This window comes from Mytilus californianus, unplaced genomic scaffold (assembly GCF_021869535.1).
Source record: "Mytilus californianus isolate M0D057914Y unplaced genomic scaffold, xbMytCali1.0.p SCAF_3, whole genome shotgun sequence".
In the NCBI taxonomy this organism is placed as follows: Eukaryota; Metazoa; Mollusca; class Bivalvia; order Mytilida; family Mytilidae; genus Mytilus; species Mytilus californianus.
The window spans coordinates 81,075,994-81,145,095 of NW_026262679.1; the positions used below are offsets into that span (position 1 = coordinate 81,075,994).

Below are 69,102 nucleotides of genomic sequence, written 5' to 3' on the forward strand. Positions count from 1 at the left end.
ATAATTGGTAAATCACAATATCAGAGCACGCAAAGGTAGGCAGAGATCAGACATTGCTGTACGGCGTATATAAATGGTAAATCACAATATCAGATCACGCAAAGGTAGGTGGAGATCAAACATTGCAGTACAGGTATATAACTGGTAAAACACAATATCAGATCACACAAAGGTAGGCAGAGATCAGACATTGCTGTACGGGGTATATAAATTGTAAATCATAATATCAGAGCACGCAAAGGTAGGCAGAGATCAGACATTGCTGTACGGGGTATATAACTGGTAAATCACAACATCAGCTCACGCAAAGGTTGGCAGAGATCAGACATTGCTGTACGGGGTATATAACTGGTAAATCACAATATCAGATCATGCAAAAGTAGGTGGAGATCAGGCATTGCTGTACGGGGTATATAAATGGTAAATCACAATATCAGATCACGCAAAAGTAGGTGGAGATCAGACATTGCTGTATGGGGTATATAAATGGTAATTCACAATATCAGAGCACGCAAAGGTAGGCAGAGATCAGACATTGCTGTACGGGGTATATAACTGGTAAATCACAACATCAGATCACGCAAAGGTAGGCAGAGATCAGACATTGGTGTACGGGGTATATAACTGGTAAATCACAACATCAGATCACGCAAAGGTTGGCAGAGATCAGACATTGCTGTACGGGGTATATAACTGGTAAATCACAATATCAGATCATGCAAAAGTAGGTGGAGATCAGACATTGCTGTACGGGGTATATAAATGGTAAATCATAATATCAGATCACGCAAAAGTAGGTGGAGATCAGACATTGCTGTACGGGGTATATAAATGGTTAAACACAACATCAGATCGCACAAAGGTAGGCAGAGATCAGACTTGGCTATATGGGGTATATAACTGGTTAAACACAACATCAGATCACACAAAGGTAGGCAGAGATCAGACATTGCTGTACGGGATATATAACTGGTAAATCACAACATCAGATCACGCAAAGGTAGGCAGACATCAGACATTGCTGTACGGGGTATATAACTGGTAAATCACAATATCAGATCACCCAAAGGTAGGCAGCGATCAGACATTGCTGTATGGGGTATATAAATGGTAATTCACAATATCAGAGCACGCAAAGGTAGGCAGAGATCAGACATTGCTGTACGGGGTATATAACTGGTAAATCACAACATCAGATCACGCAAAGGTTGGCAGAGATCAGACATTGCTGTACGGGGTATATAACTGGTAAATCACAACATCAGATCACGCAAAGGTTGGCAGAGATCAGACATTGCTGTACGGGGTATATAATTGGTAAATCACAATATCAGAGCACGCAAAGGTAGGCAGAGATCAGACATTGCTGTACGGCGTATATGACTGGTAAATCACAATATCAGATCACGCAAATGTAGGTGGAGATCAAACATTGCAGTACAGGTATATAACTGGTAAAACAAAACATCAGATCACACAAAGGTAGGCAGAGATCAGACATTGCTGTACGGGGTATATAACTGGTAAATCACAATATCAGATCACCCAAAGGTAGGCAGAGATCAGACATTGCTGTATGGGGTATATAAATGGTAATTCACAATATCAGAGCACGCAAAGGTGGGCAGAGATCAGACATTGCTGTACGGGGTATATAACTGGTAAATCACAACATCAGATCACGGAAAGGATGGCAGAGATCAGACATTGCTGTACGGGGTATATAACTGGTAAATCACAATATCAGAGCACGCAAAGGTATGCAGAGATCAGACATTGCTGTACGGGGTATATGACTGGTAAATCACAACATCAGATCCTGCAAAGGTAGGCAGAGATCAGACATTGCTGTACGGGGTATACAACTGGTAAATCACAACATCAGATCACGCAAAGGTTGGCAGAGATCAGACATTGCTGTACGGGGTATATAACTGGTAAATCACAATATCAGAGCACGCAAAGGTAGGCAGAGATCAGACATTGCTGTACGGGGTATATGACTGGTAAATCACAATATCAGATCACGCAAAGGTAGGTGGAGATCAAACATTGCTGTACAGGTATATAACTGGTAAAACACAACATCAGATCACACAAAGGTAGTCAGAGATCAGACATTGCTGTACGGGGTATATGACTGATGAATCACAATATCAGATCACGCAAAGGTAGGTGGAGATCAGACATTGCTGTACGGGGTATATAACTGGTAAATCACAATATCAGAGCACGCAAAGGTAGGCAGAGATCAGACATTGCTGTACGCGGTATTAACTTGTAAATCACAACATCAGATTACGCAAAGGTAGGCAGAGATCAGACATTGCTGTACGGGGTATATGACTGCTAAATCACAATATCAGATCACGCAAAGGTTGGCAGAGATCAGACATTGCTGCACGGGGTATATAACTGGTAAATCACAATATCAGATCACGCAAAGGTAGGTGGAGATCAGACATTACTGTACGGGTTATATAAATGGTAATTCACAATATCAGAGCACGCAAAGGTAGACAGAGATCAGACATTGCTGTACGGGGTATATAACTGGTTAAACACAATATCAGATCACGCAAAGGTAGGTGGAGATCAGACATTGCTGTACGGAGTATATGACTGGTAAATCACAATATCATATCACGCAAAGGTAGGTGGAGATCAAACATTGCTGTACAGGTATATAACTGGTAAAATACAACATCAGATCACACAAAGGTAGGCAGAGATCAGACATTGCTGTACGGGGTATATGACTGGTAAATCACAATATCAGATCACGCAAAGGTAGGTGGAGATCAGACATTGCTGTACGGGGTATATGACTGGTAAATCACAATATCAGAGCACGCAAAGGTAGGCAGAGATCAGACATTGCTGTACGGGGTATATAACTGGTAAATCACAACATCAGATCCTGCAAAGGTTGGCAAAGATCAGACATTGCTGTACGGGGTATATAACTGGTAAATCACAATATCAGATCACCCAAAGGTAGGCAGAGATCAGACATTGCTGTATGGGGTATATAAATGGTAATTCACAATATCAGAGCACGCAAAGGTGGGCAGAGATCAGACATTGCTGTACGGGGTATATAACTGGTAAATCACAACATCAGATCACGCAAAGGTAGGCAGAGATCAGACATTGGTGTACGGGGTATATAACTGGTAAATCACAACATCAGATCACGCAAAGGTTGGCAGAGATCAGACATTGCTGTACGGGGTATATAATTGGTAAATCACAATATCAGAGCACGCAAAGGTAGGCAGAGATCAGACATTGCTGTACGGCGTATATAAATGGTAAATCACAATATCAGATCACGCAAAGGTAGGTGGAGATCAAACATTGCAGTACAGGTATATAACTGGTAAAACACAATATCAGATCACACAAAGGTAGGCAGAGATCAGACATTGCTGTACGGGGTATATAAATTGTAAATCATAATATCAGAGCACGCAAAGGTAGGCAGAGATCAGACATTGCTGTACGGGGTATATAACTGGTAAATCACAACATCAGCTCACGCAAAGGTTGGCAGAGATCAGACATTGCTGTACGGGGTATATAACTGGTAAATCACAATATCAGATCATGCAAAAGTAGGTGGAGATCAGGCATTGCTGTACGGGGTATATAAATGGTAAATCACAATATCAGATCACGCAAAAGTAGGTGGAGATCAGACATTGCTGTATGGGGTATATAAATGGTAATTCACAATATCAGAGCACGCAAAGGTAGGCAGAGATCAGACATTGCTGTACGGGGTATATAACTGGTAAATCACAACATCAGATCACGCAAAGGTAGGCAGAGATCAGACATTGGTGTACGGGGTATATAACTGGTAAATCACAACATCAGATCACGCAAAGGTTGGCAGAGATCAGACATTGCTGTACGGGGTATATAATTGGTAAATCACAATATCAGAGCACGCAAAGATAGGCAGAGATCAGACATTGCTGTACGGCGTATATGACTGGTAAATCACAATATCAGATCACGCAAATGTAGGTGGAGATCAAACATTGCAGTACAGGTATATTACTGGTAAAACAAAACATCAGATCACACAAAGGTAGGCAGAGATCAGACATTGCTGTACGGGGTATATGAGTGATAAATCACAATATCAGATCACGCAAAGGTAGGTGGAGATCAGACATTGCTGTACGGGGTATATAACTGGTAAATCACAATATCAGAGCACGCAAAGGTAGGTGGAGATCAGACATTGCTGTACGGGGTATATAACTGGTAAATCACAATATCAGAGCACGCAAAGGTAGGCAGAGATCAGACATTGCTGTACGGGGTATTAACAGCTAAATCACAACATCAGATCACGCAAAGGTAGGCAGAGATCAGACATTGCTGTACGGGGTATTAACTGGTAAATCACAACATCAGATCACGCAAAGGTAGGCAGAGATCAGACATTGCTGTACGGGGTATACAACTGGTAAATCACAACATCAGATCACGCAAAGGTTGGCAGAGATCAGACATTGCTGTACGGGGTATATAACTGGTAAATCACAATATCAGAGCACGCAAAGGTAGGCAGAGATCAGACATTGCTGTACGGGGTATATGACTGGTAAATCACAATATCAGATCACGCAAAGGTAGGTGGAGATCAAACATTGCTGTACAGGTATATAACTGGTAAAACACAACATCAGATCACACAAAGGTAGTCAGAGATCAGACATTGCTGTACGGGGTATATGACTGATAAATCACAATATCAGAGCACGCAAAGGTAGGTGGAGATCAGACATTGCTGTACGGGGTATATAACTGGTAAATCACAATATCAGAGCACGCAAAGGTAGGCAGAGATCAGACATTGCTGTACGCGGTATTAACTTGTAAATCACAACATCAGATTACGCAAAGGTAGGCAGAGATCAGACATTGCTGTACGGGGTATATAACTGGTAAATCACAATATCAGATCACCCAAAGGTAGGCAGAGATCAGACATTGCTGTACGGGGTATATAACTGGTAAATCACAACATCAGATCACGCAAAGGTTGGCAGAGATCAGACATTGCTGTACGGGGTATATAACTGGTAAATCACAATATCAGATCACCCAAAGGTAGGCAGAGATCAGACATTGCTGTACGGGGTATATAACTGGTAAATCACAACATCAGATCACGCAAATGTTGGCAGAGATCAGACATTGCTGTACGGGGTATATAACTGGTAAATCACAATATCAGAGCACGCAAAGGTAGGCAGAGATCAGACATTGCTGTACGGGGTATATGACTGTTAAATCACAATATCAGATCACGCAAAGGTAGGTGGAGATCAGACATTGCTGTACGGGGTATATAACTGGTAAATCACAATATCAGAGCACGCAAAGGTAGGCAAAGATCAGACATTGCTGTACGGGGTATTAACTGGTAAATCACAACATCAGATCACGCAAAGATAGGCAGAGATCAGACATTGCTGTACGGGGTATTAACTGGTAAATCACAACATCAGATCACACAAAAGGTAGGCAGAGATCAGACATTGCTGTACGGGGTATATAACTGGTAAATCACAACATCAGATCACGCAAAGGTTGGCAGAGATCAGACATTGCTGTACGAGGTATATAACTGGTAAATCACAATATCAGAGCACGCAAAGGTAGGCAGAGATCAGACATTCCTGTACGGGGTATTAACTGGTAAATCGCAACATCAGATCACGCAAAGGTAGGCAGAGATCAGACATTGCTGTACGGGGTATATAACTGGTAAATCACAACATCAGCTCACGCAAAGGTTGGCAGAGATCAGACATTGCTGTACGGGATATATAACTGGTAAATCACAATATCAGATCATGCAAAAGTAGGTGGAGATCAGATATTGCTGTACGGGGTATATAAATGGTAAATCACAATATCAGATCACGCAAAAGTAGGTGGAGATCAGACATTGCTGTACGGGGTATATAAATGGTTAAACACAACATCAGATCACACAAAGGTAGGCAGAGATCAGACTTGGCTATATGGGGTATATAACTGGTTAAACACAACATCAGATCACACAAAGGTAGGCAGAGATCAGACATTGCTGTACGGGATATATAACTGGTTAAACACAACATCAGATCACTCAAAGGTAGGCAGAGATCAGACATTGCTGTACGGGATATATAACTGGTTAAACACAATATCAGATCACGCAAAGGTAGGTGGAGATCAGACATTGCTGTACGGGGTATATGACTGGTAAATCACAATATCATATCACGCAAAGGAAGGTTGAGATCAAACATTGCTGTACAGGTATATAACTGGTAAAACACAACATCAGATCACATAAAGGTAGGCAGAGATCAGACATTGCTGTACGGTGTATATAACTGGTAAATCACAATATCAGAGCACGCAAAGGTAGGCAGAGATCAGACATTTCTGTACGGGGTATTAACTGGTAAATCACAACATCAGATCACGCAAAGGTAGGCAGAGATCAGACATTGCTGTATGGGGTATATGACTGGTAAATCACAATATCAGAGCACGCAAAGGTAGGCAGAGATCAGACATTGCTGTACGGGGTATATAACTGGTAAGTCACAACATCAGATCCTGCAAAGGTTGGCAGAGATCAGACATTGCTGTACGGGTTATATAACTGGTAAATCACAATATCAGATCACCCAAAGGTAGGCAGAGATCAGACATTGCTGTATGGGGTATATAAATGGTAATTCACAATATCAGAGCACGCAAAGGTAGGCAGAGATCAGACATTGCTGTACGGGGTATATAACTGGTAAATCACAACATCAGATTACGCAAAGGTAGGCAGAGATCAGACATTGCTGTACGGGGTATATAACTGCTAAATCACAATATCAGATCACGCAAAGGTTGGCAGAGATCAGACATTGCTGCACGGGGTATATAACTGGTAAATCACAATATCAGATCACGCAAAGGTAGGTGGAGATCAGACATTACTGTACGGGTTATATAAATGGTAATTCACAATATCAGAGCACGCAAAGGTAGACAGAGATCAGACATTGCTGTACGGGGTATATAACTGGTTAAACACAATATCAGATCACGCAAAGGTAGGTGGAGATCAGACATTGCTGTACGGAGTATATGACTGGTAAATCACAATATCATATCACGCAAAGGTAGGTGGAGATCAAACATTGCTGTACAGGTATATAACTGGTAAAATACAACATCAGATCACACAAAGGTAGGCAGAGATCAGACATTGCTGTACGGGGTATATGACTGGTAAATCACAATATCAGATCACGCAAAGGTAGGTGGAGATCAGACATTGCTGTACGGGGTATATGACTGGTAAATCACAATATCAGAGCACGCAAAGGTAGGCAGAGATCAGACATTGCTGTACGGGGTATATAACTGGTAAATCACAACATCAGATCCTGCAAAGGTTGGCAAAGATCAGACATTGCTGTACGGGGTATATAACTGGTAAATCACAATATCAGATCACCCAAAGGTAGGCAGAGATCAGACATTGCTGTATGGGGTATATAAATGGTAATTCACAATATCAGAGCACGCAAAGGTGGGCAGAGATCAGACATTGCTGTACGGGGTATATAACTGGTAAATCACAACATCAGATCACGCAAAGGTAGGCAGAGATCAGACATTGGTGTACGGGGTATATAACTGGTAAATCACAACATCAGATCACGCAAAGGTTGGCAGAGATCAGACATTGCTGTACGGGGTATATAATTGGTAAATCACAATATCAGAGCACGCAAAGGTAGGCAGAGATCAGACATTGCTGTACGGCGTATATAAATGGTAAATCACAATATCAGATCACGCAAAGGTAGGTGGAGATCAAACATTGCAGTACAGGTATATAACTGGTAAAACACAATATCAGATCACACAAAGGTAGGCAGAGATCAGACATTGCTGTACGGGGTATATAAATTGTAAATCATAATATCAGAGCACGCAAAGGTAGGCAGAGATCAGACATTGCTGTACGGGGTATATAACTGGTAAATCACAACATCAGCTCACGCAAAGGTTGGCAGAGATCAGACATTGCTGTACGGGGTATATAACTGGTAAATCACAATATCAGATCATGCAAAAGTAGGTGGAGATCAGGCATTGCTGTACGGGGTATATAAATGGTAAATCACAATATCAGATCACGCAAAAGTAGGTGGAGATCAGACATTGCTGTATGGGGTATATAAATGGTAATTCACAATATCAGAGCACGCAAAGGTAGGCAGAGATCAGACATTGCTGTACGGGGTATATAACTGGTAAATCACAACATCAGATCACGCAAAGGTAGGCAGAGATCAGACATTGGTGTACGGGGTATATAACTGGTAAATCACAACATCAGATCACGCAAAGGTTGGCAGAGATCAGACATTGCTGTACGGGGTATATAATTGGTAAATCACAATATCAGAGCACGCAAAGATAGGCAGAGATCAGACATTGCTGTACGGCGTATATGACTGGTAAATCACAATATCAGATCACGCAAATGTAGGTGGAGATCAAACATTGCAGTACAGGTATATTACTGGTAAAACAAAACATCAGATCACACAAAGGTAGGCAGAGATCAGACATTGCTGTACGGGGTATATGAGTGATAAATCACAATATCAGATCACGCAAAGGTAGGTGGAGATCAGACATTGCTGTACGGGGTATATAACTGGTAAATCACAATATCAGAGCACGCAAAGGTAGGTGGAGATCAGACATTGCTGTACGGGGTATATAACTGGTAAATCACAATATCAGAGCACGCAAAGGTAGGCAGAGATCAGACATTGCTGTACGGGGTATTAACAGCTAAATCACAACATCAGATCACGCAAAGGTAGGCAGAGATCAGACATTGCTGTACGGGGTATTAACTGGTAAATCACAACATCAGATCACGCAAAGGTAGGCAGAGATCAGACATTGCTGTACGGGGTATACAACTGGTAAATCACAACATCAGATCACGCAAAGGTTGGCAGAGATCAGACATTGCTGTACGGGGTATATAACTGGTAAATCACAATATCAGAGCACGCAAAGGTAGGCAGAGATCAGACATTGCTGTACGGGGTATATGACTGGTAAATCACAATATCAGATCACGCAAAGGTAGGTGGAGATCAAACATTGCTGTACAGGTATATAACTGGTAAAACACAACATCAGATCACACAAAGGTAGTCAGAGATCAGACATTGCTGTACGGGGTATATGACTGATAAATCACAATATCAGAGCACGCAAAGGTAGGTGGAGATCAGACATTGCTGTACGGGGTATATAACTGGTAAATCACAATATCAGAGCACGCAAAGGTAGGCAGAGATCAGACATTGCTGTACGCGGTATTAACTTGTAAATCACAACATCAGATTACGCAAAGGTAGGCAGAGATCAGACATTGCTGTACGGGGTATATGACTGCTAAATCACAATATCAGATCACGCAAAGGTTGGCAGAGATCAGACATTGCTGCACGGGGTATATAACTGGTAAATCACAATATCAGATCACGCAAAGGTAGGTGGAGATCAGACATTGCTGTACGGGTTATATAAATGGTAATTCACAATATCAGAGCACGCAAAGGTAGACAGAGATCAGACATTGCTGTACGGGATATATAACTGGTTAAACGCAATATCAGATCACGCAAAGGTAGGTGGAGATCAGACACTGCTGTACGGAGTATATGACTGGTAAATCACAATATCATATCACGCAAAGGTAGGTGGAGATCAAACATTGCTGTACAGGTATATAACTGGTAAAATACAACATCAGATCACACAAAGGTAGGCAGAGATCAGACATTGCTGTACGGGGTATATGACTGGTAAATCACAATATCAGATCACGCAAAGGTAGGTGGAGATCAGACATTGCTGTACGGGGTATATGACTGGTAAATCACAATATCAGAGCACGCAAAGGTAGGCAGAGATCAGACATTGCTGTACGGGGTATATAACTGGTAAATCACAACATCAGATCCTGCAAAGGTTGGCAAAGATCAGACATTGCTGTACGGGGTATATAACTGGTAAATCACAATATCAGATCACCCAAAGGTAGGCAGAGATCAGACATTGCTGTATGGGGTATATAAATGGTAATTCACAATATCAGAGCACGCAAAGGTGGGCAGAGATCAGACATTGCTGTACGGGGTATATAACTGGTAAATCACAACATCAGATCACGCAAAGGTAGGCAGAGATCAGACATTGCTGTAAGGGGTATTAACTGGTAAATCACAACATCAGATCACGCAAAAGGTAGGCAGAGATCAGACATTGCTGTACGGGGTATATAACTGGTAAATCACAACATCAGATCACGCAAAGGTTGGCAGAGATCAGACATTGCTATACGGGGTATATAACTGGTAAATCACAATATCAGAGCATGCAAAGGTAGGCAGAGACCAGACATTTCTGTACGGGGTATTAACTGGTAAATCACAACATCAGATCACGCAAAGGTAGGCAGAGATCAGACATTGCTGTACGGGGTATATAACTGGTAAATCACAACATCAGCTCACGCAAAGGTTGGCAGAGATCAGACATTGCTGTACGGGGTATATAACTGGTAAATCACAATATCAGATCATGCAAAAGTAGGTGGAGATCAGACATTGCTGTACGGGGTATATAAATGGTAAATCATAATATCAGATCACGCAAAAGTAGGTGGAGATCAGACATTGCTGTACGGGGTATATAAATGGTTAAACACAACATCAGATCACACAAAGGTAGGCAGAGATCAGACTTGGCTATATGGGGTATATAACTGGTTAAACACAACATCAGATCACACAAAGGTAGGCAGAGATCAGACATTGCTGTACGGGATATATAACTGGTAAATCACAACATCAGATCACGCAAAGGTAGGCAGACATCAGACATTGCTGTACGGGGTATATAACTGGTAAATCACAATATCAGATCACCCAAAGGTAGGCAGCGATCAGACATTGCTGTATGGGGTATATAAATGGTAATTCACAATATCAGAGCACGCAAAGGTAGGCAGAGATCAGACATTGCTGTACGGGGTATATAACTGGTAAATCACAACATCAGATCACGCAAAGGTTGGCAGAGATCAGACATTGCTGTACGGGGTATATAACTGGTAAATCACAACATCAGATCACGCAAAGGTTGGCAGAGATCAGACATTGCTGTACGGGGTATATAATTGGTAAATCACAATATCAGAGCACGCAAAGATAGGCAGAGATCAGACATTGCTGTACGGCGTATATGACTGGTAAATCACAATATCAGATCACGCAAATGTAGGTGGAGATCAAACATTGCAGTACAGGTATATTACTGGTAAAACAAAACATCAGATCACACAAAGGTAGGCAGAGATCAGACATTGCTGTACGGGGTATATGAGTGATAAATCACAATATCAGATCACGCAAAGGTAGGTGGAGATCAGACATTGCTGTACGGGGTATATAACTGGTAAATCACAATATCAGAGCACGCAAAGGTAGGTGGAGATCAAACATTGCTGTACGGGGTATATAACTGGTAAATCACAATATCAGAGCACGCAAAGGTAGGCAGAGATCAGACATTGCTGTACGGGGTATTAACAGCTAAATCACAACATCAGATCACGCAAAGGTAGGCAGAGATCAGACATTGCTGTACGGGGTATTAACTGGTAAATCACAACATCAGATCACGCAAAGGTAGGCAGAGATCAGACATTGCTGTACGGGGTATACAACTGGTAAATCACAACATCAGATCACGCAAAGGTTGGCAGAGATCAGACATTGCTGTACGGGGTATATAACTGGTAAATCACAATATCAGAGCACGCAAAGGTAGGCAGAGATCAGACATTGCTGTACGGGGTATATGACTGGTAAATCACAATATCAGATCACGCAAAGGTAGGTGGAGATCAAACATTGCTGTACAGGTATATAACTGGTAAAACACAACATCAGATCACACAAAGGTAGTCAGAGATCAGACATTGCTGTACGGGGTATATGACTGATAAATCACAATATCAGAGCACGCAAAGGTAGGTGGAGATCAGACATTGCTGTACGGGGTATATAACTGGTAAATCACAATATCAGAGCACGCAAAGGTAGGCAGAGATCAGACATTGCTGTACGCGGTATTAACTTGTAAATCACAACATCAGATTACGCAAAGGTAGGCAGAGATCAGACATTGCTGTACGGGGTATATGACTGCTAAATCACAATATCAGATCACGCAAAGGTAGGTGGAGATCAGACATTGCTGTACGGGTTATTAACTGGTAAATCACAACATCAGATCACGCAAAAGGTAGGCAGAGATCAGACATTGCTGTACGGGGTATATAACTGGTAAATCACAACATCAGATCACGCAAAGGTTGGCAGAGATCAGACATTGCTATACGGGGTATATAACTGGTAAATCACAATATCAGAGCATGCAAAGGTAGGCAGAGACCAGACATTTCTGTACGGGGTATTAACTGGTAAATCACAATATCAGAGCACGCAAAGGTAGACAGAGATCAGACATTGCTGTACGGGATATATAACTGGTTAAACGCAATATCAGATCACGCAAAGGTAGGTGGAGATCAGACACTGCTGTACGGAGTATATGACTGGTAAATCCCAATATCATATCACGCAAAGGTAGGTGGAGATCAAACATTGCTGTACAGGTATATAACTGGTAAAATACAACATCAGATCACACAAAGGTAGGCAGAGATCAGACATTGCTGTACGGGGTATATGACTGGTAAATCACAATATCAGATCACGCAAAGGTAGGTGGAGATCAGACATTGCTGTACGGGGTATATGACTGGTAAATCACAATATCAGAGCACGCAAAGGTAGGCAGAGATCAGACATTGCTGTACGGGGTATATAACTGGTAAATCACAACATCAGATCCTGCAAAGGTTGGCAAAGATCAGACATTGCTGTACGGGGTATATAACTGGTAAATCACAATATCAGATCACCCAAAGGTAGGCAGAGATCAGACATTGCTGTATGGGGTATATAAATGGTAATTCACAATATCAGAGCACGCAAAGGTGGGCAGAGATCAGACATTGCTGTACGGGGTATATAACTGGTAAATCACAACATCAGATCACGCAAAGGTAGGCAGAGATCAGACATTGCTGTAAGGGGTATTAACTGGTAAATCACAACATCAGATCACGCAAAAGGTAGGCAGAGATCAGACATTGCTGTACGGGGTATATAACTGGTAAATCACAACATCAGATCACGCAAAGGTTGGCAGAGATCAGACATTGCTATACGGGGTATATAACTGGTAAATCACAATATCAGAGCATGCAAAGGTAGGCAGAGACCAGACATTTCTGTACGGGGTATTAACTGGTAAATCACAACATCAGATCACGCAAAGGTAGGCAGAGATCAGACATTGCTGTACGGGGTATATAACTGGTAAATCACAACATCAGCTCACGCAAAGGTTGGCAGAGATCAGACATTGCTGTACGGGGTATATAACTGGTAAATCACAATATCAGATCATGCAAAAGTAGGTGGAGATCAGACATTGCTGTACGGGGTATATAAATGGTAAATCATAATATCAGATCACGCAAAAGTAGGTGGAGATCAGACATTGCTGTACGGGGTATATAAATGGTTAAACACAACATCAGATCACACAAAGGTAGGCAGAGATCAGACTTGGCTATATGGGGTATATAACTGGTTAAACACAACATCAGATCACACAAAGGTAGGCAGAGATCAGACATTGCTGTACGGGATATATAACTGGTAAATCACAACATCAGATCACGCAAAGGTAGGCAGACATCAGACATTGCTGTACGGGGTATATAACTGGTAAATCACAATATCAGATCACCCAAAGGTAGGCAGCGATCAGACATTGCTGTATGGGGTATATAAATGGTAATTCACAACATCAGAGCACGCAAAGGTAGGCAGAGATCAGACATTGCTGTACGGGGTATATAACTGGTAAATCACAACATCAGATCACGCAAAGGTTGGCAGAGATCAGACATTGCTGTACGGGGTATATAACTGGTAAATCACAACATCAGATCACGCAAAGGTTGGCAGAGATCAGACATTGCTGTACGGGGTATATAATTGGTAAATCACAATATCAGAGCACGCAAAGGTAGGCAGAGATCAGACATTGCTGTACGGCGTATATGACTGGTAAATCACAATATCAGATCACGCAAATGTAGGTGGAGATCAAACATTGCAGTACAGGTATATAACTGGTAAAACAAAACATCAGATCACACAAAGGTAGGCAGAGATCAGACATTGCTGTACGGGGTATATGAGTGATAAATCACAATATCAGATCACGCAAAGGTAGGTGGAGATCAGACATTGCTGTACGGGGTATATAACTGGTAAATCACAATATCAGAGCACGCAAAGGTAGGCAGAGATCAAACATTGCTGTACGGGGTATTAACAGGTAAATCACAACACCAGATCACGCAAAGGTAGGCAGAGATCAGACATTGCTGTACGGGGTATAAACTGGAAAATCACAACATCAGATCACGCAAAGGTAGGCAGAGATCAAACATTGCTGTACGGGGTATATAACTGGTAAATCACAACATCAGATCACGCAAAGGTTGGCAGAGATCAGACATTGCTGTACGGGGTATATAACTGGTAAATCACAATATAATAGCACGCAAAGGTAGGCAGAGATCAGACATTGCTGTACGGGGTATATGACTGGTAAATCACAATATCAGATCACGCAAAGGCAGGTGGAGATCAAACATTGCTGTACAGGTATATAACTGGTAAAACACAACATCAGATCACACAAAGGTAGGCAGAGATCAGACATTGCTGTACGGGGTATATAACTGGTAAATCACAATATCAGATCACCCAAAGGTAGGCAGAGATCAGACATTGCTGTATGGGGTATATAAATGGTAATTCACAATATCAGAGCACGCAAAGGTGGGCAGAGATCAGACATTGCTGTACGGGGTATATAACTGGTAAATCACAACATCAGATCACGCAAAGGATGGCAGAGATCAGACATTGCTGTACGGGGTATATAACTGGTAAATCACAACATCAGAGCACGCAAAGGTATGCAGAGATCAGACATTGCTGTACGGGGTATATGACTGGTAAATCACAATATCAGATCACGCAAAGGTAGGTGGAGATCAAAGATTGCTGTACAGGTATATAACTGGTAAAACACAACATCAGATCACACAAAGGTAGGCAGAGATCAAACATTGCTGTACGGGGTATATAACTGGTAAATCACAACATCAGATCACGCAAAGGTAGGCAGAGATCAGACATTGCTGTATGGGGTATATAAATGGTAATTCACAATATCAGAGCACGCAAAGGTGGGCAGAGATCAGACATTGCTGTACGGGGTATATAACTGGTAAATCACAACATCAGATCACGCAAAGGTAGGCAGAGATCAGACATTGCTGTAAGGGGTATTAACTGGTAAATCACAACATCAGATCACGCAAAAGGTAGGCAGAGATCAGACATTGCTGTACGGGGTATATAACTGGTAAATCACAACATCAGATCACGCAAAGGTTGGCAGAGATCAGACATTGCTATACGGGGTATATAACTGGTAAATCACAATATCAGAGCATGCAAAGGTAGGCAGAGACCAGACATTTCTGTACGGGGTATTAACTGGTAAATCACAACATCAGATCACGCAAAGGTAGGCAGAGATCAGACATTGCTGTACGGGGTATATAACTGGTAAATCACAACATCAGCTCACGCAAAGGTTGGCAGAGATCAGACATTGCTGTACGGGGTATATAACTGGTAAATCACAATATCAGATCATGCAAAAGTAGGTGGAGATCAGACATTGCTGTACGGGGTATATAAATGGTAAATCATAATATCAGATCACGCAAAAGTAGGTGGAGATCAGACATTGCTGTACGGGGTATATAAATGGTTAAACACAACATCAGATCACACAAAGGTAGGCAGAGATCAGACTTGGCTATATGGGGTATATAACTGGTTAAACACAACATCAGATCACACAAAGGTAGGCAGAGATCAGACATTGCTGTACGGGATATATAACTGGTAAATCACAACATCAGATCACGCAAAGGTAGGCAGACATCAGACATTGCTGTACGGGGTATATAACTGGTAAATCACAATATCAGATCACCCAAAGGTAGGCAGCGATCAGACATTGCTGTATGGGGTATATAAATGGTAATTCACAACATCAGAGCACGCAAAGGTAGGCAGAGATCAGACATTGCTGTACGGGGTATATAACTGGTAAATCACAACATCAGATCACGCAAAGGTTGGCAGAGATCAGACATTGCTGTACGGGGTATATAACTGGTAAATCACAACATCAGATCACGCAAAGGTTGGCAGAGATCAGACATTGCTGTACGGGGTATATAATTGGTAAATCACAATATCAGAGCACGCAAAGGTAGGCAGAGATCAGACATTGCTGTACGGCGTATATGACTGGTAAATCACAATATCAGATCACGCAAATGTAGGTGGAGATCAAACATTGCAGTACAGGTATATAACTGGTAAAACAAAACATCAGATCACACAAAGGTAGGCAGAGATCAGACATTGCTGTACGGGGTATATGAGTGATAAATCACAATATCAGATCACGCAAAGGTAGGTGGAGATCAGACATTGCTGTACGGGGTATATAACTGGTAAATCACAATATCAGAGCACGCAAAGGTAGGCAGAGATCAAACATTGCTGTACGGGGTATTAACAGGTAAATCACAACACCAGATCACGCAAAGGTAGGCAGAGATCAGACATTGCTGTACGGGGTATAAACTGGAAAATCACAACATCAGATCACGCAAAGGTAGGCAGAGATCAAACATTGCTGTACGGGGTATATAACTGGTAAATCACAACATCAGATCACGCAAAGGTTGGCAGAGATCAGACATTGCTGTACGGGGTATATAACTGGTAAATCACAATATAATAGCACGCAAAGGTAGGCAGAGATCAGACATTGCTGTACGGGGTATATGACTGGTAAATCACAATATCAGATCACGCAAAGGCAGGTGGAGATCAAACATTGCTGTACAGGTATATAACTGGTAAAACACAACATCAGATCACACAAAGGTAGGCAGAGATCAGACATTGCTGTACGGGGTATATAACTGGTAAATCACAATATCAGATCACCCAAAGGTAGGCAGAGATCAGACATTGCTGTATGGGGTATATAAATGGTAATTCACAATATCAGAGCACGCAAAGGTGGGCAGAGATCAGACATTGCTGTACGGGGTATATAACTGGTAAATCACAACATCAGATCACGCAAAGGATGGCAGAGATCAGACATTGCTGTACGGGGTATATAACTGGTAAATCACAACATCAGAGCACGCAAAGGTATGCAGAGATCAGACATTGCTGTACGGGGTATATGACTGGTAAATCACAATATCAGATCACGCAAAGGTAGGTGGAGATCAAAGATTGCTGTACAGGTATATAACTGGTAAAACACAACATCAGATCACACAAAGGTAGGCAGAGATCAGACATTGCTGTACGGGGTATATGACTGATAAATCACAATATCAGATCACGCAAAGGTAGGTGGAGATCAGACATTGCTGTACGGGGTATACAACTGGTAAATCACAATATCAGAGCACGCAAAGGTAGGCAGAGATCAGACATTGCTGTACGGGGTATTAACTGGTAAATCACAACATCAGATCACGCAAAGGTAGGCAGAGATCAGACATTGCTGTACGGGGTATTAACTGGTAAATCACAACATCAGATCACGCAAAGGTAGGCAGAGATCAGACATTGCTGTACGGGGTATATAACTGGTAAATCACAACATCAGATCACGCAAAGGTTGGCAGAGATCAGACATTGCTGTACGGGGTATATAAATGGTAATTCACAATATCAGAGCACGCAAAGGTAGGTAGATCAGACATTGCTGTACGGGGTATATAACTGGTAAATCACAACATCAGATCACGCAAAGGTTGGCAGAGATCAGACATTGCTGTACGGGGTATATAACTGGTAAATCAACATATCAGATCACCCAAAGGTAGGCAGAGATCAGACATTGCTGTAAGGGGTATATAAATGGTAATTCTCAATATCAGAGCACGCAAAGGTAGGCAGAGATCAGACATTGCTGTACGGGGTATATAACTGGTAAATCACAAGATCAGATCACGCAAAGGTAAGCAATCAGACATTGCTGTACGGGGTATATAACTGGTAAATCACAACATCAGATCACGCAAAGGTTGGCAGAGATCAGACATTGCTGTACGGGGTATATAACTGGTAAATCACAATATCAGAGCACGCAAAGGTAGGCAGAGATCAGACATTGCTGTACGGGGTATATGACTGGTAAATCACAATATCAGATCACGCAAAATTTAGGTGGAGATCAAAGATTGCTGTACAGGTATATAACTGGTAAAACACAACATCAGATCACACAAAGGTAGGCAGAGATCAGACATTGCTGTACGGGGTATATGACTGATAAATCACAATATCAGATCACGCAAAGGTAGGTGAAGATCAGACATTGCTGTACGGGGTATATAACTGGTAAATCACAATATCAGAGCACGCAAAGGTAGGCAGAGATCAGACATTGCTGTACGGGGTATTAACTGGTAAATCACAACATCAGATCACGCAAAGGTAGGCAAAGATCAGACATTGCTGTACGGGGTATTAACTGGTAAATCACAACATCAGATCACGCAAAGGTAGGCAGAGATCAGACATTGCTGTATGGGGTATATAACTGGTAAATCACAACATCAGATCACGCAAAGGTTGGCAGAGATCAGACATTGCTGTACGGGGTATATAACTGGTAAATCACAATATCAGAGCACGCAAAGGTAGGCAGAGATCAGACATTGCTGTACGGGGTATATGACTGGTAAATCACAATATCAGATCACGGAAAATTTAGGTGGAGATCAAAGATTGCTGTACAGGTATATAACTGGTAAAACACAACATCAGATCACACAAAGGTAGGCAGAGATCAGACATTGCTGTACGGGGTATATGACTGATAAATCACAATATCAGATCACGCAAAGGTAGGTGAAGATCAGACATTGCTGTACGGGGTATATAACTGGTAAATCACAATATCAGAGCACGCAAAGGTAGGCAGAGATCAGACATTGCTGTACGGGGTATTAACTGGTAAATCACAACATCAGATCACGCAAAGGTAGGCAGAGATCAGACATTGCTGTACGGGGTATTAACTGGTAAATCACAACATCAGATCACGCAAAGGTAGGCAGAGATCAGACATTGCTGTATGGGGTATATAACTGGTAAATCACAACATCAGATCACGCAAAGGTTGGCAGAGATCAGACATTGCTGTACGGGGTATATAACTGGTAAATCACAATATCAGATCACGCAAAGGTAGGTGGAGATCAAACATTGCTGTACAGGTATATAACTGGTAAAACACAACATCAGATCACACAAAGGTAGGCAGAGATCAGACATTGCTGTACGGGGTATATGACTGATAAATCACAATATCAGATCACGCAAAGGTAGGTGGAGATCAGACATTACTGTACGGGGTATATGACTGGTAAATCACAATATCAGAGCACGCAAAGGTTGGCAGAGATCAGACATTGCTGTACGGGGTATTAACTGGTAAATCACAACATCAGATCACGCAAAGGTAGGCAGAGATCAGACATTGCTGTACGGGGTATATGACTGGTAAATCACAATATCAGATCACGCAAAGGTTGGCAGAGATCAGACATTGCTGTACGGGGTATTAACTGGTAAATCACAACATCAGATCACGCAAAGGTAGGCAGAGATCAGACATTGCTGTACGGGATATATAACTGGTAAATCACAATATCAGATCACGCAAAGGTAGGTGGAGATCAAACATTGCTGTACAGGTATATAACTGGTAAAACACAACATCAGATCACACAAAGGTAGGCAGAGATCAGACATTGCTGTACGGGGTATATCACTGGTAAATCACAACATCAGATCACGCAAAGGTAGGTGGAGATCAGACATTGCTGTACGGGGTATATGACTGGTAAATTACAATATCAGAGCACGCAAAGGTAGGCAGAGATCAGACATTGCTGTACGGGGTATAAACTGGTAAATCACAACATCAGAACACGGAAAGGTAGGCAGAGATCAAACATTGCTGTACAGGTATATAACTGGTAAAACACAACATAAGATCACACAAAGGTAGGCAGAGATCAGACATTGCTGTACGGGGTATATGACTGATAAATCACAATATCAGATCACGCAAAGGTAGGTGGAGATCAGACATTGCTGTACGGGGTATATAACTGGTAAATCACAATATCAGAGCACGCAAAGGTAGGCAGAGATCAGACATTGCTGTACGGGGTATTAACTGGTAAATCACAACATCAGATCACGCAAAGGCAGGCAGAGATCAGACATTGCTGTACGGGGTATTAACTGGTAAATCACAACATCAGATCACGCAAAAGTAGGCAGAGATCAGACATTGCTGTACGGGGTATATGACTGGTAAATTACAATATCAGAGCACGCAAAGGTAGGCAGAGATCAGACATTGCTGTACGGGGTATTAACTGGTAAATCACAACATCAGATCACGCAAAGGTAGGCAGAGATCAGACATTGCTGTATGGGGTATATGACTGGTAAATCACAATATCAGATCACGCAAAGGTAGGTGGAGATCAAACATTGCTGTACAGGTATATAACTGGTAAAACACAACATCAGATCACACAAAGGTAGGCAGAGATCAGACATTGCTGTACGGGGTATATGACTGATAAATCACAATATCAGATCACGCAAAGGTAGGTGGAGATCAGACATTGCTGTACGGGGTATATAACTGGTAAAACACAATATCAGAGCACGCAAAGGTAGGCAGAGATCAGACATTGCTGTACGGGGTATTAACTGGTAAATCACAACATCAGATCACGCAAAGGTAGGCAGAGATCAAACATTGCTGTACAGGTATATAACTGGTAAAACACAACATCAAATCACGCAAAGGTAGGCAGAGATCAGACATTGGTGTACGGGGTATATAACTGGTAAAACAAAACATCAGATCACCCAAAGGTAGGCAGAGATCAGACATTGCTGTATGGGGTATATAATTGGTAAATCACGATATCAGATCATTCAAAGGTAGGCAGAGATCAGACATTGCCGTATGGGGTATATAACGGATTAACACAACATCAGATCACACAAAGGTAGGCAGAGATCTAACTTTGCTGTATGGGGTATATATATATTGTATATACTTACTGTCAAAACCTGATTAATTTAAAATGATCATAAAGTGTTGTCCCCTCTGGTCATGTTAAAATGCTTGTCATAATTTTTAAAAAGGTATCTAAAAAATGAATGTGGCAAAGTTTTTGGCAATTTGTCATTTTCATAAATATTTCACAATACCATGCACAAAGACATGTGCCATGAGATGAAACACTGAATGCTTAAAAAGTATCTTATTGTAACAAACAGGCTTGAGGAATTATTATCCCTTGATGAATTCTGAAATTTTTTTGGGTTCTTTGGTCAGGTTGCTGTATCTTTGACGCATTCCCCATTTCCATTCTCAATTTTAGTATACATTCATTAATTCATGCATCAAACTTTTGGCAGATATTCTTGTATTGAAAACAGAAAATTTTGAATACTAGTATGCTTTGGGCAATGGAAGTTTAAGTGCATGAATACATATATGAACACTCTATAACATCATTTTTTTTTTGAATCCCATAAAAACAGCAATAAATCAAACTACTACTTGATGTGTCAATGTTTATTATAAGCTTTTGAATGCTATCTATTGTGGATTATCTGATTAGAGACAAATCAAACATGTATGTCATCAAGTAAAAACAAGTTTTCATACGTTTAGATAGGAACATGGTTACCAAAATGAGGATTCTTGAAAAAGTTCACAATTTAAAAACATGAAAATTAATAATTCCACAGTAATAACTGTAACTATAGAAAACAATATGGACATAACAATTCATTTACTATTGCATGCTTATAAAGAAAAAAAATATTTGATAAATATGCATTATGCTATGACCACAACATCACATTAAATGACTGTCTACCACTGTAATCTAAAAATATATAAAAAAATTGTTGCATCATCATGAGCTCATTGATAAGTCATTATCTACCAATTTCAACAAAATGTATTGTTCAATTTGAAAAATATTAAAGTTCGTCCATGCTTAAGTCCAATATTCCTGCAGAACAGGAGAAAATGTCTCATTTAAAAAAAAACTCTCATACTCTAACACATATGGATATGAGAATGTATTCACTATGCTTATGCTTTGTAAGAGAATACAATTATATTTATAACATATGATATACGAAGAAGTGGTACTGGTGCCAATGAGACAACTCTCAAACCAAGTCACAATTTGTAAAAGTAAAAACATGTTGTTAATAAATTTGTACCTCAAGGTTTTTTTCCAATACTATGCCTTCTAATAAAGTTTTAAAAAACCTTGAAAAACTTGGCATTTGAGGATGAACTGATACTCATCCTCTATATCATTATAAAAAGATATACATATTCTATTATTTCTTGTTATACAATAAAATCTTATTTTCTATAGTTAAGTTGTAGCGACTAAATCTTACTTTCGCAATACATGTTTTGTAAACATTGAATTTGGTTTGCATAAATAATTATTTAGACATCTCTCTTATTCACCATTTAGTAAAATAAAAGTTTTTCAGGTTCACAATTTCAATAAATTGACTCTTATACCTGGAACCAGCAAAGTAATAAAATTGCAGACAAAAAATTTCCAACATATATCTAATCATATCATTTTGAAGAAGTATGAAACTGAGCATTAAGTTTTAGACAATCATATAAACAATGCTTTATGAAAGCAAAATATACATCTGGCAAGTTGTTTTCGGCTGTACCGTCCATCACTTAAACCTATAACAAACAGTTCATTTCTAATAAAATACAACCAATAACACTTATTTTTTGGACATCTCCCTAATTCGCCATAAAAGTAATTATAACAGTTTTTCAATACACATGTTGTGCACCATAAGTTCATAATTACCCCAACATTTCAATAACTTGATGCTGACATACTTTGAACTAGCAAAAGTCAAAAAGATAAAATATAGGTTTTCAAGACACTATTGTTAATAATATGGACAAGCTTAAGACAAAGCCCATAATTCACACTTCGGTAATGACAACCATGTTTATACAAGCAAAATTAACCAATAATTTAATATAATATATTTTATCTCACAATATTTGTTCTATATAAGAAAACATCGGAAAATCAACAAAACTAAATTGACTTGTTTTTTTCTTCAATTATCCTTTTGTACACTCATTCACTACTATATTGTATCAATTTGTGAATATCTGTACGCAAGAATAGCTCAGATTGAAATCTGTTCAGACCTTCCACCATCATAACAAAGCTTACCATCACCTAGTAAAAATATAAATTAAATGTGTTATTGTAGTAGTTTTGAAAGGTATTCAATATGAAATAAATTGTATTTGGCACAATGTAATCTAAATAAAGACAACAGTAGTATACCACTTTTCTGAAGTCATATTAAACAAAATATTTTTTCACTGTTTAAAAAAAGATTGCTTTACCATCAAATTGTAAGTTTGTAACTATGTAAAGGTTTCAAAGTCAATGAAAATAATTTCAAACAAACCTCTGGTAAAAAGACATCAAGAAGCTTCTCATCATTTTCTTTTACAGCCCCTATACTGCTGATCTTATTCCTCAGTTCAATATACTAATAACATAAAAATAAAAGAATTAGTATCAAATGAACATATCTATTTTTTCCCGTCTCTTGAATGATATGGAAAAAAATGAAAAATGTTATGCTTGGTACTACAAATGATATCTAACAGTGCATGGTAATGTTTGAAGTTGGTTGACTTCTAAATGTTAATCAAAACATTTTGATGCAATTTTTAATGCAAATGATATTTAGTTTGTTACCTGTAGTTTTAAATCTTTACTTACTATTTTTTCAGAAGGAATGAACTGAACACAATTCAACATTTTCACATCTTTTCTTTTCTTTGAATTGTACTGTCTGAAAACATTCCAACGAAACGAAGGCAACTCTGTTGTTCTAATGTTATTACATAATTTCTGAAAAAAAAATATTTTGATCAAAGACTGACTGATAAATTGTGATTGTTCTTTAAAATGTCAAATGTCATAATGTTTATATTCAAATTTGAAATACGTTTAAAATACAGAACAAAGCCTTTAAAAAATGCTTACTACTATAACTTCTTTGAAGCTTTAAAGGGTCTAATACTGAAATATCATGACAGATTCTATTAATATGTCTTTTTATACAGTCATTGTTTAGCTATTTGCATTTATATAATTTTCAATATAACAACAGCTTAGAGAGAAACAAGATATTTAGGGATGTGTTCTTCTGATGCTTCTATCTCATTGGAATCTAGTTCAGGAACTATTTCAAAAACATGTGACACCAGGGGAAAATATCAATGAATTTAAAAAAAATTATAATGAAACTAAACTCTGCGCAAAAAGTGTGTACTTACAATTAGCAGTTTTTGAGTAATAAAAGTTTCAAATTGTATAACCATGACTAATACATACCTTTATATCTACCATATCCAGAGTTTCAATGAACCTCACATCATCCTTGTAAATATTGAGGCTAGAAAATAAACATCATCAAGTAAATAATCCATTATATGCAGGATTTTCAAATCCAACAATTCCCCTAGATATACACACGTTAAATAACGCAAGTACATGACTTACTAAATGAACAATAATATGTCACAGAGTGGAAAAATATACTTTCATAAGGTCATATTGCATAAAATTGATTTTCTTAGGTTTTTAATTCTGTTTTTTTTTTCATTTATCAAGTGAAGGAAGATTTCTAGAGATTATTGTGTTTAGTAAAACTATAGACCTTATCGCTATTTGAGAATCTGTGACACTTGCACTATTGAGGTCATTCTACAATCACTTTTCTTTGTGGCATCAGACATATTCTATTCTGATGTCAAATTTAAATGGAACATATGTGATGTTCAGTAATGACGAACAATTAGCGATAGGTGTATTCAATGAGGAATTTAACCATTTTTCTGTTTAAAAGGCTAGTTAATAAATGACCCTTTATAGACCAGACTTCTGACCCTGATCCTAATACTTATCTAATTAATATAAATAGACTAATGAAATGTGTCAATAGTTTATTCAATCACAATATTTTACGTACTTTTTTGGATGATACGGTCGTCGGATATGACATCCACATACAAATGCTTCCTCATGAGATATAATGCAACATGAATGATACATCTGGAAACATTTTATGCACTTTTTTAAATCTGAATTTCCTTGACAACAAAACGCCTGCACCACAGTTATCTCTGTCGAAAATATTTCTGTCTTTCAGGAAAATTCCTTCCATTAAAGGGAGAAAGGATAGACATCTATCTCCTTCTTTTTGAAGAGCCAAAATGCTTATTGATCTTCTGCAGTTTTGGCCTTGATAAGAATCTGATGCTCCTTCCTTGTGTATTTTTATATCTAGATTCATTGCATTAGGTATATGCATCAGGTGATATACAGCTGGAAAATATTCAAATAAATTCTTAATATTTACAAATTATTGATTGTACAAATATATTACAATTAATAACATAGCTGAAATTGAAAATATCCTGATACATATATTAATAAAGTGAAATAATCGAAGACATAGGACTTTAAGTGTACATGAGTATATACCTATACTATTATGTGAAGCATACTGTAAATTCAGAAATATTTCAGATTATTTATTATTATAATGGGATGGGACAGCCGTGGCACTTTAAAAACTTGCATCTTGAATTTTAAAAATATTATGTCTATACAGTTTTCCTTGAAATCATGATAATTATTCTCAATTTCCAAATATGCAAATCAAATGGTTATATTATTTTGAGTTATAAAAATAATCATCATTGTAAAAAAATAAATTATCATTAAATAAACAAGAAATGATTGTAACAGGATGCTGTTACGAAGTCTCCAAAACTAAGCTCCCATATATTCGTAATTCCCAGGGTCGCCTGACATTGGGCAAAGTCCAGTGAAAATTGGTTTGGTCCAGTAAAGTTATATGCATTAATGATGCCTGGGGACTAACCCTGTATATCATTCAAATCATCTTGGCATGGCAAACCAGAATATATATGGTTTAGGGGTGGGGATCTCGACCATTGACAAGATACTAGAACATTGGGGGGTAGGGAGGAACCCCTGGGGACTGGCCCTATACGTCATTCAAATGTTCATTACATGACGAACAGGAATATATATGGTTTAGGGGTGGGGATCTCAACCATTTACAAGATATTAGAACATTGGGGGTGGGGGAAACCCCTGGGGACTGACCATATACGTCATTCAAATGTTCAAGACATGACAAATAGGAATATATATGGTTTAGGGGTGGGGATCTCGACCATTTACAAGATATTAGAACTTTCTCAAATGGCAGGGGGTCGGGATGACCCCTGGGGACTAACCCTGTATATCATTCAAACCATCTTCGCATGACAAACCAGAATATATATGGTTTAGGGGTGGGGATCTTTACCACTTAGAAGATATTAGAACTTTCTTAAATGGCAGGGGGTGGGGGTGACCCCTTGGGACTAACCCTGTATTTCATTTGATGTGCTTTATCATAACAAACCAGAATATATATGGTTTAGGGGTGGGGATCTCGACCATTTACAAGATATTAGAACTTTCTCAAATGGCAGGGGGTCGGGATGACCCCTGGGGACTAACCCTGTATATCATTCGAACCATCTTAGCATGACAAACCAGAATATATATGGTTTAGGGGTGGGGATCTTGACCATTTAGAAGATATTAGAACTTTCTTAAATGGCAGGGGGTGGGGGTGACCCCTGGGGACTAACCCTGTATTTCATTTGATGTGCTTTATCATGACAAACCAGAATATATATGGTTTAGGGGTGGGGATCTCGACCATTTACAAGATATTAGAACTTTCTCAAATGGCAGGGGGTCGGGATGACCCCTGGGGACTAACCCTGTATATCATTCAAACCATCTTAGCATGACAAACCAAAATATATATGGTTTAGGGGTGGGGATCTTGACCACTTACAAGGTATTAGAACTTTCTTAAATGGCAGGGGGTGGGGGTGACCCCTGGGGACTTACCCTGTATTTCATTTAATTGGCTTTATCATTAAGAACATTTTCAATTAAAAAGATTGTGTCTATCACAAACGGTTTTCAATTTATAATCATTTGAAAATTTTAAAAAATAAAATCCCATAGGGTTCTATAGTAAAACCCTCTTTTCTTTTTGCCCCTCAAAGTACCCCTTTATAAACCCCATTGCACAAACAAAACCCTGATTGCACCACTAGACATGTTAGTCTAACATATTGTGAAACCCTAAGTTAATCTGACAAGCGGTTTTGGAGAACGGGTGCGGACAAGTTCAAATTTAAAAGCGGCGGAAGAAGAAGAAGAAGAAGAAGAAGAAGAATAATAATAATAATAAGAACTGAGCAAAAACAATAAGTCTTCCCAAACTTCGTTTGGGAGACTTAATAAAGCGCTTTACTCAATTTATCTTCCATGTCACAACAAGGGGAGTCAAACTCTTTCTTCATCTCCTCTAGAATTAGATCCTTTTGGTGGTCATCTGAATCACAGCCCTAATATTTAAAGAATGATATACAACTTTAAGTAAACCAGGTGTTAAAGAAAAAGCACCAAACAAACCACATCAATAGCTGAAAGATTTCTGTATGCAAAAATGTTGAAATGTTTTGTATAATATGACAGCCATAATCATTTATGTTGGCAGGAATCTTTGAAAGAAAAGCATGTTGGCAGGAATCTTTGAAAGAAAAGCAATTGTTTTCAGAAAATTGTTATGCTCCTCTGTAGTTTAAGTTTTTTTTAAAGAAGAAGGCAGGATATGTATTGCTCATGCTCTGAATCGAGTTTTTTAAATACTGTAAATTCAGAAATTATTGCGAGGTTTTTATTATTGCGAAAAATGCGACAGAGTTGTAAACGCAATAATTTAAACTCGCATTTTGAAATATTTTATATGAATTAAACATGATTTTTCTCAACATAGTAAAAATTAAAATCGCATTTAAGTCTAAAATGACAAAATCGCAATAATTTCTGAATTTACAGTAATGATAACTTTAAAGCACCATCATGTTACTAAGAAAAACACAGATATATTAATAAGCATTACCTAATATTACAAGAATATCCTGTGAACTCATTGAAATGAATTCAACAAGTTGAGTTATCTCCCATTTTTTTCTGCTTTACCATATCATGAGGCAGAACTGATTTATGCAAATCAAGTGCTTCTGTAGAAGTATAAATATAGCCCACTAGTATAAACTAACCTTTCCTAATTCTATAATCTCATTGCAGATGGTAAGAAGCCTTGCAAATTGCATATGTGCTTCATCACCATAGAAAAAAATGGACACAGATCTAAATAAGGTCCATGTGCCACTTCCTTCCACGTCGGCAGGAAAAATGTGATCCCTTTTGAACTTCATCGGAATGCAGTCTATATATCTGAAATGATATGAATCTCTATGCATATAAAGCAGCTTTATTTAAGAAATAGTACTGTAAAGATTCAACAGAGCAAAACTCTTTTCTAATTATCTGTTAATACGTATCTTTTTTAATGATTTTATAGGTATGTTCCGAATTCATTAAATTACTGTTTGTATGCAATTGTTTTTAATTAATATCCTAATTAAAACTTATTTTTAAGAATAGGGAAAGAATAGAATGTTTTACATGAAAGAAAAGACAATTATAATATCTTCCTGAAATTGAGACATATATTTCTGTATGGTTATGTTTTATTAACATGATCAAACAGTAGATTTTAATTCTTTCTTTATTTTTATTTTTGAATTGCGACCCAAACTCAAACATTCAGCAAACTGACTCCCTCCTAAGGTGTTGGTTATTCTCTTCTGTTGTATAAAGAATAACTATAGTAATTAATTACCCATCTCCAAAATGACCTAGAGATCTAGATTTTGAGCAGGTGATAATATTGTCAGCAACCTCTGGCACACATGTCCTCACTTTGGCAAATATATCAACAATAGAATCCCAGCTTATGTGCCAATCAATGCTTGATATGTTGTGAATGAAGGTAGTGCATGCATCTTCATGAAAACCCTACAAAGGTGTAATGAAGTTACTAGAATATTTAACGCTTCAATATTTTGTTATTAATATGAAATTATATTAAAAATTACTACTGAAATTATGAATATGAGTTCTTTTTCTTGTGAACTTGATACATTGGCATTTTCACATTTATAAAAACGTTGCATTGATTTCTGAATATACATGAAAATGAATTTCTACATAGTCGTATGTGTTCATTGATAACTACTCCTTCAGCAGAGGGTATATTAATGACAAGGTCAAGTCTGGTCAAGTATGGAACTGTCTACATAGCAAATAGACATTTTTCTATCTACATATATAACAATAACATATTAATTAATGTCAGCTTTGCAACATACAGTGGGAAATCTAGTGAAAAAGACCCAAAAAAAATTACATCTTCATATGATAGTTGAGAAAAATCAATAATAAAACAATGTTGGTGATCAAAAGTTATTTCTAAATAACAATTGACATTTTAAATAATAAAAGTATTTGTTAAACTGTGCTATAAGAAATATACTTGCAAATATACAATGTTTTATATTCAGTATTTACGAGATAATTTCATTAGAAGCTTTGGAAACTAAAACTAAAATCTAAAAATTATAATGTTTGCTGCATTTTGATAAAAAAAAATGGAAGAAATAAAAGCAAGCAAAAAAAATAATTGAAGTTAGTTCTCCAGGAATTTATTCGCATAGCAACATTTTAAACCAATTTTACACCAAGCTCCTTTAGCCTGGTGTACTTGTTGTTTTCTATTCAAGGGGGGAAATGATAACATAAAATGTAAGTTTTGTTTTTATTTCAAGTTATTTCTATTCTTAATATTTACCAGATGGTTTTCTAGTAAATTTTTAATTGATTGCATATTTGCTAAGATTAGACAAACATTGAAAAGATTTTGTTTTCAATGTTTACAGGGGAGGTAATATTTTGTCACTAGATTTCCCACTGCATAAATATTTTAAATGTCATTTGTGAATCTAATCAGCAACTCATAATAGTTCATATGATTATTGATAAAATATAAAACACTAAAGGAACAAAAACATGCCATTGTAAAACTGTTCTTTATCATATTTACTTACATTACTTTGAAGAATATCTAAACATACTTCAATCGGTGATTTCTGGTCTTGTTTACTAATTTTATCCATTGTGACTTCTAATAAATAAATGATTAAAAACATGATCTTAGTCAACTGGAGGAAGTTCAAGATATCTGATAAAAGTATATTAATGTTCCAACATTAGATTAATTTCAGATTTTAATATAAAAAAGTAAGAATTAATGCCTGTTCAAAGAAATGAAATTTTGTGTTGATTAAAAAAATTGGAAGAGTTTTATTTTTCTTCTGTTTTATCTTCATAGGATGTTATTAAAAACTGTTAAAAATGTTGCTGAAATCCTTCTTGTTTTATAGCTGCTGTTTCTATTAAAACAAATCTTCAAAAGGTTCACAAATAATTTGAAAACACAATTTCTTGAAACAAACTATTTTCAAAGTGTTACTATATGACTAATTGATATTGCACCTGCTGTCAGATTCTGTTCTGATTTCCGTTTTCCACTTTTCAAGGCATTTTGGCAGCTATTTTCCTAAATGAAATAAGAAAAAATAATATATATCATTCGTCTAAATAACAGCCCAACAATGTAAGATTCAAACTTATGCTACTGAGATATCATGGCACAAAATTGCCTTGCAATATGCCCAGCAAACTAGATCACTCGGCCACCAGGGCTCAATGAAATCAAGCTTTCAGTGGCCGGGTGGTATCTTTCCCGCTCAATTTTTATCAAGTATCGTAACACAGTACATGATATATAAGGCATGAAGATTGAACATTACAGATCAGCTGAATTATCTACCATAGAGAATCTTTCAAATTAATATATGATGCAGTCACAGAAAAAATTATAAATTATAAGTACATCTGAACCAGTGACACCTCTACAACAGATTTGCAAAAATGGATGGACGGTTTAGTGTTTATAGTGCAGTGGCAGATATTACATATATACGTGTACAATCAAATGTTAAGGTGATTTGAAAATGAATATGAAATGTACTTTGTAATAGATCAACATTAAGAGCTGAACTTTTTATCATGCAAATTTAAAATTTAACTGTCTGCAAGAAGACATATCACTGTGGATAAACCTCATTAATTGACATCGAATGCACCTATTTTCGCTCTTACTTCTAAATGCCTAGTTTGCTTAGTGAAGGAGCAACAAACACCAATTTCATTTTTTATACCATGCCTGGGTTTGAACCTACAACTTTCAGCTCTCTAGGTTATCCATGACATTAGGACATTGTACATAGAAAGTATACCTTTGTCCAGGTATTGACAAGGCATTGTCTGCATTCAAATCTATCTGCTTGTAAATAGTGTTGGTCTCCCATGCAAAATGGTGTCTTATGAAAACTTCTTTTGCACAGCCCACATTTTTCCTACAATTAAAGAAAAAACTTCTTGTCACAACAGGTATGGTTCAAACTTCCAATTAGTAGCAACATACCATTTATAATGATTACATAATTTGTGACACTTGTCTTGGTTTCAATTTAATCTTGATTGAAATATGAAAATTAATATGCATATTCCAGACAAGAACATGTTAATGAAATATTAATATGAACCCTGCTGTGTACTCGACCTACATGCTGAGCTAGCTTTTTAACTCATTATTCTGACTCCCAAGCCAACCAGTCTTTGCTCTTACTACTTAATGCTGCTTGCTTGTCGTTAAAGCAACAAATAAATACCAATTTTGAAGTCTTTGGTTTGACCTTGTCAGGGAACAAATCCTCAAACTCCCGCAGTTGAGCGAACATGCTACCATTCGACCATGGAGGAGGTATTATGTATTACACGAGATTCGGTGGTGGAATCTGTTTCTTTAATAATTTTTAAACAATATGCAGGCTAACTTATTCCTTCTTTTTAAATGATCTGCAAAAAGATGTGTTCTTTCTATGTGAGGTCATCAGGCATGGTAGACTTCTTTCATGCTGTCACAATAGGAAATTCAGAAGAAAGCAAGAAAATTTGACATCATAATTGAATATTGTCCAATGAAGATCTTAGTTCAAACTACCTACATGTTGATTAAATAAAAAAAATCATCAACATGTCAGGAAAAGGATAAATCGTGTAAGAATTAGAGAAAAATTTATAATGGTTACCTTTTCTTGATCATCCTGAATCATGAATCCACAGACAGGACAGCAATCACATAGATAAACTGAAAAAAGTCCATTTTTATCATTATTTGAATACACATCATTGTTTTATCATGGATGTAGCATATTGCTGTCTGGTATTTCATTATTAAGCACAGATTTACTATTTCAACATACACCTCACATTCATTTGGGTTTGTATTAAGAGTCTCTTGTTTACTTTCATTGATATCAACATTTTAATCTTTATAAAATTCTTATACACCAAATGCTTTATACACATTTCCTTACTTTGTAGACACCTTTTAAAACTGTAGTCCAACAATTTAGTCCACATCAGTAGTGATCAGATAATTAGTGTCCTCCTCAAATGTTGACAAAACTCTTCATGTATAACATTAGGTATTATGAATATAGTCAGGTGTTTTGATAATAGTTATTTTTTTTGTAAGTCAATTTTGTACCCATTTTGCAAATGTAATGCAAAAATGTGATTGAAAATTCATGTAAATATTTATTGAAATTATAATTGAACACAATCTTATTAAAACTTTCAAGATAGGTTGATCTCAACTTCTGAAATTTACCAAGAAAAATATTTTTTTTAATTGTTGGTAATAAGAAAGTATATTATACAGAATTCATTAAGGTTAGATGTAAATAGTGATACTTTCAAACCATAAAAGTTTATTGGCTATTCTTTTCCTACCCAACTTGATTTCATATGGACCAATATCAGTTAGTTGTTCATTTCTTAAATGGCGTTCTGCAAACTAGATAAAAAAAGCAGTTGTGTAATGTAAACTTAGCAACTAATGTGTGTATTTATTAATTCGAATCCTTTTAATCAATTAACAGATATGGCTCATGCATGTTTTTAATCCCATATATTATATTTATAAACAGTGTTTGTTTTTATCAATTAAATAGACATGTTTACTCTAATAAATGAGGTACATCTGATAGAAATTAACCTAAGTGCATGTATACATGTACCAGATTTTATTTTGAAACATTCAAATACAAAATAAAAGTCTGTTTTGTTGGGTTCTTTTGACAACTCAATTTTCAAACAATTAGACTTTCCTGAGAGATTTTCAACCCAAAATAGGTTAACAGATGTATTGATTTCATTTGCACAAGGTTGATTTCTATCCAACCCAGCTCAAACCATTCAGATTCAATTTGTTTTTAATATGATTAAAAATGAGATACTTATTCAAAGATATACAGCTATATACCATTAAGACATAAACACCACAACTACTTCCATCATGTTGTTTAGAATGTTGTTTGGGAATCATATTCCAAGTCATGTTTTTATCCATCTCTAATCCAATCATGATTCTTCTCTCTATAAACATTCTGTAAAACAGGTAAAATTGTACATGTTTATAAATGGATACAATAGTAGAATTTTTTTCTGAACACAATGAGTCAATATTTCATGTACATTTATGTAAATTTACAAAACCCATTCATCTCAAAACTACAATATATATTTTCCAAACATTTCTGATTTGCAATAAAAATTATACCAGATAAAGAATTGTATAGTTTGTGGTTTTATTCTCCAAAATTGAAACTGCCAGACAGGGGTGCGGACCAGGGCTTCCAAAATTATTTTTAGCCAGCCGGACATTTTATATATTATCCCGATTTTAATCCCTTAAGACTAAATAAACAAAAGGCAATTATGGTATTCAGTTGCTGAGTTGGCCATCCCAATGGCAATGATTGACATTAAAAAAAAACAATATTAAACTTTCTTTGATTCAAATTCAAAGTTCTGACGTAAACTGTTAAATTGGCAGTGCATCATTCAGAGTGTGCAACATCAGCGTACTTATATCTGCCTTAGACTTTTTATTTGTGCAAAATAACGTTGTCAAAAACTTTGAATTCGTTAAAATCTTATACCGGATGTTATCTTGACAATGGTAAAGCATGGACCAGAGACGGATACGTAAATTCTGTGTACGTTTGCAAAGCATGAATGAGTGTACGTAGCTCTTTCTACGTTATTTCTTCAAGAAAATATTCGAAATAAGCGTGAGATAAAGGTATCAATGACAATTTAAGCATTTTTTGAAGAAATTAGGATGCATAATTAAATTTCACACCTGCGCACATGCACACACGTGTACTAGTTCAAACAGAGACATGTCTCTGGTTCAAACAACGTGGTTATGACGATTTTTCATTTTCACCTTTTTAATTTTTTCATCAAATCATATTTGTAAACGTATTTCTGATAATTTAAATCTTTTTGACTAAATTAATTAGATGCAAACCGCTGAAATGTAAGAAAATAACTTTGAATAGACCGATCAATGTCCAGTTCATAATAGTTTACCTGTCACCTGAACAGGTAAATTTTAGCTGTTCGACAACTAATTAGCCTTGATTAAAATGAGAAGGTATTAAAGTAGGGGTTGTTTTGATAGTACTTAATGATCATGTCACTTTTATGACCGGAAATGTGTGGCTGTTAAAGGCAAAAGGTTGGGTCAAAAAGATCGTGAATTATGTTAAAATGACCGTCTCTTAAGAAAGCCTTGTAAAACTAAAAAGTAGATGACCGTTTCATGCTTTGCCCAGCCGGACTTTTACCGGACAGTATACAAATGTCCGGAATGTATGACCGTTTTGGAAGCCTTGGTGCGGACTATAGAGTACGATAAGCAAGAAATTTTGTGTGAATTTGACTTATTTTAACAATTGTGAAGTGTTCTAGAATCATTTACAAGCAGTTTCAACTTCTGTTTGATGATTGAAAACAGGTTTCCATGAAAATACTGCAAACAACCACACACATTGTGAAATTCCCGGTTTCATTAGACATTTTCTAACAGTTACATTTTTTTTACCTGAAATTTTGTGGCGAGAAGGGGATGTGGTGTGGACTATGTACCAGTGCAAACTATACATGCCAGATTAAAGTTAATTAAAAGTCATCAGACATTAACAGATATTAAACTTTCAAACCTTTACCTCCAGTTCAGCAGAATATTATTCTTTTGACCTTCGATTTCCCCCAAGGGATTATAAAAGTATAGGCTCCCAGTCATAGGTTCAATTATCTAAAATAAATTGTTTAAGAAGAAATTATAAATTCAATTAACATATCTGAAGGACAGGAATGCACCATGATAATAGTTTTATATGACATTGCCCTCATTTTCACTGCTCATTGCTCAGCTCAGTGTTTTGGTTTGTTTTTTCTTAAACTATAAGCAATAGGTCAACTATATTTGGTGTTTGGAATGATTGTAAGGTGCATATGTCTATCTAGGAGGTGTTATCTGACCTTGACCTCATTTTCATGGTTTATTAGTCAATGCTAAATTTTTCTGGTTAAATTTGTTTCTTAGAAACTATTACCAATAGGTCAACTATGTGCATGGATGATTGTAAGGTGTTTTGTTTGGTTTATCAGACCTTGGCCTAATTTACTTAGATCATGATAAGTTTAAGTGACACTTGTAGTAAAGCCTTATATTTAGGACTATCAACATAAAATCAATGATCAGTTAATCAGGCTAGACATTTCAGCGAGTGGGACTCTATTTTAAAAATTGTACAAAATATTTAAAATTAAACATAAAATTCTGGAATACCATAAGATCCCAGTGAGCTCCATCTTGATAGTAAGCACCAAGAAGAATGTCATAATCCATCAGATGTACCTTAAAAAAACCAAATATTGCCATGTATTGTTATATCATTCACCAGGTACAAAATTACCAAATAAAATAAATACAAAGATTGAATAGGAACAATTAAAATAAAATCGATTCCTAAAGAGCTTTAATATAACTGAAATAGATTTTCAACACTGATATTTATCATTGGATGTGGAGAAAAGATATTACTGATTAAGATTTAGATTGAAGACATATCACCATTCTATTGAATTACAAATATCTGAAGTTGGCTTCACACCAAAATTAATTCCTTTTGTTCTTGATTTATAAGTACAGTTCTCAAGTATAATATGTGGTATTTTTCCAGATTTTTCTTGCTACAACTTCTTGGAAAAATAAGATATCAAAGCGGTACTATAAGTTGGGTAAAACATATGTTAAAAATATATCAAACAAGAAGGAAAAAACATAAAGTAAAGTAGGGAAGAACTAACCATCATTATTTACAGGGGTAAAACAGTATGCCCCATCTTATAGATTTTATTTTTAATGAAGTACATACATTTTGTAAAGTTGTGTTAATGGAACACTCTCCATTCAGTATTTTGGTCATTGCAGCTGTTGGAATTCGAAAAACTTTTCTATGCTGGTCATTTTCCCAGTTGGCAAGGCATCCTAGGTAAGCATCCATGACCTTAAAATTGTAGGTTGTAATTCAATTAAAAATAGAAATATTAGACTACTCTTACTGTTATACACATCTAATTATTTCAGTTTGATTTCTTTCACTAAAGCCTGTCATTGGACCTGTAGTTACATTCTCTTATTTTTATTGTTGATGGACAATTGTCTCACTGACATTCATATCACATCACCGTATTATTATATATATAAAGTTTGATCAAATTATCATAAAAATCTTTTTGCAACTATAGGTGTGAAAGTGCATTATAGTTTGAACAGACATACTGATGGATGGAATTCAGCATTCCCAATCCCCTGCAATACATAAAAATTTAATAAGCATGTAACTATTATATTCAATTAATATTTCTCTCCTCACAACTTTTGTACATTATAATAATTGCCAATAAAAAACTTTCTCTTGTGCACTCAAATCTATTTGGAACTATACTTAACCTGATCTGTAGGCCAGTTTTTATCTCTAAGGGATCTAATATCACCATCCGTTATATTGATGTTGAAAACTTTAGCAACTATATAACCAGTTTCTTCCTCCTGATCCCATATCCCCTTAACTCGTTCTAGGACTGAAATTCCAAACCCTACTTTGTACTATAGTTACTACTTATGTGCCTTTTTAGAAAGTATCAGTCCACAGGCAGATATATTACCCTATACTGACACATTATTCTGACTTCAAGCTGACCTGCTGAGTCTATGCTAGTACTCCTTAATAATCATGCATGTTATGATGGTATGATACTAAACCCCCAACTGGAAGGATTGTGCCTGATATTCATATGATGAAGACATAATCTTTCAATCAGTTTAATTGAAGTCTGGAGCTGGCATGTCAGTTAACTGCTAGTAGTCTGTTGTTATTTATGTATTATTGTCATTTTGTTTATTTTCTTTGGTTACATCTTCTGACATCAGACTCGGACTTCTCTTGAACTGAATTTTAATGTGCGTATTGTTATGCGTTTACTTTTCTACATTGGCTAGAGGTATAGGGGGAGGGTTGAGATCTCATAAACATGTTTAACCCCGCCGCATTTTTGCGCCTGTCCCAAGTCAGGAGCCTCTAGCCTTTGTTTGTCTTGTATTATTTTTAATTTTAGTTTCTTGTGTACAATTTGGAGTTTAGTATGGCGTTCATTATCACTGAACTAGTATATATATTTGTTTAGGGGCCAGCTGAAGGACGCCTCCGGGTGCGGGAATTTCTCGCTGCATTGAAGACCTGTTGGTGACCTTCTGCTGTTGTCTCTTTGAAACATTCCCCATTTCCATTCTCAATTTTATTCTTTGTGGAATTTCTAGGTCTTATGTGTAACCTGCCTAGGTTTCAAACTCATGACCTCCAAGATACGAGGCATCGCTTCTTTTTGTATTGAAGGGTTTATAATAGAACCATACCCTCTTTATTACTCATCACTAATCACTCCTAATTAATGCATTCAAACTTTGTGTCCTGATAAAATTTCTAACTGACTCTTATCTCATGAGGATTCAATTTTTGAATTATCAAATGGATAACTGTTGCTTGCTATGACATGTGCAAATAAATTGCTGAATATATATACAACACTTGAGTTATCAACAATGAAAAAAGACAAATTTACCTTGTATTTCATCAATCTCCACACCAGTTAATTCATTTGCATACACTGAAAATGAAAATAAAAATTGTATAGGAATGTATGTACTAGATTTACCTGTTGCAGTAAGAAGTTACACTGCAGATTATACAGAATATAAAACAAATACCAAATAATTAAATATGTTAAAACAGGAGGAAATATACAAACATTTGGCATCAGTGAAAAAACATTATTTGGAATTTTGATTGGACAAGATTTGGTTGAAAATCATACCTGATTTATCTATTATTTTTTTTTCTTTGAATGTCCTTTACTGTTTAACTTATATCTTGACTTTTCTGATCTGACTGGCAATCCATGGTCAGTTGGAATAATCTGGTCAATGTCAAGTGCCAGGCCTTCTAGTTTTGGAATAAGCTTATCTAGAGTTTCATGTGGAATGTTATATAAGGATGTCTCCATTTTTTTCATTAGCTCAAGACATTTCGTGAGACTTGCTTTAGTTTTAACAGTTCTTCTTGTGGTGATTTTTTCCCTTGATGTGTTCTGGTGTGGTTCCTGTATCAGGTTGGTGTTGCAAGCTTCTGCAATATTAGAATCAACGATAAAATTTTGAAAATTTTTAAAGCCAGATGGTAGGCTGTTCCAGTCTCAATTTGGAAAAGTGTGAATCACTGACAGAATGTGCTTGCATGGTAAGTGATTCTTCTGAAAGTCCATACAAGAACATTCTGGTTTTTTCAGATTGATGGTATAAACATTATCGGAATCCACACTCTGAACAATAAATTCCCAATCTCCAACAGCCGAAAAGTTTTCCAATGGAATTTCAGAAATTGATGGTGGCATTCTTGCAAGGCAGTGGCTTACAAATTTAGTAGGACGGTTGTGTAAGAATTTGGGAATGAAATCTGCATATGTCCTGTATCCTTCCAGACTTCTAACATTGTTTTCTGTATACCTAAAGTAAAGCATTAGATTAAATTACAACCTTCAATGTAAACTATTTTTCAAGTATAATTCTATTGCACTATAAAACAAACCTATTAAGCCTTCATATTTCATAAATTTAACATACATCCATGAAGGTGTATCTTATTTACAATAAAGATATTATGGTTAATGAAAATTATAGCCTTCAATAATTTAGGATGGTGTCATTCAGAAATTTAACCTTATTCTGTAGAAAAAGCATGATTTAATATAGTGGTTTAGCAACTGTTGAATGAAAATAATGCTAAAGTTCACCTCACAATGAACATTTGTTCCAAGTTTACAGAAACAAATAAAGAATCTGAAAAATAAATATTGAAAGATTGTTTAAGAAAATCTGCAGAAATGAAAAACATAAAAAGCTTTTTAGATGATAACTGATGTGATCTTAATTATTTCTAATACTAGCTACTCAAATTTAATCCAACAGATAAGCATATAAACACAACCTTTCATAGCTCGCTGGTAAAAATCTGTGAATAATTATGGACAGCAAACTAGACAGAGAAGTATCACTTGTCTCTGCTTAATAGTCTTTTTTCAACCTAAGATGCTGCCTTTCCAGTCCATTCGTAGTGTTGACTCTGATGTTAAACAGATTGTCTCTGAAATGTCTAACCCATCTCTGAAATATGATATCAAATATTGATAAACTAAAATTGTTTCGTTAAATAATAATACTATACCAATTTGGAATGTGCTTATATGTTTTTGGAAACCTCCAAGAAGATTTCAACACCATTTTAATTTTTCCTGCACAATTGCTGAATGTATTTCTTTAACTGTTATAGATTTCTGCTTTGGCGAGTTACACAAACCAATTTATAGAAACAGCAGTATTAACTTATAAAACTTTCGTAATAAGGACAAGAATTGTTGAAAGGTCAATATTAATAAAGAATAGAAATAGTCTCTGTGGTTGTTTAGTTTTTGCATTATAAAATTCAAACATATTTGGATAAAAAATATTATAAAACAGCAGTAATTTCTCACAGCTGATTTCAACTACATTTTGTATGACTTAAGAATCAAAATTGAACCTGACTGAATATTTACTGCTAACTTTTATTTCAAAACAAAAACACTTCCAATATTGTACTAGATATAAGCTAGTGATTAGAATAGTCAGGAACCAAAATTCATGAAGCTTTCACATATTCCTATGTTACCTCTCGATGTCCAAGCCACCATGGTTCGAACCAATTTCTAAGCCTTTGGTTACATTGCCATACACGGTGTGTAGTCAGCTCTAAAACATGTTCGTGGTATTCATCTAATGAAGTTGAACTGCTTAATGCCCTAAATCTGCAACAATTGAAATGAAGTCGAGTAATAATTTATAGTGAAAAGGATGTTCAGGGTATTCTTCTAATAGGTGGTGGGTGGAACAAACCATAAATTGAAAACAAAAATTTCCTCCAATTATATATTTCAAATTTTCTGATTCATGGTAGATTTTGTCCTTGAGGTGACAAACTGACCTTTGAAATCCTCAATAATAAAAACTCAATACCCTAAGACAGGAAAATTGAGGTGACAAACTGACCTTTGAAATCATCAATAATATAAACTCAATACCTTAAGACAGGAAAACAAAGGAGTTAAATTGACAATTTAGCAGTCATATACTGATTTTAATCCAGTATTAAAAAAAAAAAAAAAATAATGACATATACAGGGTATATTACAGTTAAATATAATTGGGGTAGTAGCATGGCAAGTTTTATTTTTTAACATGGGTCATTAGTCATTTATGACTGTAAGTCAATTTACATATATATGTGCAAAATTATTGTAATAATATTGGCTTTTAGTGAATTTGGAAGTTCCTTCCTACCATCCCACATTCATTTTAATGAAGTAATCATAAAAGATGCATTGATTCTTGTACTTAAAATCCTTCATGTAGAATAGTTGGATATTTGAACAGGTTCTCCACAATGTTACAAAAGAAGCATCAAAACATAGTTCAATCTGAAGGTTTGTTGAATATTTTTTGTACTTTTATGTTTATAATTTGTTCCTACCACAGCTCATGTTTTATCTTTCTTAAGGCAATAAGTCAAATAATTTTCATTTCAAGTGCATAAACATTAAGGTTTCCAAACGATGCTCATATAAACTTTTCATATATAATTTTCCCAAAAATTAATGTTCACAATTTCTAAAACTGCTATTTTCCAACTATTCTCAAGATAGGAAAGATTACAAACACTGGTACATATGTAAATAAGATATAATAAATTACAATTTTTTTAATTCTTCTTTTGCTTCAGTGCATCCATTTTTTTGTTTCTTCAACCATCTGTCCCATGCTTGTTCTTTATGGAAGTCACATAAATATACTTGACATCCTAAACAAAATGTTAAACTGAGTTGATTCAGAAAAATATATTTTGATATAATTTAGATAGACAAATCAAAAACAACACCATCTTTTAAAAATAACTTATAAATGGTACCTAAATATTTTGTGATCAAGTTTGTCTTTTTTAATGTATTATTCAAGATGTCATTAAAAAATCTGATAGCATACAACTTAATAAATAACTCTTTTAAAACTCCAATGTTAACTAAAGTATAGTATAATATAATTTCCGTACAAAACTTGAACTTAATAAAAAACAAATTGAATGCTCATATCTAGCACCTGTAAAGAAATTAACACAATGGCATAATATGTGTATTATCATTTTGTGCAAAGGGATGACAAATAAAAAAGGTGGCAAATAGTGATGTATGAAAAAGGTGAAAATGAATTAATTTGTGCTATAAAGAATAAAGTTCAGAATGCTTCAAATGCATTACACCATAATAATAAAATACAACACTGCAAGAAGAAGCATGAAGATAAGCAATATAATATTATAGGTTGTTGCATGAATATTTTCTAGTGAAGTGTATATTTTATGAAGAATAATATTCACCAATATTCATGCAATAAGCCTTTAAACATTTAGCTAAATTGAAAAAAAATGCTTTAGAAATTATTTGTCACTGATGACATGGATAATTAGAAGCTATATTTGCACTGGTGCAATATTATACACCTATTTACTGGCTATGATTACCCAAGACAATAAATATGACAATTGAAAAAAATATATACTGATTGCAGTACAATAGCATAGAATATTGCTCTCTAAATTTTAGTTACATTCTATGGAAATAGTTTATTGCTATGCAAAAAGATATGTATCAAATATAAAAAGGGATATTTCAAACATCTAGTATTTATTTACACTTTTGATTTTTTAATTCTTCAGCTGAAATTTTTGAACACATTCTAGTATCTGACAAAAGACAAATTTATATCCAACAAAAATACACTATATGAAATATAATATGGAATATAATATGGAATAGAAGATATATGTTTAGTGGTTACTCCTGCACTACCACACATTTAATGTGGGCATTTTAATCCAGCACCATAATGAGTATTTAAAGTGTGTAACCAGTACCAAAATAAAGATCTGTCTATACACAGATGTATTGTGTGAAATTCTTACCACTGTAGAATCTGTAAATTAAAATTTTATGTATGTTTATAATACAAATCAACTTCCATTAGTACTTAGTACTGTGATAGTGTTTTTCAATGGAACATTTAATCTAAAGGGCTTTTCATTTTAGTAACTGAATTTATGTTATCAAACAAAGTATTGCATAGTTTAATACAAGAAGTCCATAACATTCAAGTAGTAGAAAAATAAATACTGCATTTAATTTTTATGCAGTTTTTTTCATTAATATTTTACTTTTTTAAATATTTTCAATGCTGATTTTCTTTCTATCTATTTGGTTTGCATGTATCCTTGTGAAACCATTTACATGTACAATGTATGGCTATTGAACTATAAAACTTTCCTTCATATGTGGAAATCTATTAGAAGTTGTATTCAGCTAAATTGTGCAACAAATCTTTAAATTAAACCAATTATATTAATAGACTGTTTTTGACAATACATCGAATGATATCAAATAAATAAGCTTCAGTAAGATTTACCTGGAAATGATTCTTCTATAGCTGATATTTCACAGGGATCATTATCAGTCATAAAGTAAGGGGGGTCCCAATCTTCATTCCACTGCATGATTTTTTGTAGTGCTTCCTTGATAGATTCTGCAAGTTCATCTGCTGTTATGAATGTTGCAACATTTATATACCCTACATTGGTGTTTACACAAATGAAAAACAGTGGCAAATCATACTTTGATGTATTGTATGTTGCATCAAGCAAACAAATTTCTTTGCCATATAAATTCAACAGTCTTTTTTGCCATCTGCTCTGGTGAACAAATACAAACTTTTCATCAGATGTTTTATCCTCTGGTCCACTGTAATAGTAAATAAAAATTACATTAGTCTGTACACAAATACTTAAGTCACACAGTCTGTCCTAGACCATAGTATCAGATGTAATGAGATGTTGGCAGTAAGCCCTCCCCCCAAAAAAAAATAAACAGCTTCTTTAAGTGCTGAAAGAGAAGCAAAGGATAGCAAAGTAACACTCAAACTTATAAGTCAAAAATAAAAGGACAATGCCATAGCTAAATTTAAATATTGAACAATTACTAATTACAGGCAGGGGTAGAAATTAGCACTGGTCCGGTGGTCGAGACCAGTAGATTTTGTCAGCTGCTGGTTCCGGTGGACCAGTAGAAATTTGTCGATAAAAATCAAAGATTGCATTGTAATCTCAGTTTGTTTATAAAAAAATTATCTGCGAAATCAATTACATGGTACTAGTTAGTATTACAATTGATCATGCTAATTAATATTTTGGGTATGGGTCCTTCACAACAACACAAAATGTGGAAATTTTTGGAAGGAGATTAACCGCCGGACAAAAAGAATAATAAAATTAGTGACATTTAAAAGGAAGACCGGAATAAAGTTTATGAAATTGACAAAAGGAAACGTGAATATCAAAAATCCTGGGAAAAAGATCGTGAGTGGATAAATTATATAGTCGATTGCATTGTAATGAATTGTATAACCTGTGAAAACTTTGCAGTGACAGACCTAATATAATTTCAGTCGGTTGATTTTATGAATTAGAATGAAATTATTTTCTTCTGAATTGTCTGCCCATAGATGGCGTTTTAGGTAAAAGTATTTTGTGTGATTTGGCGGTTAAATCATTCGGCACGACATGGTCTACTCAATAGGTCACGTTAATTTTTATATCCATGCTATTTGATATTTTGTATCATGCATTAAGAGATTGATTGATTTACAAACTATTATGTTCATTGAAATATATATATGATGACATTTCGAGCTGATTCATAATTTGTATATGATAACTATTATTAAATGGTTGTTTATTTAACCAGCCCTCGGCTCTGTCGTGTGGTATTGCACTTAACTCTTTTTTGTTATTTATTAGTATGATTATTATTTGTGGTTGTGATATATGGGTGTTAATGGAAGAAGAAGATGAGAAAAGTATTTTTGTAACAGGATCTTCAAATTTTAAGTTCAGATTCTGTACTTGCTCATGAACAACCAGAACAGCCCCAAAATTCTACAGGAATAAAGGAGAGGAAAGCATTTTTTGTCTAACATATGTAAAAGAAAGCATGAAAATAAAAGTAAACATCTATCATTTATATAATTTAATGTTGGTCAAACGAATGTCATTTTTGCAGGACCAGTAGATTTGGAGCCGGACCAGTAGATTTTTCAGTCCACTAGTCCGGTCGGCCGGTTCACAAAAAAGATTAAATTCGACCCCTGATAACAGGCAAACATAGACCAAGTTAAGAAATGGAAATAGAAATAGCTTATAATGAAAAAAGTGAAATAACAAATATACTGAACTCCAAGGAAAATTCAAAACAGAAAGTCCTTTATAAAATGGCAAAATCAAAATCTTAATCACATCAAATGAATGAAAAACAACTGTCATATTCCTGAATTTGTACAGGCATTTCCTCATTTAGAAAAATGGTTGATTAAACCTGGTTTTATAGCTAGCTAAACCAATCACTTGCTTGACAGTCGCATTGAATTCCATTATGTTGACAACAATGTGTGAGCAAAAAAAACAAACATAAAGGACTTATTGCTCAGACATCATAAAATTTATCTAAAATCAAATCTATTCTTTTATGTTGTATTTCCAAAGTACTCACTGTAAGCATGTTCTTAAATAAAAATTATCATCTGGAAATGTCTTCGTCCATCCTTTAACTAAATGTTCAAGATTAGTCTGATCGTCTTTGGAAAATCTGCAGGTAAAGAAAACATATACAAAAATATATGTATCATTCAGGGCACACACTACTTCAGAATCATAGGTAGAGGTGACTTCTCTATTTCAAACTGATAGGGAGAAGTGGTGAGATTTGAAAGAGAAGTGCTCTTTCGCTTGGGATGCTACAATGTTTGGTTTTACTACATTGTATAATATAAGGACCATATGTATGAATCTATCTTATTTTCTTTTTATATTGTTCAATTCATATCTGAGTATACAATTAAAGTAACATTTCAAATTCAAAGTTGTTTTAAGTTTATCGTTTCTGGGAGCACAATTATATAAGTCCTCTTATGAGAAATTACCAACTAAATATCTAGCACTAAAAGATTTTTTTTTAATATCAAAAAGGAAAAGAAAGTATAATATATCAATAAAAATTCAATTAAAAAACTATTCTGTTAATCATGTTAATGAAATGGAGTGTTTCTGACTAAAAGATTTATAAATTTAACAAAAGTTAAACTGGGCCATAATATATTGATATTGGTATAATAGTCCCTATAAATTAAGCAACTTTAATCAATAAATTTAAACAATGCATATACATGGATATATATACATTAATCAAGTAGATCTAATCAAAACTCTGTTAATGTGTAGGGAATGCGTAATTTTTCCTTTTTGGATAAATATTCTTCTGTCAGCTGTGCCATTCTTTTGTCCGTAGTCATTATCATAAAAATACAGATTACCGTAGTAGCTGGCGGACAGAGAAAATTTACATAAATAAACAATGCTCGACAGGCATCAGAAAGGAATATGACGTTTTTAATGCAATAAATGGATTAAAAATTTACTGAAGGCAACTTTCATCACCTTCTTTTGAAGTAACAAACTTATTTTAAACAGAAAAACTTTAGAACACTTTTTTCTTTATATAAGGCCAGTTCTTGAATATGCTGATGTGGTTTGGGATACATCTACATTGTTTTTTGTTCACAAAATAGAAAGTGTCCAAATAGAGGCTGCAAGGATTGTGACTGGAGGAACACTGTTAACATCTATTTATTTACTTTATAAGGAAACGGGATGGGAAAAATTAAAGGATAGACAAGAGGCCCACAGACTTACATATTTGTACAACATGTCTAACAATATTACTCCATCTTATCTTAATAATATTTTACCTGAACGATTCCGTAATATACATGAATATAATACGCGTAATGGGAATGATTTTCAACCTATTGCAGCTAGAACAACATTATACTCGAACTATTTTCTCTCATCAACAGTAAAATCCTGGAATTCGCAGACTATTGAACTACAAAATAGTCCGTCCCTTCTCGCCTCCAAAAATAATTTTAAAAGTAACTGTGAAATTAAGCCTGTATTTTATTACTGTGGTTCCAGGTCTGGTCAAATATATCATGCGAGAATAAGAATGAACTGTAGTGGACTCAACAAACACCTCTATGACAGAAACTTGTTAAAATCCCCGAAGTGTGTTTGTGGAGACCCTGAAACAACAGAACACTGTTATTAAAATGCAAAATATTCAATGTACCTCGCCAAAGACACATTCACAGATTCCAATCAGAATGTCCACTAATGTCTTACTTTTTTGCTCCGATACACTCACAGTAGAACAAAATATACTGATATTCAAAGCTGTGCAAAATTTTATTATAAGTAGCAATTGATTCACATCCACAATCAAATAATTATAATTATTCACTCCTCCCCTATATAAAGAAATATTATTTCATTCTTTAATAACATTCTCATTTTCTCTAAAAACACCTTTCACCCCCTTCCTTTGCTATATATATTTTAACGATTTCTTTAATTAAATATGTTTACAACATTTTGCCGAAATTTAGAATGATTTGCTAAGTTCATACATTTAAAATTAATTTTAAGCTCGATTCAAAACATTGATAAACCTAAAGAAATCTATACCTGAATTTGTTTTTGGTTGTATCCATATGGTTCCTGATGTCTTTGTCCGTTGGATGAAACCGACGGCTGGGTATGGTCTGGTCCTCAATTTGTAGTTCTTATTTAACAAAGACTTTTAAATGTCTCTTCATCTCTGAGACTTTTGTCACTCCATCTCCAACCAGTTGTCTAATTTTTGCCTTAACTTCTGGTCCAACTGGTTGACACAGTCCAGCAAACTGTAAAAAGTATAAATGTATTTGAATTCAAAATAATAACCACTAAATATTACAAAAAGAATTATGATAAAAAAAACATGCTTGCACCATCCTTTTTCTATTTTCACTGAACCATGAAATTTATTGAAAGGTTCACTTAATAAAGTAAATATGTACTAAGTTGCATGTTGACAGACTGATGGACCCATAGACATAAAAACTTAATGCTCCTCTAATACCATAAATGGAGCAAAGAATACAAGTAGGAATGAATTGATATGTTTGGCATATATATATATAGGTCTGTCTACTGGGATATAGTGTAAACTTAACAGTTTCAATATATATACAAGTTTAACCAAGGAATAAAACTAGAAAATAAGTAGCTAGAGGCATTAAAATGTCTAGTTGAGCTAACAAAATATCAAACTATTAAACTGTTCAACTTTGATACCTCTCCTATTATATGGTTTTTATGGTCATCTACAGTTGGATAATACATGTGGATTTCTTCTTCCAAAGCTTTGCGAAGAGTCTTTGCAGTCTGCTTCCTTCTCCACTTACTTGCACTATTTTCTAACTGATAAATAAAGAAAGCAATTGAGCATTTCTCCTTTGATTGATAAAATAGAATAAAACCTTTTACTTACCAATTTCTAAATTAACTTTAAAAACCATTCAGTTTTCTATAAATAATTAAGGATGGTCGCTGCTCTTATTCCTTTATTTATCTACTATCAATTTATAACAGTCTTTTAGAAAACCTTGTTATTTTGAAACAGAGTAGCAAACATCTTTAAATAGCAGTATCCTACAAACGATTACAATTGATGAATCAAAGGGTAATTGTGTACATGTTCTGTACGTTAATAAAAATAGTAAAAACAAGTTAATGTGTAATTGATTACCGAAAATACCTCCCTGTTATTATTGTTAAACAGGAAGTTGATGAAACTTATCACATGGTATAGCATGCTCACATTGGGTTGATTCCAAATTTTAGAAAGCCTTGATTTTTTGTTCCATTACACTATAAGGTATGGAATACTATGCCTGTCACTTTTTCAAAGAATAAAGGTCTATAATTACTCAATGTCATATCAAAAATTTATCAAAGCCTTAAAGGCTGTAAAAGCAATTGCTCCCAAGTTAATGTTTTTGTGACTTTTATTTTTCATCCACATGTATAAGAATGAGAATAAACCTGACAGGAGTCTTGTGAGAAGTAAGAATGTTTTAACTTTATATCAATAAAAAACTTTAGCAGAAAGTCATTTTTAATATGTTTTACATTTCACAAGGAGATGATACGTTTACCAGGCTAAAGTTGGAGGCAAATACATGTGCTGAAACATATAACCCAACGAAGAAATCATTATGGATTATCCCCTGGTAGTGTTTGTAACTGAGCAATAATTTCCTTTATTGATTTAATTTTAAGAATTTTCATAATTGATTTAAATTTAACCATTCAGTTAAACATTTCAACTTTCCAGACGCAAATGTTAAAAAAGGGGAAAGAAAAATAATATCTTACAAGACATTAAACATGTAAAAAAGAAATATATATTTCAGCATACTAAAAATATTTTCCTAATGTTACTTTGTCATCATTTCTTAAATCTAAGTCCCAAACATTATTGCTCAGTTGATATGTGCCATCCTCGTGCAATTCCGAAAAGAGGGTATCACAGACAAACATGACATTAAATCGTCAATTTACGAACCAGAAAAAAACAGCTCCACGTTGCATTGATATTTATAAATTTTCAGGAAAAATTGCGAAAAATGATCTTCAATATTTCGAAAACATGTGAAATAAAATTGCCAACACGGTGGACCATGTGGACCGTCGAGTGTCAACAAACGTAGTAGACTTGTCCACTGGAAAGACGAGGATAATTATTTCAACATTTGTCATGCATTCCCCGTTTTGATATCCAAAAGGACGTACTTTTTTTCAATCTATGAAACAAGAAAATACCAAATTGTGAATATCTCTTCATCTTGACTTGGCGTCTATCATGTTTAGATGGGTCCATTTCATTAATAAGGTGATGGATAAATCTTACAGAGTTATGACAAAAAAGGAAAACTAACTTATTGTTATGTGTTTTTAACAAAGGTTTCGTTCCACTAAATTATTTGCGCAAACAAATTAACAAAATAGGTCAGTTTATTTTTTTCTATTTTTAGATTACAGGTAATCATTTTACACTGTCGATAAAATGGATTTATTACAGCACGGAGTCTATCAGTATCAACACCAATTAGAATAGAAGGGCCCGATACATCATGGAAGTATTAAAATATGTCAAGAGTTATTAGAACGTGTAAACTCTGCTACTTTTAATTAAATCAGAAATGTGAGATAAGATTACATTACTATAACCTGTGTAGTGATTTTGATTTTACGATAAATTTATGAATGAACGATAATTTTATGAATGAACAAGAGCACCTGACCTCTTTCTAAAAGAAACACGAACTACACACACAAAACCATATTTAATAAGAGATAATTCAGTAAAATTTTCAATACTAAATCAACAACTGAAATGATTCCATATTTTGTTGAAACATCACACGAACGGAGAATGGAATCGCAGGTATAAAAATGCACTTTTTTTCACTCTGACTTCTATGTTATTTGATAGTCAAACAGTTGTCCCCTTAAATACAAAAATACATCTACAAAAACATATGTTGAAACTTCTTCAATTCACTAATGTTTTTCAACAGTTTCAACCAATGTATTGCATTAGAAAACATACATAGGTGTTTAAGAATGACAGACCAGGAGCCTGTTAAACAAAAAAAATTTGCTTGATCTGGGCGGAGTCTCTGATCTACGTCACAAAGATGGCCATACGCGATGGCATAAAAAAACTAAAGTGAGATTATTTTAAAAGTTTAAACCAGTCACCAAAGTTTCATGAAAACTACTTAAAGCATTTATGAGTTATTGTAAGAAAAATGGAAAATCACCTTCTTTTAATGAATAACACCCAATAACTCTGACACATATAATCTAAAATTTATAAAAATCAACATATAAAATCTAAAATTTATAAAAATCAAATGATATAAACAATTCAGCAAAGTTTCATACAAATTGGTTAAAGCGTTTTTGAGTTATTGTTGAACAGACAGACAATAGTATACCATAATATGTCCCAGTATAAAATTGTAAATAAAAAAAACCAAACCCTGTATCCTGGAAATTTAATAATGCGTCTCTGGGTTATCCTGGCAGGACATATCATCTTTTTAGTGTTTTGAATCAGAGTCCTGCCTTTCATAACATAGCTATGGTCAGTTTTCGACTTTTCTTCCTGCAAAACAAAATGACATTAACATACCACTATTGATGTTCCCATAAAATACAATATAATTATTTTAGCAAATACTATTGGTTTAATAAAGGGAATTTTGAAAAACTATATGAACTGTGATATTTCACTTTTGGTTGATACACAATACATACTGTAATATGCATATTAAAGGTGAATACATGAGAACTTAGACCAAAGACAAGTCTGGCCAAGACAACTTGGACCAATTGTAAGACAACCACAACCATTTCATGCAATCTTCACCCAAAAACCTATTAACACTTTCGGAAGTAGCTGGTGCAATAGCGATTTATCAAACAAGTTTATAAAGAATGGTTTAAGAAGATCATGCTTGTTGTTTCTTTATTTAAAATGACTTTTACTGGTTTCGGGTACCAGATAGGAATTGTCAGTAATGGCAAAAAACTCTCTAATAATTTTGAAATTGCTACCTTATCATGCTTATCATTTGAAATATAGTTAATGGTACAATGTAATATATGTGTAAATCGCAAATACACATGTAATATTGTTTAAGTCAAGAATTTGTACAGTAAGATTACTATACAAATCCTTGTTTAGGTTAAATACTTTTTCCGCCTTATATTGGATCTTCTTTTTGATGTTTCGGTCAGGACCATGCTGACATTCTCTAACATCATATCCCAGAATAATGTAAGGACAGCCATTGGTATCTATTTTACATCTGTCATCAGCTTTTCCATCTTCCCACCAAATTTTATGTGCTTTGTAATCTGTTAAAACAAGATCAATGGTTTCAGTATTGAAATAATACATTCTCATTTTTAATTATTCTCTTAATGTAAAACTCTTTTGTCTTGTTGGTCATAGGATTTTCATACTGAGTTATCACATAAAAAAGACAGTAAAAAAGTAACAGTAGAGAAAATGATAAAATATTAAATGCAAATAAACTAATAAATAACGCAAGTTAATAAACTGCAATTAGAAATTTCACCATTTGGTATCACATAGTAAACAATTGGTTAATACATGTATTAGATATAAAGTATTCTCATAAAGGAGTGGTGTTTCATTGCCGAAACCTGGTTGTTTGCTTATAAGTTTCATTGTTGTGAGTTTAAATATTTGTTTTTTTCAACAGATACATCCAAATGTTCATAGTGAATATGACAGCTGTTTTAAGGAAACATGTGACTTATGCGGTGAAATAATCACTTTGCTATCTTTTTTCCCAAAACCAATAACCAAGGGAAATAAACCAATTATTAATAAAAGAACAGTTCCATTGTTGCACATATTTTATCTATCCAAGGCCAATAACTAAAACAAAACCCTTTTTTTTAATCTTTAAAACAATTTATGAATGAAAAGAGTGCAGGGGAACAAACAATTTTTTTTTATGATGTAACCTATAACAGACGTATATTTTTTGGGGGCCTTAAATGTTAAAATCCCTTATTCTATCATTAGTTCTATCTAGATTCCATGTATGGGGCAAACCTGAAAATATCTGAAAGATAAACATATTAAGCAATCTGCATTTTTTCAACAGTTTTGGAGAAGTCATGGCAATTTGGCCACTGCCATAAAAAAAATCCTGCACATGAATTGTCCTTATCAATTTTCCAATGTTAAATGATCTGGTTTTAGTCCTGGAATGTAATCTTGTTTTCAGACCTCCCCGTCTCCACTGGTGATGACTATTTTTCACCTGTCCAGTTACTAAGAAGTGTTACAAATTACATTATATGCAACACATAAGTAGTAACCAGAGAGATTCAGCACTTGAAGAAGAAATACTGAAATGAATAACATAAAATATTTATCTTTTAAGTGCAAACAAATAACTGGAAATAGGCCACTTCATCTCAGTCCTTAGGATTTCATGGGCAAATAAGAAAATCGCTCCGGACAGAACCGAAAAAGGATTACCCCGGAGAAAGGTTAACGCTGGTTAATGATTTTGTAGAAGGCCGTGATATTCCAGTGGCAGATCCATGGGGAGAGTTCTGGGGGTTGGGACCCCCCCCCCCCCCCTTTTCATGACGATCAATGCATTTGAATGGTTGGAATCCCCCTTTTTAAAATGGCTGATCCGCCACTGTATTCACACATTTTTTCAATATTTCCAGACAACCACTTGATAATGTTTAGTCTCAGTAAACCTCCCCCTTTTATCTGCGTACTACGAAACATTGTACCAACTAATTGTGTCAGTCGAAGAAAACCCCTTATTTCTTCGGTAAATTGTGAAGTTTGTGTTTGTTCTAACTTCATGAGCGTATATATCATGCTCCGCTTCGTCTGCAGTAGGAACGACTTTGTAGGCTTCGTCATGCTGGATCTCCCGCCATATCTATGTGAATGCTCCGTGTTCAATTCGCTGTCGAAAATTCGAAGAGTTCCGAATACAGACCTCCTCTTGCCTGATCTGAATTAGCATCGACGCTTCTATTCTTAAATATATGAGCTTTTAGTGCGGTGACGGAATAGGAAAAAGTCGAATATTAAAAGAGTTTAATTTCACTTCATAATACACGGCTAAAAATTTGCACAGTCCTAGAAAAATGATTTTACTTGAATTAAAGATTGGTCGTCAAAAAGTCGTATGATTTTAGCGTTTAGCTAGCAAATTTGACTCCAAATGCAGATCATGAGTGGCATACAGTTTGGCTTTTTATTCAAAGGCTGCATTCAAATATATGTCTTTTTTTGATTTGTTCAAACAAAACATATAATGCTTTATTCATTATGTGAAAAAGATAATCGTAAAAGCCTTTTGATAACAAATTATGAAGGTACAAATCACTGTAAACGGGGACATTTTGTCTTTCACCGTATTCCAACATCATACAATAAAGCGCTAATGAATGAATTATATCGTAACTACTAAAAATTAATAAAACTGCAATTTTTCTTTTCATATACACAAGTTTTTATAAGGTAAGATTTTTTAAAACGATATTTTTTAAACTTTCAAAAATTTCTACTATTCAATTATTATCTTTAAAAAAATTCCGGAAAGTTGTGCCCCGTCCCTGATTGGGCTGAATACATAGTTTCCTCCAAAATTAAGGACTTGATATTACTTGTTTATGTCGATGTTTTATTGTTTCGTTGATTTATTTGGGTGTCTGTAATTTATTTTTGAGGTTGTGTTTATATAGTTTTATTTATATAAGAGGCAAAATGCGTTTTTCGGTTGTTTTTTTAAGAAATGGGGATCCGACAAAATCCCCAAAGATGACAAAACTGGGAAGTCCGTTGAAAATTGGCTTTAACATTTCAAAGAAGCAAACATTAAGTTTAATCCTTTAAATAGTGCTATTTTCATAAAAGCAGAAGTAGGATAATTGTTTTATTTCACTTACAATCAACCGCGGTATTTTGATAGTCGATAGGTGTAATGTTGAAATTTGCCCGAAAGTGCGCGGATGATTGTGAATTGATAATTCGTTTGGAAATTGTTTATTATAAAAGTGGACACTAATGATGCACAAGTCAACATAACATAACAGTGTTTACAGTCCATACTGCAATTGGAAATGCAGAACCTTTTCAAAGACCTAAAGAAAACCATTTTGCTTAGTTCTTTGATTTCAAATTCAGATATATTGAAAATTTCCTGTCTCTCTATAATCCACATGTCAGTCAGTACTTAAATTCATATACCCCAGTGACCGGTACCCCAGTGAGCTAGTGATAAAGGATACTACAGAAACTAGAATGTCTGCTTCATATCTTGACCTTTTCTTTGATATTGACACAGCTTGACGACTTCAAACCAAATCTATGACAAACTTTTGATGACAATTTTAACTTTCCAATTGTACTATATCTTTTGCGCCATCGTATGGTGTTTACATATGTCAATTGATGTCTTACGCACGTCCATGTTGAGTCAGTGACTTAATGAACAGGGGTACTCCTAACATTTAACTGCTTAAAAATGGCCGCAGATTTCAAAGGGATACTCAAACTTATTGCCCTTCCCTTCGCCTATATCACCCTGCTCAGTCGCCCGTTATTCTCGTATCACGGCTTTGAGACGAGAGCAGGCATTATCAGCGACGTCACAATGTCTGAGGAGAAGTTATCTAGGGAGGAGAAAAAGACCAGTAATAGAACGATAAACAGATAATCGGGTTTTCTTCGTATATAGATATCGTAAAATATCAGCCGCTCGACACAATGTGAAGCTTTTTAGCTCGTTCGCTGCGCTCACTCGCCAAAAGAGTTCACATTGTGGCTAGCGGCTGATATCTAACGATAGCAATGTGTAGAAAACCCGATAATCTATACTTATTAGTCGACGACAATATCACAACGTCATGGCAAAAGTCGAAGAACGTCGTAAAGACAAATAAAATTCTGCAAAACACTACATAGAAAACTAAAGATCATCACGAACCTTACTGAAAACCGGGGGTTATCTCGGGTGCCCCCGGAAGGTGTAGCAGATTCTGCTCCACATTTGACATCTGAGTGTCGAACGTGAAAATGCAGATTTGGTGATACGCACTGACTTTTGAGGAAGAACCGGCGACTGAAAAAGACACAAAATAAGTTCTTATGGTCACCATCACGAATAATAATGTTCCCTTCAAGCTCTGCCGTGTCTCAACTCACTAGCAGCATCTTTTCGCGGTTGGAGATCTTTAGATACTGAGTATCAGATCAGATCTGAAAATTTGACATTTGACTTGTGTCCCATTCCTGTTTGTAAAATGTTGATAGTTTTGATTCGCATGGCACGTGATGCATGCTGGTGACGCAATCGATCTGAACTATTTTTGAAGTTCTTGGAATTTTTTGTTTGCAAAAATGAACATCGGTAAATTGCTGTTGCCTCTAATGTTTCTTAGAGACATACAGATAAAATAGCAGCCGGTTTAAGTCAAGAAATCGAAGTCACGGATATCAAAGGTTGTGTTTTGTGTTCTATGGTTTGTCTGTGGGTGTGTTTTTTTCATTGGTCATTGCGTTGTCAGTTTATTTTTGACTTATGAGTTGAAATGTCACTCTGGTATCTTTCGTCTCTCTTTGAAATGGATTTATGTTTTTTTTCATATGCTTGCATATATTGAAATAAAAAAAGCTATAACAAAGGCAAGGGATAAAACACTATAAAACAATATATTCAAGTAAAGGCTTTGTAAGGCAAACTTTTCATACAACCACTTTAAACCTTTACGAGGATTAAAACTTTATTCATTTATTACAAAGACAAGTTTACAGAAACAAGTTTTTATACCACCAGCAGTGCGATATCAATGCTAACTCTAGTTCAGAAATTGAATCAATTATACAGACCAGACCGTAGGACAGAACGATTAAGACAATCGGAAACATTCCACAGACTATAATAATGTGATCATAGCAAGTGTATACTGTCGATCAGAGATGTTTTTTTTTTCTTGACTTTTGTTGAGAGATATCTAGAGTTGCAAGCAGCAGGCCAAACCATTCTTCTCTGGACAGGGTTCCTTTGACATCTGTCCTATTTACTGTTGTTTTATGTACCCCAATTTTAGATTGATATGGCCAAAGTGTATTTTGCAAATACGAAATGTTTTTGAAATGTCCAATGATGCTGGATAAAAGCACGCTACATGTGGTACAAAAACATTTGACCACCACTCTATTCCAATGCACAACAGGTTAAATGTCCGAAGCTTAACATCATGTTCGCAATATTATTATAGGATTTGTGGTTTAAGAAATTTGTCGTGTTCTTTAACCACTTTGGACCAATATTGATACTCGAGATTTGCTAAACCTTCCATGTACGAACATATGTATTCCAGCCAAAAGTCAGAACCTTGTAATAACGTTCCCATGATACAAAAGTCATTTGAGGTCTGAATTACTTATTACAGTTACTATGTTTAGGGCGATGTTAAATCATCCGGCATAGAAGTACATTTCTTATCTGGTGTCACTTAGTTTGGGATTGAATAACCGAAACTTTCTCAATATTTAAACGAATAAAAGGCGGTTCTATCATTAAAAATGTCTCTTTAAAGTTGTTAGTCTATTTTATAATAATTTACATTCCTATTAATACATTTTATTTCATACAAAACCTCATGACATCATTTAAACTCAATTATAAGTCTGTTTTGAAATAATTTTTGTTGCCAGTTTTGCAAGTACCGAATTCAACGTATATGCCCAAAACTCAAGTTTCCACTTTCATTGGGGTATAATAGATAGGTATATTAACAAATACATATTTTTTCATATTTTTCTTTACATTTTGTATAGTTTTGACGGCCTTTGTTCTTTTTTTTGAAAAAGATGCATCTTTTTAAACTGAAAATCAGCCCCCTTTTTGTAAAGTCGCTTACGTTTACTCGGAATTCTCATTTAATGATGTGTTTCCTCTTTTTTGATGAAAAATCGAATAAGGAAGAAGATAGATTCAAGATTTCAATCATTCTACCGCTAAAAGAGTATTTAATTTGGAATTAGATATTCAATTTTGTTTTTCCTTGAAAACGACATGTGACCTTTGATCTTGATTTCTGAAAATCTGCACCATATTTTCTTTTGACGACCAAATTAATCTTAAAGTACACATATTTTCGAATCGAATGGTATATGATATAGCCGTGTACTATTTTTGACGATTAAATTTTTATAATTCCGACTTTGGTCACCGGCCTATTTACCTTAGTGTGATGTTTTGCTTGCTTGTTTTACTTAATATCTAATAATATGACCGTAATAGTCGGTTTGTGAGACTCTTATAGTGATAATGTATTTTTTTCCCGTTATTTTTTTTTCTTTTTTTTTTTTTAACTTAAAATGTTAGATTATTCAGTGTCGGAGTTTACAACTAATCTCCAATAGACCAGCAGAGTGTTCAACTTGAATTTTTGAGGCTTGTTAAAATTAATTGCGTGCATTGCGTGGTCAGTTACGTACAGGTGTTTGAAAGATGGTTGCTTTACTGATGTACAACACAGGTAGAAAAGGTCTATTCGATTAAGCTCAATGGACCGACACAAAGGTTTAGTGTGCAATGCATAATTCTATGGATAATATTAAAAAAAGCATATGAAGGACATCATTCGTAAATATAAATCAACATGCAGACATCTTATACGTTCAGGTATTTCACATCCAATATTTTATGGTAATATTCGTTACAAAGCACAAAAACGTCGACATTCACCTCAAAAGCTAACCAAACCTTTAAACAGACTTATTCGGAAAGGATATAGTTACGATACTGTTGTCAAGTCATTAAGGATTGCATATTTTGGTATTAATATTGATTCACTCAAAGGGCCTTTCCATCGGAAATAAACACATTTATTCTAAAACCAGTTGTTGGCATGATACGGGTTATGTGTTTCTCATATATTTTATGATGGTATGATACTAAACCCCTAACGGGAGGGATTGTACTTGATTTTCATATGATGAAGACATAATCTTTCAATCAGTTTAATTGAGGTTTGGAGCTGGCACGCCAGTAACTGCTAGTAGTCCTTTGTTCATTTATGTATCATTGTCATTTTGCTTAGTTTCTTTTGAGGGGGGGCAAGGGGTTTAACTGTTATGCTGTTTTGGGGTAATTTAATTCTTTGTTATCTGTTATTCTGAAAATGTATTTGCTGTTAGCTGTTATTGTCTTATTCCTTGTTAGCTGTTATATGACTATTATTTTTTTTTATCTGTTATTGTGAGCATGTATTTCCTGTTAACTGTTATTGAAGATTAGAATGTTAGAGATTTTTGACAGCCAATCTTCAGTAGAAATTGAAGATAATTGAACATTGCGACATCGGATGGAGAGTTTATTGTCTCATTGGCACTCATACCACATCTTCTTATATCTATTGGGTTCTTTCCACTGATAATATGGTGGTCCTGTATTTGCAAAAGGATTTCAGTAACATACATCACATCAATGAATTCTAGTCAAATCGGCACCCGGTATAGTCAAATAAGCACCTATAGTCAATTTGGCACCTGGTATAGTCAAATCAGCACCTAGTCAATTTGGCACCTGGTTAAATCGGCACCCGATGAAGTAATTTCGGCACCCATGTTACACATGTTTGATATATTTTTATACGACCGCAAATTTTTTTTTTCGATCGTATATTGGTATCACGTCGTCGTCGTCGTCGTAGTCGTCTGAAGATATTTGGTTTTCCAACAATAACTTTAGTATAAGTAAATAGAAATCTATGAAATTTAAACACAAGGTGTATGACCACAAAAGGAAGGTTTGGATTGATTTTGGGAGTTTTTGTCCCAACAGTTTAGGAATAAGGGGGGAAAAAACGGCCCAAATAAGCATTTGTCTTGGTTTTAGCACAATAACTTTAGTATAAGTAAATAGAAATCTATGAAATTTAAACACAAGGTGTATGACCACAAAAGGAAGGTTTGGATTGATTTTGGGAGTTTTGGTCCCGACAGTTTAGGAATAAGGGGAAAAAAAACGGCCCAAATAAGCATTTGTCTTGGTTTTAGCACAATAACTTTAGTATAAGTAAATAGAAATCTATGAAATTTAAACACAAGGTTTATGACCACAAAAGGTAGTTTGGGATTGATTTTAGGAGTTTTGGTTCCAACAGTTTAGGAATTCGGGGCCAAAAAAACGGCCCAAATAAGCATTTTTCTTGGTTTCAGCACAATAACTTTAGTATAAGTAAATAGAAATCTATGAAATTTAAACACAAGGTTTATGTTGGGATTGATTTTGGGAGTTTTGGTCCCAACAGTTTAGGAATTATGGGCCAAAAAAGCGGCCCAAATAAGCATTTTTCTTGGTTTTAGCACAATAACTTTAGTATAAGTAAATAGAAATCTATGAAATTAACACACAAGGTTTATGACCACAAAAGGAAGGTTGGGATTTATTTTGGGAGTGTTGGTCCCAACAGTTTAGGAATTAGGGGCCAAAAGGGTCAAAAATTAAACTTTGTTTGATTTCATCAAAAATTGAATTATTGGGGTTCTTTGATATGCCGAATCTAACCGTGTATTTAGATTCTTGATTTTTGGTCCTGTTTTCAAATTGGTCTACATTAAGGTCCAAAGGGTCCAAAGACAAACTTAGTTTGATTTTAACAAAAATTGAATTCTTAGGGTTCTTTGATATGCTGAATCTGACCGTGTATTTAGATTCTTGATTTTTGGTCCTGTTTTCAAATTGGTCTACATTAAGGTCCAAAGGGTCCAAAGACAAACTTAGTTTGATTTTAACAAAAATTGAATTCTTAGGGTTCTTTGATATGCTGAATCTGAACATGTACTTAGATTTTTGATTATGGGCCCAGTTTTCAAGTTGGTCCAAATCGGGGTCCAAAATTAAACTTTGTTTGATTTCAACAAAAAATTGAATTCTTGGGGTTCTTTCATATGCTGAATCTAACCATATATTTAGATTTTTGATATTTGGGCCCCATGTATTTAGATTTTGGATATTGGACCATAAAAGGTAAATGTCCAATTTAAAATTTTTAAGTTCTTAGACCACATTCATTCTGTGTCAGAAACCTATGCTGTGTCAACTATTTAATCACAATCCAAATTCAGAGCTGTATCGAGCTTGAATGGTGTGTCCATACTTGCCCCAACTGTTCAGGGTTCGATCTCTGCGGTCGTATCAAGCTGCGCCCTGCGGAGCATTTTATTTTCAGCATTTTGAACTAAAAGATTAAAATAAAGAAGGGGTTATCCAAATATTGACTTATTTACATTTTTGGGGGTTTCTGTATGTAGTTTTTCGTTCAACTTAATGTGTATTTAAGGTATTGGATTTTTTTTATGCATGCATTTTGAATGACTGTTGGTTTAATGCTGTTTAAAGTTCCCTGAAAAACCACCTTAATTGCTCATTATTTTGCATTCGAGTTTGACGGCGTGGGACATTTGCGCTTTTACATAGAACGTTTGCGCTTTTTTAAATGGACATTTGCGCTTCAATTCATAGGACATTTGCGCTTTATATAAAAGAATATTTGTGCTTTTACAATATTTACTCCTATTTTATACGGGCTTTGGACCGGCAGTTTTGACCTGGCAGAGTTAAAGTCGTATTTTTTTCATTATGGATAAAAGTAATTACATAGCACATTCGTGTTTAAAAGTCATTTAATAGAACATTAAACCAGTAATATATAGCTAAAAGTAAACAATCTAAAGATCACAGACATTGAGTTAGAGCTGATGAAGTTTTGTATAATTTTGATATAATTTGTCCAAAAAGTAGTACAACACACTGTAAAAATATTATTGAGAAAGCGCAGGAGGGATTTTTTCATTTTCATTTATTGTCTAAAAGAAATGCACTACGAAATAACTGTTCTCGGACCTTATGTTGTACTGTTACACCACTGTCACATGTTAGGGGAGGGTTGGGCGCCAACTAACATGTTTAACCCCGCCTTATTCTGTGTGTGCCTGACCCAAGACAGGAGCCTGTAATTCAGTGGTGCACTGGTTGTCGTTTGTGGCTGTATTACTAATTTTTTTGTTCATTGTTTTGTAGTTAAATTGGGCAGTTAGTTTTCTTGTTTGATTCTTATTTTACATCTGTCATTTTAGGGCCTTGTATAGCTTACTATGCGGTATGGGTTTGCTCATTGTTGAAGCCGTATGATGAGCTATATTTGTAAATTTCTTTATCATTTGTTCTCTTTTTGAGAGTTGTCTCATTGGCAATCATACCACTTCTCCTTTTATACTTATTTACAAAATACAAAAATAATTTTGGATCATTTTTTTAGCATGTGGGTGAATAATGACTTTGGGAATTACACAACACCTTTTGCTTTTAGCATTTACATTTAGAAGTGCTACTCCTCCTCTTTGCATTTACATGAAAGAGAACCCTGACCACCAGTTTTCTTAAAGCTTTTTTAACTGCTTCTCATAGCGAAAGTTCAGAAACTGTTGCTGCAATCAAAGATGTGTTATTTTAATGTTGTATTGTTTATTTTGAAGATTGTTTGTTTGTATATATGCTGTGTTTGTCACAGATCATGTTTTTGATTTATATGGCAATAAAGTATTAGATTTGATTTAACAACTTCAATTTAATTTCTCTACAAATATCCTTTTAAAAATCTTACAGCTGTTCCAATATGGTACCCAAATTCTCCTTAATAATTTCACAGAAGATACATGATTTATGTTTCACTTGGTGTCATCCAAATTGTCACTCGAGCCAATTTCTATTATATTATCAGAATAGTCACTTGAGCCAATTTCTTTTATATTATCAGAATTATTTGTACATGTAACTGGCATGCATGTATCAATTACATTTCCTGTCTTCACCTGGGTATTTTTGTATTTTATAACTAAGGTTTATTATGTGGTCATTGAATAAAAGTTCTATAGTGTGCATCAATGTTTTTTATAACAAAATCCATGTACTATAAATTGCTTTTCTGAAAAAAAGTTCTAAAAATCAAATTAATATAAGGTGTCACTGGCTTCATTTTCTTGAAAAATTAGAAAACAATACCAAACCACAAAAACTTATCTATCAAATGCCCTTGATTCATAAATATTCCTTTAACAAAAACAGAAACTTGTAATTTTCTTAGTAAAATTCAGCATCCTCCATACTATAAATTATTGTACAAGTTTTAAGTGAATTTCAGTTGAAATTTGTACTAATTGTACATTGTATATTTTTTTTTGTGCAAATAATAATTTGTACAAAATTATAACTTGTACACAACATATATCAAAGGTGTTTATGTTAAGGTCGTATGAACATAGGCCTATAAGCATCATGTATCCATATGTTCCTTTTTCTTGATTATTAAGAATTGTTCGAATTTGAATTTTACGAAAGTATGGGGATAATAATCCTTGTATCCCCATGCGTACATATAAAATTCATATCAATTATTGATTTAACAAAAAGGAAAGCATATGGCAAAAATTAAGGGATTCCTGATGAGGATCATAATTAAAATGTATATATATGTCTCTGTTTAAGGCCTAGCTAGGTCCATACAACCAGTTATATGATAAGATATACTGGATTGGTCCTTGACCGTACTGATTTTAAAATTTCATTTACTGTTATCTGTTATTGTCCCTTTTCAATTCCTTGTTATCTGTTTTAAGCCAAATCAATTTACTGTTTTGCTGTTATTGGAACCCCCCTTGCCCCCTCTCTTTTGTTACCTATTCTGACATCGGACTCGGACCTCTTTTAAACTGAGTTTTACTGTGCGTATTGCTATGTGTTTCTTTTTTTCTACATTGACTAGAGGTATAGGGGGAGGGTTGAGATCTCACAAAACATGTTTAACCCAGCCGCATTTTTGCGCCTGTCCCAAGTCAGGAGCCTCTAGCCTTTGTTAGTCTTGTATGTTTTTTAATTTTAGTTCATTTATATGTTTTGTAGTTTAGTGTGACATCCATGTTCACTGAACTAGCACACAATTTTATTTAGGGGACAGCTGAGGACCACCTCCGGGTGCGGGATTTTCTCGCTGCATTGAAGACCCATTGGTGGCCTTCGGCTGTTGTCTGCTCTTTGGTCGGGTTGTTGTCTCTTTGACATATTCCCCATTTCCATTCTCAATTTAATTCAGATTCGGGTGAGTTTTTTTTTCTTTTATTTTGCTTGTTTTGTAATGGTGAAATAATTGAACGTGAGAGACTATCTTAGAAAAACATCATGACAAGTTATAAATACGTATTTATTTTATCTAAAGGATATATTCACATGAATATATATTGATGATACTTATTGAAAGTCTTCCTTATTTTCTTATAATAAGTATATTAGTTTCCCGTAAATAGTAATGCTCGTAACTAAAAGTATGTGTGTATCCGGAAAGAAGATGTTTCAATAAGAGATCTATGACTCCTTGATTTTTAAGCGTTTCAAACATCTGTTTCTCTGCGCATCATATTTCAGGGGCGGAACCAGCCATTTTTAAAAGGGGGTTGCAGCCATATGCCCCCATTCAAAAGCATTGATCGTCAAAAGGAAGGGGAGTTCCAACCCCCGGAACCCCTCTCGCCTGGATCCGCCACTGTATTTTGAGCAGACTAGAAGAAAGTGTACAACATCGTATGCGACTTTACAGTGTTTACAAATTTCCGACACTGGGACTTTTTCCTTTTTTGTAAAGCTATTTATTAACATTAATTTAATAGAGTCAGATCATAATCTGAATATGATTCGTTCATTTTCTCTATTCATTTGTGGAATGTAGTAATCCTCCCTTTTGATTGTCTGGCCACTGTATTTTCCATATTTTTTTAAAGATGTTTTTTGTTAAACATTTGATGTCTTTCTTAAATAGAGGAATATGACATTCTATTGTACATTTATTAATAGCCACTTTGGATGTCTGGTCTGCAATTTCATTTCCTAAAATTCCGACGGGGCTTGGGATCCACTCAAATATTGTGTTACTACCTAGTTTGACTAACTGGTTGAATAAAACTGTAATATCGTACAATAAATAATTTTTTACCTTAAAGAAATTAATCTTGGTTTAAATTCATCTACCCATATAAGAGACAGAAATATTTCCATAAGCTCACAAGTAAAAATTGACATTTTCTCAGGCAGTTTCAAACATTTTTTATTCCCATTTCGGGAATAGCAAATGCACATGAGGTATTATTAGAATTTTGATCTTAAGATCCGTCCGTATATATTTTTAAAAACTGGCGATATTGCGTATCAATCATGAAGTTACTTTCACTTCGCATTAAGTGTGGATTGTCCTTTTTCGAGATAATCATTAAGAATTGTGTACATACACGGGGTTTAAACAAATACCAAAAGGGGGGAGGGGGTGGGGTGGAAAATGTTTGTATCTATATATTTGGTTAACATCTATATCATTTTTGATTAATCATATCTTTTGCAACAGAAAAGTAAAGTTTTCTAGTCTGTTTTATTTCCCCGGAGTAGCAAAGAAAGGTTGCTTTTTTTTGCTAAACTTCCTTAGTTGTATGAGTATCAAGAAAGATGCTGTAATAAGACACTTCCAACGTTCTTCGTAGTGTGGGTCACCCATTTCTACTTGCAGTCCACTAGTGGCTACATTTGTATATGCACCTATACAACTTCACATACGTAGTCTATTTTAGATCTTATCAGTGCAATATATCATAGGTACTTGGGGACAGGACAATTTGTTTTGCCCTCCCCCATTTTTCCAAAATCCGTTTTTTTTTCTATTAATTTCATATTATACGAACATAAATATACTACAAATAACTTGTATTGGCTATTTACTATCAATTCCAAGTTTACTATCCACAGCGGTCACTAATATATTATATATCAGAGAATTCTCTCGGCTATATGATGTATCAGTGACCGCTGTGGATAGTAAACTTGGAATTGATAGTAAATAGCCAATACAAGTTATTTGTAGTATATTTATGTTCGTATAAAACAGAAAAACGCGTAAATAATTGAAATTAATAGAAAACAAAAAAATAACGGATTTTGGTAAAAAGGGGGAGGGCAAAACAAATTGTCCTGTCCCCAAGTACCTATGCAATATAAATGTTTCTAAGAGAATGTCTATTAGTACCAGTTAGAAGTTTCATACAATTTAAGACTTTACTGCATTTATTCTCCATTGAATATAACCAATATTTTTACCACACAACCGTATTGCACCGTGTCGGGAAACAGAACAATTATCAATACATGTGGGGAGATCTTTTATCATAATATTGAATAATGTCAGGCCTTGAGGGGTACCATTTTGATTCGTGCGAGTATCAGAGAGAGTGTTATTTATTTTGACCTGTATGGTTCTGTTAGTAAGAAAACAATTAACCCAACCAGAGACATATATATATACATGTGTATTTATGTGTCTGACCCAACCAAACATATGTTTCATAGGTATCGTTACCATGGTTACGAAGTGGACATTTGTGAATAATTTAAAAACGGCTTGTAATATTTTCTAGCAGTTAAAATTGCAAATAAAATAGTTAAACCGTATACAATCATTTACTTTGTCAGATTCTTGAAGAAAAAAAACCGTTAAATTCTAATTTCACCACGGTTAGCATGGTAGAGCAGTTTAAGGTTGCATATTTTGTATTTAGTTTATACTGATGTTAAAGTATTGACATGTACATTTAACTGAATCACTTATTTCTCACTTCTCACCATTATTTGAAAAAGGCCCAGATACTATTTAGAATGAAAAAAGTTTAATTGAACAAATAAAAAAGTATTTCACAAAATTTCATGTAACGAATGAAGAAAATACGTTAACAAATTAAGAAACGGCATTTACACATTTTAAAGAAGTTACATTTCACAAATCAAGAAATGTAGAAATCAGAGTCATGTAACGGATGGAAAAATATGAATGATTCGTTCATTGTTGAAGACCCTACATCAATTGTCAAGATGAAGAACAGGAATAAAAGCCCTGTTCATTGATAATTTTCTATGTTTTCTATGTATTGTGTGCGATTTTGTCCCATGTACATTTACTCCATATCCTTTCATTTTCTATTGATTCTAGAGTTTGTCTCTAGTGCTGTGCGGAGGCTGTAGAACGTTGCCCCGTGCTTGAGGTGTATGCTCTTATAATATTTACAGTTATGGTATGTTTGTTCATGTGAGAATTTCTCATATTAATACACCGTCAAAATTTCATGTTTGGTTGAATTTCTTCAAAATACTGGTCTGGTCATCTGTTTTGTATATTGCCCTGTTCATACTATTTTAAACTGCTACGTTTTCTTACATATATTTCGATATGCCCCGTGCTGTCTATCATTTGTTGTTTAGTTTTTATATGTATTGCCTATCATTTGTTGTTTCGAAATTATTGGTCTTTTGTTGGGTAATGTATGACAAATATATGTTGAAAAACCTCGCCCGTAATTATAAATTATGTAATTCACTAACTGCTCCCGACATGTGTAACTTCAAGGCATATATATTTAAGCGGCGATCGATGTCTTTCAAAATTACTGCACTTTTCTTGTATCCCTGGTGCTTTCGACTGGAGAACCGTCGTACACAAGCATCGCACAAGTTGGCACTCCAAGGCGGGTGGGGAGCAAGAAGCTAAGGTGAACTGTGGTTTATTTTTATCAATAGTACCGCTTAAGTCGACGCTAGGGGCCGTCTTGACCTTGTTGTAGGGTATGAATGATTCGTTCATTTTTGAAGACCCTACATCAACTGTCAAGATGAAGAACAGGAATAAAAGTCCTGTTCATTGATAATTTTCTGTGTTTTCTATGTATTGTGTGCGATTTTGTCCCATGTACATTTAGTCCATATCCTTTCATTTTCTATGTAATGATGTTACCAAGGATTCGTGTAGTTACTATAGTTACTATACCTCCCCCCCCTATTTTTTGAATGGGCTTGTACTTGAGGTCAATTTTTTCAGGGATATTGATTCACTTGATGCTTTTGTCCATGTTAACTTTTTTGTAGAACTAATTGTTATTTTCACTGTTTCTCTCTATGCATTATAGTATTTAAAAAATGAAAACAACGTCTAATAAATTTCATGAGTACAAAGCGCTTTTCAGGATTTACTTCCATCAGGAAGCTCAAGGCTGAATATTTGAAAGTCAATGATGTATAATAACTAAAACAGTTCAACAGCTATATGACCAAAAATGACCTAAAAATAATAGAAAAATCCATCTAAGGTTAACTTTAACAGGGGGAGTTGAAACTTTTAAAGTTTCTTGATAATTTTTTAATTCATAAACTGACAATATAAGAAAGGTTTGATATAAATCATGTCAGTATCGAAGTATTGACTACTGAGCTGATGATATCTTTGGGGACTGATAGTCTAACAGCAGCGTTATTTACCCAATACTAGTATAATAACAAAAAATAATTACATCTTAAGCGCAATTACTCCAAATGGGATTGTCTAATTTTTCTGAAAATTACATAGAGATAAATCTGACCAGCTGCATAGGAGGATCCGGGGGGGGGGGGGGGGGGGGGTGGGGGCAGCAGGCCCCCCTTTTTGTGGAAAAAAATTTGATTTAATATATAGGGAATCACTGAAGCATGACTGGAGCGGCCCCCCTTAGGTCAGACAGCCCCCCCCCTTTATGAAAAGTTCTGGATCCGCCACTGGGCTGATCAAAAAATTGAGATGGGGAATGTGTCAAAGAGACAACAACCCGACCATAGAGCAGACAACAGCCGAAGGCTACCAATGGGTCTTCAATGCAGCGAGAAACTCCCGAACCCGGAGGCGTCCTTCAGCTGGCCCCTAAACAAATATGTATACTAGTTCAGTGATAATGGACGTCATACTAAATTCCAAATTATACACAAGAAACTAAAATCAAAAATTCGTAAGGGTCCCATGGAACCCAGTGTCTCGCCTATTTTTGCTGTTAATCGAAGGCCCAACAAAAATGAGGGAAAAAAAATAAAAATATTCCTCTCGATACTATCTTTTGATTGTAAGAAGCTTCTGTCCAAGTTTAGTAAAAATCCAGGATAGTTTATGAATCTAATAAATGTTTTAAAAACTTTAACTGCAGACTGTATGTAATGCTAACTGGAAGAAAAACTAAGTCCATTTATAAGTAAAATACGGAAAAACAGGAACAAAATTTCCTTCTAGATACTAGCTTTTGATCATTAACAAGCTTCTGTCCAAGTTTGGTACAAATCCAGGATAGTTTAAGAAAGTTATTAAAATTTTAAAAACTTTAACCACAGAGTGAATGTAATGTTTCCTGGCAGA

At 35.0% G+C, this 69,102-nt stretch overlaps 2 protein-coding genes across 2 annotated transcripts; both read right to left on the reverse strand.

Annotated features, from left to right (window-relative positions):
* Positions 1-22,064: 22,064 nt before the first annotated feature.
* LOC127735174 (uncharacterized) lies at positions 22,065-32,809 on the reverse strand. Its single transcript, XM_052245276.1, has 12 exons — positions 32,755-32,809; positions 31,900-32,019; positions 31,094-31,157; positions 30,646-30,722; positions 29,382-29,557; positions 28,756-28,933; positions 27,945-28,038; positions 25,563-25,918; positions 24,926-24,986; positions 24,308-24,439; positions 23,988-24,071; positions 22,065-23,749 (listed from the first exon to the last, which is right to left on the reverse strand). The coding sequence occupies exons 1-8, from the start codon at positions 32,776-32,778 to the stop codon at positions 25,614-25,616; spliced, it is 1,038 nt and encodes a 345-aa protein (XP_052101236.1). The 5' UTR covers positions 32,779-32,809; the 3' UTR covers positions 22,065-23,749; positions 23,988-24,071; positions 24,308-24,439; positions 24,926-24,986; positions 25,563-25,613.
* Positions 32,810-33,401: 592 nt separating this feature from the next.
* On the reverse strand, positions 33,402-52,183 carry LOC127733657 (uncharacterized). Its single transcript, XM_052242973.1, is given in 17 exon segments — positions 33,402-33,524; positions 33,993-34,116; positions 35,746-35,834; positions 36,372-36,440; positions 36,961-37,092; positions 37,539-37,669; positions 38,708-38,752; positions 38,977-39,647; positions 40,225-40,304; positions 40,849-40,984; positions 41,928-42,033; positions 43,689-44,020; positions 45,824-45,919; positions 47,854-48,071; positions 48,505-48,630; positions 51,260-51,385; positions 51,977-52,183. Coding segments are annotated over 17 exon segments (2,811 nt in total).
* Positions 52,184-69,102: the final 16,919 nt, after the last annotated feature.

Coding starts and splice junctions, on each gene's coding strand:
- LOC127735174 (XM_052245276.1), bottom strand. CDS start 32,778: ATGATTCAGGATGATCAAGAAAAG. Junction 31,158..31,899: donor TTGTCAATACCTGGACAAAG/GTATACTTTCTA, acceptor TATTTCATTTAG/GAAAATAGCTGCCAAAATGC. Junction 30,723..31,093: donor AGAACAGAATCTGACAGCAG/GTGCAATATCAA, acceptor TTTATTTATTAG/AAGTCACAATGGATAAAATT.